This window comes from Equus caballus, chromosome 7, assembly GCF_041296265.1.
Source record: "Equus caballus isolate H_3958 breed thoroughbred chromosome 7, TB-T2T, whole genome shotgun sequence".
Taxonomy (NCBI): domain Eukaryota; kingdom Metazoa; phylum Chordata; class Mammalia; order Perissodactyla; family Equidae; genus Equus; species Equus caballus.
In genome coordinates, this window is record NC_091690.1 from 6,037,371 (window position 1) to 6,095,403 (window position 58,033).

Sequence of the window (58,033 nt, forward strand, 5' to 3'; positions counted from 1 at the left end):
CCCTGCACTGATCACCCAGGGCCAGCCGCCAGGCGACCAGCGCCAGCCCCCACACCCCAGAGCCGCTGGGATCGTTCAGACCAGCCCATCGCAGGCCTGCTTACCCTGCCTCGCCTGTTCCTTCCCACGGAAACCACAGTAAAGGCTCCTGCCCACCCTCCCCCTTCCCTCTGCCCTGACTGCCCCCCCCACCCTGGTGCTTCCCCATGTGGCCCTGACTGGTGCATGTGCCCCCACCTCTTGAGATCTGTGATAAAGTGTCTTTTCAATGGCCGTCATCTCCTGATCTCTTGGCCTTGCCATAGCCGACTAGCAGTAAATCCACAGTTTAAAACAAGAGTGGAGCTGAGACCAACCCCGGGATGCCCAGCTTCCATCTCAGAGAAGAGGAAGCCACGATGGACAGGGGTCCCCCAGCCCAGGACTCCAGGAGGAAATGCCCAAGCTCTGCTCTTCTTCAGAGAGGCCTGCAGGTAACACAGATGGCCCTGCCACTGCCGCCCCTGACCCCCGCTGCTCTGGATCCCAGGAAACCAGAGGCAGAGCGGGCAAGGGGGTGCCCAGGGCTGGGTCCCCAAGTCCTGCCCTCTCCGGGCTGGGTGCTCCACCGCGGAGGAGGGACGGCAGCAGAGACCCCAGGCTGCCCAGGCAGAGAGAGATGGAGGCCCGGATGCAGACAGAGGATGTGAAGTAACTTTAATCACCACCCTCGGATGGGGGCAGCAAGAGTATCTAAGAGCAGGGCCACCCCCAGGAGCAGACTGGGACCAGCCTCTTGGTTCCCACTGTGGTGTATTCGCTATCCAAGGTCCCCCACATCCAGGGGGAGGGTCCGGGCACCCCCAACCTCCAGGGCCACATCTGCAGGTCCATGGGGCTGCGTGGCCAGAAGAATTCGTGCCTGAGGGCTGGGGTGCCAGCAGCCGCGCACATGTCCCCAGAGCTGCCACTCAGGGCCCGGGCGACGTGGTGGCAAGAGCTGGTCCTCAGAGCAGCGAGCTCTTCCTCTCTGACAGCAGCAGGGACTCCTTCACGGCCACCAGCAGCCCCCGAGGGTACAAACGCCCCCGGGCACAGAGCCAGGACAACACCAGCAGGGAAGTGGCAGCCAAACCAGCACTTAGCAACACTGTGGGGGACAGACGGATGGGAGTGGGTGAGGCAGGGGCAGGAGCCCCCACACCCCCCAAGCTCCTGGCACACCAGGATGTGCGGCTTGCAGCCTGTCCCCTCCCGGCACCCCTGCCCCCAGGAACAGTCTCCCCAAGCCCCGGGGAGAGGGAGGGCCCCTTCATCTCACCAGCAGCTACAAGAGCCCCGTAGATGCTCCAGTTTCCGGATTGGACCGAGTCCTCGTCCCCGACAGGAGTAGCTGTGGCATTCTGGAGATACGTGACACTCTCCACAGGGGTCACAGGGGTCCCCAGGGACGTGGTGTTCCTTTCCTGGAAGGTCTCAGTTCCTGTAATAAGTCCAGGAATTCAGCAGTTGGGGACGGGGCACCCAGGGAGTCGGGGGATGGACAGGTGTTCCAGGTACCCAGGGGGGACCTTGGGGCTCATCTTCATCCCAGAGATGAGTGAGGATGGTGACCCCAAGTCACCTCCCACCGCCCCTACAGGGATGCAGCCCACGCCCCCAATCTGGTCGCATACCAAAAGACGTCAGGGGGCCTCGGCTAACGACCAGCCCTCCCCACCCCACAGGTACGCCAAGGTCCCATGGCACACACCACAGCCAAGCTCGTCGCCAGAGTGGGGACAGTCCGGGTGGCCATCACAGAGCCACGTGTCTGGGATGCAGGCGCCACCCAGCGGGCAGCGGAGCTCCCCCGCCGGGCAGGGCTGGCGGGTGCAGTTGTGAAGGTTCTGGTCGATGCCACCGGGGCAGTCATCGATGTTGTCACAAGAGCACGGGCTGCCAGTGGGTGGCGGGCACGGCCCATCCTGGGCACATGGCTTGATCCCTGGGGTACAGGGTCAGTCAGGTCCCAAACGCCCACCCAAGAGGGCCGGGTTCTCCCACCACCCAGCCCCCTGCAAGCCCCGCCTTCCTTCCGAAACCAGTAGACCCCATAAGGTCCGCCCACCCTCAGGCCCCGCCCCAGTACGCGCTGCCTGAAGTCCACACCCCTTCCGCAAGCATCCCACCGCCCGTGGCCAAGCCCCTTCAAGCCCCGCCCCGGGGCGTGGCCACTCACTGCACTCGTCCTCATCGCTGCCGTCCGTGCAGTCCGGGTCCCCGTCGCAGCGCCAGGTGAGGGGCACGCAGAAGCCACTGGTGCGGCACTGGAAGCTGCTGGGCGGGCATGAGCCTGCGCTGGGGCCTACGAGATGCGCACCAGTGAGGCCCGAGTCTAGACCCTCCTCCAGTGGTCCCAGGCTGCGACCCCGAGGAGACAGGCCAGGTCCCAGGGCACTGGAATTAGACTGGTGGCCACCCTTGACTGTGGACCTACTACGTGTGGGGCTTGGAGCCGGGCAGTTCACAGCCCCACCGCCAGCCTCATCGGGCAGATTCTACTGCGGTCCACATTCTACAAAGGACACTTGTCATAACCAGATCCTGCCTCCTCCACGTGGCCTGAAGGCCTGGCCCAGCCCTGAGCCATTCCTGGCCCTCACCTCCTTCCGAGTTCTTCCTCTTACTCGGGCCCCTCTGGCCTGGCTTCCTTGCTGCTTCTCCAAGAGGTCTGGCTCATTTCCACCTCAGGGCCTTTGCACCTGCTGCTCCCTGGCCCACATCACCCTTTTCTGCCCTGGCTCTGCACCTGGTGATTTCCTCAGCAGTCCTCAGATCTCAGCTTATTTCCTGGGAGGGGGTCTCATGCCCTCCTCAGAGACCCCTGAAGCTCTCCCTCCCACTTCTAACAGTCGTCCTTAGACTGGTACCTGCAAAGACTGTGTTCTCAGTGGAGGTGAGGGCTGTGACCTGGTGACCGCCAGCCCAGGGCAACGCCTGACAATATGTGGACACAGGGCACACCAGGGTCCAGGCTGAGTCCAGGTGAAATGTGAACCTTCCTGGACCCCGGGGGCACAGAAGGGCCTGGAACCGGGGCCAGCAGCAGGTGGGCACGTGAGCGACAGAGGAAGGAAGTAGCCTTGAGGGTTTCCTCCTGGGGGAAGCAGGGCAGGTGGCAAACACCTGGCCTCACTCCATTCGACCCTGGGCCTCCCGCCCCTTCCAGCTTTACTCACAGGGGCCTGAGCCTCCAAAACCCCGACTCCCCGCAGCCAGCGCCCCCCCCACCCCCACCCAAGTGTACGTGCGGGCCGCACAGTCCCTGAGCTCAGTGGGGCCCGGAAGAGCTGCAGACAACCTGGAGCCGGCTTCCTTCCCTGCCCACGGGGGTCTGGCGGCCCCTGAGCGCGGCTTCCTCCCCAGGCCTGGCCACTCTCCGCCCTGACAACGTCCCACCTCCCTCCCTGACCTGCCCGAGTGTGTGTCCCTCTGGAAAGCGGGCAGCAGAGCAGAGCGGACCTGGCCTCATAGGGCTGTGGGGTTGGACAGGCGTGGGAGCCACCCGTGACCCCTCTGCCACCCTCGGTTTCCTTGCCTGTAAAAGGGGCACGCTAGGAGTCCCCCCCTCAGTGTCCTGAGGAGAGAAGACTGCTTGTGTGTAAAAAGTATGGTAGTTGGTTAACGTGAGTCCTGCCTCCTTGAAGGTACTGGAACATTCGGCCGGAAAAGGCACGGGCTTTGGGGCAAGGCAGGGACCAGATAAGAAGGGAGCCATGGGGGAGCAGGGTGAGGCTGAACCGACGCACACCACGAGGTCACTCCGAGCCGCCCCGCTGCCTCTGGGAGCGTTAGAGAGGGCCATCACGAGGACTGAGGGCGAACGCGTCCGAGGGCCTGGGGTCACCCGGAGGGCGAGAGCCCTTTGGCTCTTTAAGGCCGGGGGAGGAAAGTGCAGAGATTGGGAGCGCGCGGGATGGAGGCCAGGAACCTTGGCCACCTGGGCTCGGGCGCGAGGGCTGGGAGGCGCCGGGTGACCGGCCGTGCACGCTGCGACACGGGACACCCGGCGCCTGCAGCGAGCCTCCCGCCCATGCCGGGCTGAAGGGCGGCGCGGAGGTGACAACGGCGCACGACCGGCGGAGCGGGCGTGCGGTGCGAGCAGGGCAGTGGAAGGCAGGCAGAGCCACGCGGGAGGAGGGTCCCGGGTTGGGGCTGGCGCGTGGCACGCGGCAGAATCCACGCCACGTGCGGGGGAGTGCCCGCGATGCGGCGCAGCCAGTGGCCGGGCGCTGCCGACGCGCGCGGGGACCCGGCGAGGCTGGGCGCGAGGGGTGCGCGCGCGGGCGCCGCGGGGCTCACTCACCTGGGGCCTGGGCCAAGGAGGCGGTTGGGCCCACCGTCGGGGCGGCGTCCAGGCCCAGCCCGAAGCCGAGCAGCAGGCGCAGCGCCAGGCCCAGGGCTACCGAGCCGCGCGCTCCGCCCCGCGCCATCCGCCGCTCGTCGCACCGCCCCCGCCGCCGCCGCGCGGGCCCCGCTCTTATCCTCGCGCACGCGCACGCGCAGCCCGGGGGGCGGGGCTCGCGGCGCCCCCTGCTACGACTACCGTAAAGATCCGACGACGAGGGGCACCCGGATTTGAGGCTCTTCCCCACTTTTCCCAGGGACAACTTACAGCGAAAGGTATGGGGTCCGTTTGAAGTTAGAAGCTTCTGGGGATAAATAGGAACTTGTCAGCGGCTACTTACAATATTTAACGTTCCCCGCGCATCCTGGAGCAAAAGTCGCTGCCTAATGACCCTGTTTAATACGGCAGCCACGCCCCGCAGGCGTGCCCCCTGCCTTGGGCTCCTCCTGCTCCTCCTGTGCACCCGACAGATTAGACATTTACTTATTTTGGTTTATTGTCTGATTCCCCCCGAGAATATCAGCTCCACTAGGGCAGAAATGCTGCGTGGCTTGTTGTATCCCCAGTGCCGAGAACAGCAGTGCCACATAGTAGACTCTTGAAAGATTCGGTGAATGAAATGAAAGAATCGTCTGGTTCCTGGCTTCCACGCTGGGGCCGCTGTCCCTCCCAGCGGGATGCGCTCACCCTCGCTCGCGGCCTCGTTTAGTCCTCATGGACCCCTCGTAGGGAGGTGGGTATTCTTCCTTACTTCGGCAACAAGATGTGGGCGAGGGGAGTCCGTGGGTTTTCCCTTCTCTCGCTCACCCAATAAGCACGTAAAATACAAACCTTCTGCAGGCTTTCTAGCCAATCTGGCTGCAGTGTTTTCTTCTTGAAAATAAATATCTTATCTACGGCTCTGCCTTCTGAAGAAGCAGCGCGCCCAACTGCCAGCCAGGACCCCAGACAAGTCACTGTCCCTCGGCGTTAAGACACGTGCGCAGGTGTTTACCACCCCCCTCCCCCGTTTTCCGTGAAGCGACACTAAAGCGGCCAGATTTTCACAGAAGGGGTTCCATTTGCAGGTTGATGGCATGCTTACTATTTGAAAGTGTGGGAAGTTTTGGCTGCTTTTGGAGCATATATTCATATATTTTTCAGTAATGATCTCTCCTCTTCCCAGGGGAAATGAGGTAAGCCTCAAAGGTGCACAAGAGCAGAGGCAGATGGACAGGCTGGCAAATATGCCTGCCGGGGCAGGCGGGAGCATGCCGCTGGCGTGGCCCCCAGCTTGGCGAGGGAGGCATCGGGTGGCGGGGTGAGAGCTGAAGCCGCCGTGGACTTGGAGCAATTGAGCGCAGACTCATGAGCCGCTGGGTTCCGGGCCAGCTCTCAGCGTGTCCTCAGCCTCAGGTCTTCTGTGGAGGGGGTGTGACAACAGCGCTGACCTTACAGGACAGCTCCAGTCAGGAGCTGGGACGGTGGGTAGAAAGCATTCAGAAGGTGCCTGGTGTCAGACCTCTCCCCTACTCCACTCCTGCGCCAAACTCCAAGTCTGGCTCATAAAACTTTATTGAGAAACCTGCACACCTCGCCTGTGGCCTCCGAAGCTCTCCGGGCTGGCCCTCTGTGGCCTCTGCACACCCTGCCCAGCCATCCTCTCCCTCCTGCCGGGGACACGAGGGCAGGGCAGTCTCAACAGGCTCCGGGCACACAGCGGATGCTCTTCGCCTACTGAAGGGTGGCAGGCTTCTTCCAAGGGGCAGCCATGCGGCTCCCCATTGCTCCTACAGCCAGACTCGGGCCTCTTGCTGTTCCACTTTTGCTCTCCTCATTCCTCCACAGGGACCAGGGTCCTCACTCCCCTGCCAGGTCCCTGGCTCGGGGAGGCCTTTCCTGACCTGCCCTAGGAGAGCCTTCCCGGCTGAGCTGCAGGGCAGCCAGGATCAGGCGGTGGTCACAGTGGGAGGCTGCTGGCCAATGTCCACCTGAGTCACGGCTCGGGGAGCTCTTGAGATCCAGAGGGTAAGTGAGCAGTTTGTGTTCAGCCCTGCTGTCCTTCACGGTCAGGGCTCACAAACACCCAGAGGTCCTGGAACCCACCCCACTACTCTCAGGCCCTCGGGGAAGGGACAGTGACATCTCTGCACCCAGTGACAGCATGTCACCTGGAGCTCCAGAACCACTACCCCTCCCCCACCCCTAGACTACTGCTGGAGTTAGAAGATTCTGCCCCCACTTCACCCAGATCCAGGTAAGCCGGTGTCGCTTCAAAAGCAAAAATGGGGGGGCCGGCCCGGTTGCATAGTGGTTAAGATAGCGTGCTCTGTTTCAGCGGCCTGGGGTTCGCAGGTTTGGATCCTGGGCACGGACCTACACACCGCTCAACAAGCCATGCTGTGGTGGCATCCGACATACAAAATAGAGGAAGACTGGCACAGGTGTTAGCTCAGGACCAATCTTCCTCACCCAGGAAAAAAAAAAGTACAACCAGAAGTGATACTGCAGCTCGCTATAATTATCATAAATTAGGTGACATTCTCCCCGGAGGGAATCCAAGGAGGGGAAGCACCCAGGTGGAGCCGAGGGCCCAGCCAGGTGCCCCAGGGCACAGTGTCACAGGTAAGGCTGGTCCTGGGACAGCTCCCACCTCTTTATGGGAGGAGCCGGCGTCACCGCCTTCTTCTCAGGGGCTGCCACAGCCGAGCTGGAGGAGAAAAGAGACCTTAGTTAGGGCCAGGTTTCCAAAGAACAGGGTGGAAACATCTGAGGGACCCCACAGCTGCCCCTGGTAGGTACACGCCCGCTGAGACTGTGGATCTGGAAGCCAGGGCAGGGGGGGTTCAGAATGCCCAAACCCCTCCAATGGGGTCCCCCAAAGGGTCAGCTGCTTCTTGCTGGGAGCTGGCCAGCCCCCTTTCTGCCCTGAGCCCCGTGAACCCCCTGTCAGCCCACCCTGGCTCTCGGGCCCAGAGTGGACCAGCACCCGGCTCCTGCTGCCTCAGAACAGGATGCTGGCGAAGGGCCACACCATCAGGCACCGTGTGTCCCCTGCTCCACGGCGGGCACTGCATGCAGGCACAGCGTGGGCAGACCAGGCCCCGCCTTGTCTCTTGGGGCTGAGAGTCAACGTGCAATTGAAAAAGACACCACCTGGCCCAGAGGGGGCCTGAGGGGAGCCCCAGGGAGACACTGTGCCAGCAAATCCAAGGCAAGTGCCCCCCACCTGAGCCCCTGGGGCCTAGAGCTGGAGAGCCCTGCACACAAGCCAGAAAGGAGAGGAGGCAGGCGGGAGCTCCCGTCCTGCAGGAGGCCCCCGGTGCCCCTGACTCTCCCAGGAGCCTGAGGGAGCTGGAAGGGGCAGAAGGCAGCCTCCCCAGAAATGCAGAGGTCTCTGGAGCAGGGGAGGGGCTGTGGGGGCGCTGGCCACAGCCCGGGGCTGGACTCCAGGGAATCTGAAGCCCACGACACCAAGTGCTCAGAGGTCCAGCTGCACAGCACGTGCCTGGCCTCAGCACCCGAGAGATGGCATCACACTGCAAGCCCACCGCCCCCACCTGACAGATAAGGAAACCAAGGCTCAGGAAGGCTCAAAGTCTGGCCCAAGACGGCATGGTGAATCGGCTGCAGATCCCAGACACCACTGGGGTCTGGGCAAAATGGTGTGAAATCCCACTTCTGCTCTCCACTGGCTGTGTGACCCAGGCAAGTCACTTGGTCTCTCTGTGCCTCGATTTCTTCTTTGGCAACAGCAGCCATCACTGCCTAACTTGTGAAGTTATTAGATGACAGACATGCCACGGACTCTAATCTAAGAGCTTCCAAATATTAGTGATGAGGATTAATCCTCATAACAACTCCCCTGTGGGCTGAATGTCTGTGTCCTCTCAAAATCCATCTGCTGAAACCCTGTGCCCCAAGGCGATGGGGTTAGGAGCTGGGGCCTCTGGGAGGCGATGAGGTCATGAGGGGGGAGCCCTTGGGAATGGGATCAGCGCCCTTATAAAGGGGGCCTCCGAGAGCTCCCTGTCCCTTCCACCATGTAAGCACACAGTGAGAAGGTGCCAGACATTGAATCTGCAGGTGCCCTTTTTTTTTTTTTTTTTGAGGAAGATTAGCCCTGAGCTAACTGCTGCCAATCCTCCTCTTTTTGCTGAGGAAGCCTGGCCCTGGACTAACATGCGTGCCCGTCTTCCTCTACTTTATATGTGGGATGCCTGCCACAGCATGGCTTATTGCCAAGTGGTGCTAACGCAGCACCTGGGACCCCAACCGGCGAACCCCGGGCCGCTGGAGCGGAACGTACGCACTTAACCGATGCGCCACTGGGCCGGCCCCTGCAGGTGCCTTGATCTTGGACTTCCCAGCCTCCAAATCTGTGAGAAATAAGTTCCGGTTGTTTATGAGCCACCGGTCTGTGGTTCTGTCACAGCGGAACTCTCTAAAGGAGAAACTACTATTGTTCCCATTTGATTAAAAGAAGGCAGCTGAGGCCAGGGGCCAACCTGCCTCTTGAGGGGCCTGAGGTTATTGCAGTTCTCTAAGAATACAAAATTAGGGCCCAGCCTGGTGGCACAACACTTAAGTTCGCACATTGTGCCTCGGCGGCCCGGGGTTCGCCAGTGTGGATCCCGGGTGCGGACAGGGCACCGCTTGGCAAGCCATGCTGTGGCAGGCGTCCCACATATAAAGTAGAGGAAGATGGGCATGGATGTGAGCTCAGGGCCAGTCTTCCTCAGCAAAAAGAGGAGGATTGGCAGCAGATGTTAGCTCAGGGCTAATCTTCCTCAAAAAAAAAACCAAAAAGACCAAAAATCATAAAAACAACCAGGCCTGGGCTTGTCCTAGGGCCCTGGAAGGGACCCTGGAGCTTTGTCTGCTTTGCAGCAAACCCACCACTGGCTGACGCCCTAACCCCAGCCCCGGGCTGGCTGGAGATTGAATGAGCCCGTGCACCAACGGCCCCCGCAGCACTGTTGCTGATGCAGCTGATGCCCAATAAACGGGACCTGGAAAAGCACCAGCAGGAGACGGGCTGGTCGCAGGGCTGTGGTGGGGTCCTCACCTCTCTGCTGGCTTGCCTGACGCCAGCACCTTCTGTGAGGACATGACGATGGAGGGTGGCACGGCTTCCCGGCGGCCATCTCGAGTGCAGTAGTAATTGTGGGAGAGCTTGTGGCTGGGGCCCACAGGCAGCTTGGGAGCAGGCTGAGTTCTAAGGAAAAAGAAAAGTGGCCTTGAAGCAAACCAACAGCCGGCTGGGCTGGCACGGGCCCAGCACCTCAGTCACAAGACTCGGGGTCGGCAGCCCTGGGCCCAGGCTGCAGGCCAGGGGTTGCCCTTGGGACACGGTCATGGATGTATAACTGGGGAGGGTGTGGGGCCCAGAAGCAGGTGGCAGCTCCTGCTCTGGATGTGAAGGTGCGGGAAGGCAAGGCCTGGGTCTGCCCCACCGCAAGTCCCCCAGCTGCCCCCAATGTGGTGGGTGTGGAGGACCTTCTGGCTGGGCACCCAGGCCTGTTCCCACCCCCCACAGCCCAGAGCTTGGCTGCTGGCCTCCCTTCCACCTGCAGGTGCTCAGGAAATGAAGAGGCTGGGGGCTGAGGCTCTGCCCACCCCCTAGACACTGGTGGGTGGGAGTCCCAGACTTAGCTCATTCTGAGGGGCTTTGTCCCCAAAAGCCAGGCTGCAGGACCCCAGCATGCCCTGTTATCTCAGGAACTCTCTGGAGTAGCCTGCTGGGATCAAAGCTTCTTACTCAAAGAGGCTCTTGTCCTCTGAGCCTCCCAGGCCTCTGCATTTCCTGCCAGCTCCTGGTCGCAGCAGCCAGGGTGGGGGTGCACAGAGCCGTGTCCGGCTTGGGCTAAACCCGGGGGTGCATCTACAAAGAGGCCTGAGAAGGAAATGTTAACCTCAAAACAAAAGAGGAGCTTCCCTGGAAAACACAGCAAAGAGGGAGGGCAGAAAAGACAGGAAAAAGTCATTAACAGATCAGGTTTTCAATCAACTTTTTTTTTTCTTTATTCTTTTGTTTTTGGTGAGGAAGATTGGCCCTGAGCTAACATCTGTTGCCAATCTTCCTCTTTTTGCTTGAGGAAGATTGTCACTGAGCCAACATCTGAGCCAATTTTCCTCTATTTTGTATGTGGGATGCTGCCACAGCATGGCTTGAGGAATGTGTGGCGGTCCACGCCTGGGATCCGAACCAGCGAACCCCAGGCCACTGAAGTGGAGTGCACCAACTTAACCACTATGCCATCAGGCCGGCCCCTCAACCATGTTTTTAAATAACTTTTTAGTCTGGTAACCGTCTTGCCAGGATTTCAGTTTTTCTTTAAACAAAGTGATCGTCATTGTATAAAAAGATGAGAAATAAGATAAAAATAAAGTTTCAAAATTTAACATTAAAAGTAACATCCCGTGTGAAAGTCAGAATCTGCTTAAGCCCTGGAGTGCAGAGACGACCCTCTGAAGACCAGGCCAAAACTTGTTACAACCTAGCACAGGTCAAAAGAACCAGCGCCCGACAGAAACGCCCAGATGAACCACTAGGGGGCGCTAGGGGAGAGCTTTTATACTGCGTCCTAGCCCCGCCAACTAGCCGGCATGGAAAAGGCATTTGAAACTTTTGATATTTGGAATCAGTGCAACATGTAGGCATTCACGCGAATGTGCCTATTTTAACGCGATTTTTCCTCCTTTCAGGCTGACCCTCCGTAGCTGCCTCACCTCTGCCTGGCCCTCCCACCTGTGTGGACATCCACCCCGTCACCTCCCTGTGTTCCAGCCACCCTGCTCTCCTTCCCATTTCTGGCTTTTTGGGGACGCAAACCTGGGCGCTTTCTGCCCAGAATGTCTTTTCAATAATTATCCTTTGCCTCCTTCTCCTCATTCAGGAGACTCAAATGTCAATCTCTGAAAAAGAAGACCTTTCCTGACCATGTGACCTGAGGGAGCCACCCTCAGCTACTCTCATTCATTCTGTTTTGTCTTCGCAGCATTCCAGAACCACCTGTTTTTTTTTTACCTGCTGTATTTAATTCCCGACTATGTTTCTCTCTCCCTAGGACCTGAGCTCCATGCAAGGAGTGAGGATAACAACTTTTCTTGTTCCCGCTGGTGTCCCCAAGGCTGAGGACATGGCAGGGGCTTGTAAATATCAACTCATTTTTGGACGTCAGTGAGTTTGAAATCACGACACTTCTAGGTTCAAACCCCAGCTGTCCCTTTCTAGCTTCTGAGCGACTTTAAGCCAATGACTGAGTCCCTCCGAGCCTCCACGTTTTTCCAGTGTGGCTTGGGGCCACCCTGAGGGCCGCACATCTGCACACGATTCCCACCCAGAATTCACGCCCAGCCTGGCTGTTGCACGAGCAGCCGTCTCCGAGAGAGTCCAGCAAGGTTGAAGGCAAACCTCCGCCTCCAGACCTGCCACGGGGCTGGAGGCAGGATCCCGGCCCAGCGCTCCAGGGGTCTAAAGGAACGCGGATTTTGTTTTTGCTGGAGGGAGGACAGGACAGGGCCGGAGTCCGGGCAGCGAGCGGGACGGGCTCACCGCTTGGAGATCTCCTGGTAGCGCAGCTGCAGCTTCGCCTGCAAGTTTTGCTGTGGGAGGAGGAGAGGAAGGCGGTCAGCCAGCAGGGCAGCCCAGGAGAGGAGGGGGCGAGAGAACAGGGGCAGCCCGGGGTGGACAAGGGAAGGGAAGGCCAGCGATGGGCAACCGGGGCAGGAACACGGGCCAGTGTGGACAGGGAGATGGGGCTGTAAAGGAAAGCCGGGGACCCGGGCCACAAGTCTAAGAAGGCCCGGCAGTAGGGACACCTCAGGCCTGAGTGGGTCCCCGGCCAAGGGAAGGTCAAGGGCTGGGGTGGAGGTGGGTGTGTCCCAGGCCGAAGGGGTCACCATTGGGGGTCCCGGGCTGAGCGAGGGGTCCGGCCTCGGGGGATCTCGGCACTAGGGCCCTCGGGCCCAGGGGAGCAGGAGGGAGGTGAGGAGCGGGCGGGAGCGGGTCCGGGGCGCATGGAGCCCGCAGCCCCCCAGGGCGGCCCCTCCCGCCCCGCGCACCCCGGATGCCCAGTTCCGCAGCCGCTGGATGAAGCGGGTAGCGGACGCCATCTTCTGTCCGCGCTGAAGGGCGCCAGTGACGTCTCCGCCGCGGGGGTTGCTGGGAAGGGCGCGGCTGGTCTCGCGAGAGGTTTAGTGGGCGGGGCTAGGACGCAGTATAAAAGCTCTCCCCGAAGCACGTGACTCCTCTCCTCCCGACCGCCGCCGCGCCGCCATCATGGACACGAGTCGTGTGCAGCCCATCAAACTGGCCAGGGTGAGGCGAGGGCTCGGACTTGGGGGCCGGGGTGAGGAAAGAGAGGTTCGGGGGACCGGGCAGGCCTGGTCTGACCCCAGCTTGTCTCCGCCAGGTCACCAAGGTGCTGGGCAGGACCGGCTCTCAGGGACAGTGCACGCAGGTGAGCGTCTGGGGGCGCTCCGGGGTCTGAGCCCCTAAGGATGATTCCCTTCGTGCTCCAGGCGCTGCCGGCTGGAATCTCGGAACGGACGTCCCTCTTATCCCCGGGCTCCCGGAGGGTCCGAGGTCCTGCCGACCGGGTCTGAGCCCCGGCGTCCCTCCTCGTGCCTTAGCCCGCCCCCACGACCACTGTGTGGCTCCACCTCCTTCCGATTGCGCTCCGGTCTCCAACGGGCCCAGGGCTGCAGTTGTCCCCTCACCCCCGGTGGCTGCTTCTGGCGCTGGAGAGCTTTGCTCTCTATGTCTCAGCTTTCTTCAGCTTCTCTCCCGGCCGCAGTTCTCTTTAGGTATCTCTCGGCCGGCCCCGACACGTCCCCTGGGAATCCAAGTGCGCTACCAGTTCGTGGCCGGCCCTGACTCCTTCTCACCCCGTAGGTGCGCGTGGAATTTATGGACGACACGAGCCGCTCCATCATCCGCAACGTGAAAGGCCCCGTGCGCGAGGGCGACGTGCTCACCCTGTTGGAGTCAGAGCGAGAGGCCCGGAGGCTGCGCTGAACAAGCGGTTGGTGCGTGCAGGACTGGAGTGGCAAAGAGCAGGCCCCTGTGAGACGCTTGCTTGGTGCAAGGGAGGCTTAGCCAAGCCCACGGGGCTGGGGGCGAGTAGAAAGGGTCTGCTGAGTTTGGCAAGACAACGGAGCTTGCCGTTTCCGGGGAGATGGGCAAGGGGAGATGTCACCATCTCATGCTTGGGTCTATTTACAGGGTCCTAGATGGAACCGGAGTTCTACCGCTTGGCCCACGGGGATGACCTACGACCGTTAATAAAGTGCCGATATTGTATGTATACTCGGGTTTTTGTCTGGGTTGTCACTAGGCTTGTAAAATCTTCCATTGGGGTCTTTCAGGGGTTACTGGCCCTTGATGCTCTGGAAACCTGGGGTGGGTCTTACCCAACAGGGCACCTTTTTTTGAGGTAGGGGAATCTCGTGTTGATGGGTGACCCCCAAACAAGACACAAGCTGAGCGGGGAATGCTTTATTAGGGAAGGAGGTTGGGGGAGTGGGTGGCCTAGGGGCTCTGTCATTCCTCAGCCCCTGCCCCACCCTGCTGGTCCACGCTGGCCCCTGCTGTGCCTCAGAAGCCCAGGTGGGGGAGCGAAAGGTCTCTCCCCGCTTTCTGGTCCAGTGTGCCAGGTAGCTCACTGAGGCTGGGGGTCCTCTCCATTGTCACTGCCGCCTCCTTCACTAGGCTCGGCCGCAGGGGAGTCAGGTGCCGGCTGGTGAGAGAGAGGTGGGGGGTAGTCATGTCACAGATCACAGTCTCCGTGGGTTTCAGCCCCTTCAGACCTGGGGGTGTTTCTCATAGTGGGGGTCTTGCTTCCCTGCACCGTGGCTGTGCCTGAGGAGGAGCCCACTCCCTACTGCAGAGCTAGGCTGCCTGGGCGTGACTCCCACCTCTGCCCCGTCCCACCTGGCAGAGGCGCTTGAGCTCCACGCCGCCCGCCCTGTCTCTGCAGGAGAGCGCAGGACAGACACGCTGAGCGGATGGGTGAGCATGGTTAGGACTGTGCTGAGAGCAGCCTGGCGCTCGGCTCTTGAATGGAAGCCTCCTCACCTGGTGGGCAGCCTGAGCCCACTGCTCCCAGCCGGCCCTCCCTCTGCAGCTGGCAGGCTCGGCCAGTCTGCCCTCCTGAAGCTCTGGCTTGCGGGGAGCCCGTGTCCTCCTCCCCGCTCCCTGCCCAACTCCAAAGGGGCCCTGTTCCTTTGCTTGGAGACCCCTGGGGACAGGAACAGGAGTCCCCTCACTGGAGGGTCTGAGCGAGGTCTCACACCTCTACTCTGATCCTACCCACTTCTCTGGAGGCCTCAGGCCCATGGCCTCTAAGGCGGGCATGTGTCTACCTCAGGGATGACCTGCAGGTTGAACGTCAAATTCTAGCCCCACAGGAGACTTCAGACCCAGGTTCCCCACCACCAGTGCTCCTCCCGGGGGCACACGTGGTGTCCTCCCCAGCCCCAGGTGTGCAGCCCTGCACTCACCAGGGGACCAGCCTGGCCCGAGCTCAGGTGGGTGTGCAGCAGAGCGGCAACCTCGTCCTGCTCGGCCTCCAGGGCCATGGCCAGGGCACTGGTGCCCTCCTGAGAAACAAGGAGGACAGTCGGGTCCCTGAACCAAGCACAGGTGCCCCGCCAACCCCCTCCCCCAGCAGCCCCACAGTGGCTCACATTGTCCAGGAGGGCAGGGTCGCAGCCTGGCTGGGCCAGCAGCAACTGGACCATGTCCAGGCGCCCATATTCGCTGGCGCACATCAGCGCTGTGGCCCCGTCTGCATCCTGTGCGTTCACGTCTGCCCCACACGCCAGCAGGGCCGCCACCATGTCCTGGCGGCCATGGCTGATGGCGAGCATGAGGGCCGTCTGCCCCGTCTGAGGAGTTGGGGAGGAGGGGACAGGGCTGAGGTGGGCTCAGGGAAGGGAGGTCAGAGATGGGTGGGCTCCCGAAGTGGAAGTGACCCCTGGACTCAAAGCCAGGGAGGGGGTGTGCACACACACCTGGCTAGCCTTGGCATTGACGTTGCCCATGTGGAAGAGTCTCTGGACCACAGCCATGTCCTCCTCTTCCCTCCCCACGGAGGTGAGCGCAGCCAGCATGAGAGCCGAGTAGCCGGCTCGGTTCTGGCGGTCAACGTCACAGACCCCTGGGAGAGAAGGGGGTCAGTCCACCCAGAAGCCAACACCCCCAACCTGGTCTGCTCACTTCTCCCCAAGCCTCGGGTTGAGTAGCCATGTAAGAGGAGTGGTCACCCTGGGTCATGATTTACTGTCTCCTCTGCCTGCAAGGCACTCTTCCCAGTGGACCTGACCTTCAGGTTCTGCTCAGATCTCCCTTGGTGAAGCCTTCCCTCACCTCCCTGCTTCACACTGGTTTGGGGACTTGGTCTTGTTCGCTGCTGTACCCCCAGTACCTAGAACAATACCTAGCACGTAAGTCCTCAGTAAATGTTTGTTGATTGAATAAATGACGTTTCTGTCTTCATACCTCCTACCCACCAAGCCACCAACTTTGCTCCCCTAGATAACTGTGCCAGCTGGGCCACCCTGGTGTCACAATCCACTCCAGGTTCCATGCAGCAGATCAAAAGAAATCTGGCCAGTCATCTATTTAAAACCATGTGTCTCCTCATCGCTCCCAGAGTACAGGCCGTTATCCACATGGTCTCTGAGGCTCTCTGTTGTCTAACTCCTGTTCCTTCTGGAATCGTTTCACCCCAAGCCTGTGTTAGATTGAATTGTGTCCCCAAAAAAGATACGTTGGAGTCCCAACCCTTAGCGAATGTGACCTTAATTGGAAATAGGGTCTTTGGAAATGTAAGGAGGGTAGGATGAGGTCATCACGGCAGGCCCTAATCCCATAGGACGGGTGTCCTTAGAAGACGAGGCACAGAGACGACCAGAACACCACGTGATGACGAAGGCAGAGAAGAGCTGAGTGCCCGTCAACCACCAGGGACCGCGCGGGGAGCTGGGAGAAAGGCATGCGCAGACCCTCCGTCTGAGGCCCAGGAAGGAGCCAGCCCCGCCAACACCGTGATTTCGGCCTTGCGGCCTCCAGAAGGGTCAGAAGAGGAACTTCTGTTCTCAGCTGCCCACACTGCCAGGCTGCCTTACAGCTGCCAGGAAACGGACGCAGGCTGGGGACTGCTGGCCGTCCTTCAGGACGGGGCACAGCCTCAGCTCGCTTTCCTCTGGGATCAGTTCTCTCGCATCCTGGCCCTCCCTCACGGCCCCTGCCTGTGTGCAGACCGCATTCACTCGACTGTTGAATGCCAGGTCCCCCACCATTGTGAAGTCATTTTGTGTTTTTACTTGATAATTGTCCATCTCCACTCCCCCTCTCCCCCCGCGCATGCACGCACGGCCATCCGTGAAAGCCCACACATTCGCTCAACAAACACTTGAGTGTCTACTGTGTGCCATGCTGGGGTCTGCCAGGCAAGTCTGGTGAGCTGAGGGAGGGACACATGAAAGTAGGTCATGACAGGCCAGGGGGCGAGCAAGGAGGCAAGGGGGGGGCAGCGAGATGGAGTGGGAGCAGTGGATGACGGTCCCGTAAGGTCCAAGGGCAACGGGAGACAGGGAGTTGAGACGTTGGGAGGTGAGAGTTGAGAAGGCAGGTGCTAGGAAGTGAGAGTATGGAGGGGACATGGTTATGGCGCCATCATGGTATTGGGGTGACCTAAGTGTAAGGCTGATGGAGGGCAGAGGTCGAGGTGAAGGGGGCGACGCAGGTCGAGGAACTGAGAAGCTCTCCAACTGGAGGGGTCGTGATGAGGATGCTGGAGCTGGTGAGCATTAGGCTGGAGAGGAGAGCCGGCCAAGAGCTCAAATGCAAGAAACGAGGGAAGCATGCCTCGAGGCCAGAGCGAGAAGCCAGAAGAAGGGGCGGAGAGGGCAGCAGTCTGATCAGTAAGAGGCTCCAAGGTGGGGTTGAGGGAGGAGAGGAAAAGGTCTGGAAGTAGAGATACAGAGCAAGGAGGGGACACAGCCACATCCAGGCCCTGCGTTCCAGGAAGATAAAAGAAGAAACAGCCCGGGGCGGGGGCGGCCAGGTCGACATGGCAGCGCACAGGTAGGGGCAGAGAGGATGTCGAGGTGAGAACCAGAAGGCCCAGGGCAAGGTCTGGGAAGTTGAAGCCAACTGGGGGTTTGAACACGGAATAACCGGACCTGTCACAGCCCCGGTCTGCAGCCCCTTTAAGGCAGGAGACGCCCAGGAACCCTTTCAAACTGGTGCATTGTCCCCTCTCCCAAACCCCAGCTCCCTGTCCAGCCCAGAGCTGCTGTCCGCATCCCCAAGTCACCAAGACCTGCAGGGATGGGTGGAACCGTGTGTTTGGGGGGAGGGGGAGCGGGGACGGACGGGACACACAACAGTGGGACCTGAAGAGGGCTCTTGGCGGGCAGTCGGTTTGTCCACTGGCCCCTCTGCTCTGAGTCCCATGGGGAAAGCAGCCGTATGTGGGCGGCCCACCCCTGGCACTGCAGTGGTACCTAGTGGGCCCTCAGTGCATGTCTGTGCGCTCAGCAACACCTGGGTGTGTGCATCTCTGCTCCAGAACGGGGAAAGTGGAGACGGGACGCGCAAGCAGGAGGCAAGTGACAGAAATGCGTGAAATGGAGCTGATGCAGAACTGGGGGTGAAGGACAGGATGCAGCCCCCCAGCGGGGGAGGGTAGTCAGAGTCCTGATCAATGAGCACCTCCCCCAAGGCTGGAGAGGTGAGCAGCTGGACACTGCGGCCAGGAAGGAGGTGAGCGCCAGGGCTGAAGATCCACGGACAGGAGGCATGGTGAGCATCGACTGACCTCCTACCACGTGCCTGCCACTGTTCTACACGTGTCAGCTGCCCCAGGAGGGAGGCATTGCACCCCACTTCCCATATGAGGAAGCTAAGGCTGGTGGGAGGCCCCTCGATGCAGTCTACCTAATCCCCAAGCCAGGTATTCCCACCCCCTGCAAAATGAGAGGCGGCTCAGGACAGAGCTCAAAAGGCCCTTGGCGACCCATCCAGGAGGGACCCTGTAACCCCGGAGGAAGGCGCTGACCGGTATCCAGCAGCAAGCTCGAGATGGCCAGGTTCCCATGGGACACGCTGTAGTGCAGGGCGGTGTTCCCGTTGCCATCCGCCAGGTTCACCACGTGCGCCAGCAGCTCAGGTCCCAGGCGCGCCACCGCGCCCAGCACCCCGGCCACGGGCTCCGCCTGAGAGCGCCGCTGGCTCGACACTCGAAACCACTCCTGGGCCACCAGGCGCGCCGCGCCCTGCGGGGACAGGGGGAAAGGTGTCAGGGACGGGGGTGGGGCTGGGAATCCAGGCACGGGAGGACGGTCCTTGCTTGTCTGAGGGGGCCCCTGGGTACCCATGGGATGGCACCCCTCCCGAGGAGGGAGTAGTCAGTGCGGGTCCGGGGCTCGAGGGACAGGGTCCTCCCTTTCTAGGGAAGAGCCTGAGGGAGAACCTGAAGTGGAGGAAGGCGGAGTGCGGGCGTGGGGCTGGGGCGTGGGTCGTGCTGGGGCGGGCCCCTTTCGTGGCACCAGGGAAAGATCAGCGGGGTCCTGGGGCGGAGATCCCTTTGGAGAGCCTGGGATCGGTGTCGGTCTCTGGCGCGAGGGTACGGCACATGGGGCCCCCCAACTCTGGGAAACTCGACTGCTTCCTTAAGAGGGCGTCAGGGGAGGTCCCGGGTGGGGCCCACGACTCCATCAGTGAAGGCCTCTCCCGGCACTCACGCTGTCGCGGGCCACTCCGCGGGGCCGGCTCAGCTGCCGGAGCAGCGCTGCGCACGCCTCCCGCAATCGGGGGCTCAGCTCGCACCTACCGAGGAGCAGGAGATGCTCAGGAGGGGTCTGGAGCCTGGGCCGCGGGGACGGGAAAGAGAGCAGCCGTCCCCACGCCGGGTCGCCGGCGCCGCTCACCTGCCCTGTGCACCCAGCTGAGGCTCAGGCTCAGGCTCAGGCTCCGTCGCCGCCGCCGCCGCCGCCTCCGCCTCCGCCTCGGGGTCCTGGACATCCCCGCCGCTGGGAGGCCCGGGGGTGCCCGAGTCGGATCCCCCGCTGCTGTCTTCCCCGGAGCCCGAGGAGCTGTTCCTTGGGGGCTCGGCAGCGCCGTCCTCGCTGTCGCTGTCACTGTCGTCCTCGCTGGAGGAGCTCTCGTACCTGGGGGCAGGGTGGGAGGCGTCTACTGAGCCTCCCCTGGGGGCTCCTTCTGGAGTCCTGCGAGGTGGGAGTGGCCGTCCCCATTTTACAGATGAGGTTTGCCGACACGTGCGAGCGCGGGGCAGAGTTCGGATTCAAACCCCAGTCCGTGTTCCCGCAGATGCTGCCACGGGGAGGGGAAAGTGCTCACTCTCCGTTGAGGACCCCAACAAACTGCAGGCTCTTGGGACCTGGGCTGGATTGGGCGCCAGGTGTACCGTCTCTCCTCTTCATGATGGATTTGAGGACGCCTGGTGGGAGCAGATGAGGACACTGAGTTCGAGTCCGGAGGCCAGCAAGCCAGGGCTCAGCGAGGGGTCGGGACTCACCAGCGGGGGCCACGGCTCTGTCCCCATCCGTGGGGCTGGGCGGGCTCTCCTGCGTCAGGGAAGGGGCCTCTTCGGGGGGCTCGGTCTGCGTGGCCTTCTCGACACAAGCCCACGGGGTCTGGGTGGCAGCCTCGCGCGGCTGGGGCTGAGCCGCTGCCGCTGCCGCCGCCTCCTCCTCGGCAGCCTCGCGGGCCTCCTCCAGCTCGCGCAGCCGGCCCCGCAGGAGCTCGCTCACCCCGCGCTGGTGCTCCAGGCTGGTGCGCATGAGCTCCAGCTCGCGCTCGGCGGCCGCGGGCAGCCCCAGCAGCGCCTCGGTCACCCACGCGTCCGCCTCGACAGTCTCGGGAGCTGCCTCCACGCCGGCCTCCCGGGTGTCTGGCACGGCCTGGGCGCCCGCCTCTTGAATCTCCGGCACGGCCTGGGCGCTCGCCTGCCGCGTCTGCGGCGCTCCGTCGGGGATCCCGTCCGCCCCGTCGAGGACCTGGGGCGCGCCCTCGCTGCGCCTCGAAGCCGACCCGTCGGGGCCGTCAGCCCGGGCGCCGGGCCTGGTGCGGACGCCGCGCTCGGAGGTGGCCAGGCGCTCGGTGAGCCGCCGCAGCTGAGCGAGCTTGTCCGGGCGCGCCTCGGCCTCCCCGTCGGACTCGGCCGGCCCGCGCCCCGCCAGCAGCCGCGCCTTCTCCGCACGCAGCGCGCGCACCTGCTCCTGCAACTCGGGCAGCGCGCGAGCCTGGTCCTCGAGCTCGCGCAGGCGCCGCAGCGCCGCGGCCATCTGCTCGCGCACCAGCTGCAGCTGCGCGGGGCCCGGCGAGGCGGGGGCGGGATTGGGGGCGGGGCCGGGGACCGGGCTGCTGCGGCCGGACCCACGCTCGTGCGCCTGCGCCAGCTCCAGCCGCCGGCTGGTCTCCAGGAGCGTGTGCTCGACGCGCGGGTTGCGCACGGGTGCGCGCGGCGACAGCGGCTGCCGCGGGAGCCCCGAGGGCGCGCCGGGGGAGAGCGCGCCCGACGCTGCCCCGTCGTCACTGGCCAGGGACTCGCTGGACGTCCAGGCGCCCGGGCTGCGCGCGCCCGCGAGGCCGGCCCGGGGCGCGCGGGGGCGGCGCGCGGGCTGGGGGCCCGGGGCGCGGCGGGCGGCGGGGCCGCGCTCCAGCTCCTCCACGTACTTGAGGAAGTCCAGGTCCAGGTGGAAGCCGTAGGGCGTCTCCACCGAGTAGGGCGAGTTCGGGCTGCGGGCGCCCCCGGGCGGGCCGGGGCACAGGCGAGGGCCGCCCAGGTCTGCGGGTACGACAGCGGCGTGGGGGGCGTCAGGCCGGAGAGACCCGGAAACACTGGACTCACGGAGCGCGTCCCCCACCGTCCCAGGGACGCCTTCACGGCTCCACCTGCACCAAACCCTGCCCACGCACGCGCGAGGCTCAAACGCCCTTGTCACCCAAATCCTTGTCACGCCATCACGCGTTTATTGAGCGCCTGCTATGTACCAAGCACTTTTCTGGGCGCTGGGGACACAGCAGTGAACAAACATCCCTGCCCTCTTGTAGGCGACAAAGAAACATGATCATCCAACCGGTGTTCAGGGCAATAAGAAGAAGAAGATGAAATAGAGGCTAAGTGGCGGAGGCGTGACTCTAGCTCTGGTTGTCAGGGCAGGGTTCCTGCGGAGGGGACTTAGAAGGTGAGCCCCGAATGAGGAGGAGGAAGCAGCCGGGGACAGAAGGTTCCTAAAAGACCCCATGCAAAGGCCCTGGGATGGAGTACGCAGGGTGGAGGCCAGGGTGTCCAGCAGAGTGAAAGAAGGGAGGGGGGAGAGGAGTAGGAGAGGTGGGGGGGGGGCAGACTGAGGAGGAGGAGGGCTCCTGGGCAACCTCGAGGAGTGGGGATTTTAGTCCACAGGCAATCGGGGCCATAGGCCAGCTTTAAGCATGGCTGTGACAACATCCCGTGGACGTTTCGAAAACGCCCTCTGACCACTGTGTGGAGGAGGGAACTGCAGGGCTGTGCCCACACACCGGCACCAAGCGTGGATCTGTGCACACACACGTATCCCATTTTGCACACTCACCGGGCAGGTTCTGATTCAGGGCGAACTTGGCCATGTCTCCTGGAGTAGCCGCCGCCAGACACACCTTGAAAAAGGCCCCCAGAGGGGTGAGGGTGAGGTTGAGCCATGTCCTTCTGGCTGTGCCTCTGGGGTCAACCTAGACTCCGGGGTAGGAAAGGGACCCAAGAGCTCCTCTCTGCCTGCCCGCCCCTGCACACATGCCCTCTCCTCCTTGCTCCCTCAAGCGACCTTGAACTTTTGGAGTGAATGAACGTGGGCACCTCCAGGTGCCAAGCCACAGCCCAGGGGGTGGGAGGAGGCCGGAAGCGCATCAGAAGGAGAAGAGTGGAAACTGGTCCAGGGAACAGTAGCTTGGGGGTGGGGCCGGGGGACGTCATACCAGACCTGCTGAGATTTCTATCAGTCCCTGGGAAAATTAGGAATTGATGCTCAAAGGGGTGGGATATTTATCAGAACAGGAAGGGAGAGTTGGGAGTCTTTCTCAGGCTCATTCAAAACCCCTCTGGTCAGGATATGAACAGACATTTCTCCCAAGAAGATAAACAGGTGGCCAACAGGCACGTGACAAGATGCTCAACATCACTAATCATCAGGGAAATGCAAATCAAAACTACACTTAGATATGATCTTCTGCTCATTAGAATGGCTATAATCACCAAGACAAAAAACAGCAAATGTTGGAGAGGTCGTGGAGAAAAGGGAACCCTCATCCACTGCTGGTGGGAATGCAAACTCGTGCAGCCATGATGGAAAACAGTATGGAGATTTCTCAAAAAATTAAAAATAGAAATACCATATGATCCAGCTAATCCCACTACTGGGTATTTATCCAAAGAACTTGAAATCAATAATTCAAAGAAAATTATGCACCCCTATGTCCATTGAAGTGTGTTCACCACAGCCAAGACCTGGAAGCAACCCACGTGCCCATTAACTGATGGTTGGATAAAGAAGATGTGGTATATATACACAATGGAATACTACTCAGCTGGAAAAAAATACGAAATCGTCCCATTTGCAACCACATGGATGGACCTTGAGGGCATCATGTGAAGTGAACTAAGCAAGACAGAGAAAGACAAACACCATATGATTTCACTCATATGTGGAAGATAAACAAGCTTACGGACAAAGAGAACAAATTAGTGGTTACCAGGGGAAGGGGGGTGGAGGGTGGGCACAAGGGGTGAAGGGGCACACTTCTATGGTGACTGACAAATAATAACGTACAACTGAAATTTCACAATGTTATAAGCTATTATGACCACAGTAAAAAAAGAAAAGAAAAAAGAAATTCTCCTGGTCAGATTATGCCTATTAAAAGAAGAAGAAGAAGAAAAAACCCAGGATCTCTTAGATTCTTTTTTCCCTTATAAAATGTAAACAAGATCTAACTGTGCACCAGAATTTTTACCAAGGTGACTTGTGACCTTGTGAGAACTTACGCGCGAAGGAATGGTGGAGAGTTGTGGACCAGATGTACCAAGGATGCAAATGAGTACCTCTCTCCCCGCGATGTCTCTAGTGGAGTGCCACAGGGCTCTGCCCTTGGCTTGTAAGAGCTTGGAGTGGCACCACAAGCACCCGGGTTGTCAGAACTGTGGCTATGCATGTGGCTGGGGGGAGAGTGACTCTTCAGGTGACACGATGGAGGCTCGAAGAAACTGAGGGACATTGGGCCACGTCTAATAATGTAAGATTTAACCAGGACAAATGTTGAGTCCAGAACTTTGATTCCGAAAGCACAGAGTGGGAAAGATGGGGCTTCGAAGAGCCCAGATGAAAAACCTTCAGGGAAGGAAAAGCAGCTTGTATGGAGCGCCTACTGTATGCCCTGCCTGATTAAATGTAACCTCAGTCCAATGCTGAAGGTGGATATTATTATCCCCATTTTCCAGGTGGGGAAACTAGGCACAAGCAGTCAATTGCCTGTGGGAAATGCTCTCAGACTGGGCTCTGCTCATCTTCTAGGGATCCTTGCCTGCCCAGCCCTGCACTAGCAGGTGCCTGCTGGAGCCCATCTGTTGTCTTCCTAACCCACTGCTCCTCTCTGGGGACCACCTGGCCACCTTCCCGGCCACCCCATCCAGCCTCTCGCACGCCTGATGATCACCTGGGTGTCTGACACCCACCAGCCGTTGAGCACCCATCGGCCCACCTGACTCCTCCCACTCGCCACCTCTGTCCAGCCTGGGTCCCTGACACCTCCCCCACCCCCCAAGCAGGGGGGGCCCCTTCCAGCCCCAAAGCAGCTGCTTCCCGTCCCGGGCCAGCAGGCAGCCGGTCATCATGGTCATCACGGAGGACAGCCAGTGCCTCTCACGACTTGTTTTCAGGAAACTGCCAGGGAAGAGCCGGGTTGTGGAAAAAACCTGGCCTGGGGCTTAGGGGTCCAGGCCTGCCTTGTGCACAGCTGGCCGGGTGACTCAGTCGGGTCAGCCCCCTCCTCCTGGTCACACCCAAATCCGAGTCCCTGGGAATTCAAAAAACAGCTGTGGGTCATCGCTAAGACCCAAACCAGCTGCAGCAGCCAGACCCAGAGGCCTGGAGAAGAAATGGGTGGATGCCCCAAGAATGGTAAATAGTGATAATAACAACACTTTTGCCATTTACTATGGGCCAGCCTCTGTTCTAAGCAATTTATGGGTATTAAGTTAAAAAAAAAAAAATCCTAGGTAAACCCTCTGAGGTAGGTTTTCTTACTATCTTTATCCTTTCCTCCATTGCACAGATGGAGAAACTGAGACACAGAGATGAAGTGACTGGCCAAGGTCACAGATGGGCAGCCGCAGCATTTGGACCCAGGCAACTTTGCCAGTGTTTCGGCATTGCCCACTCCCCTTGGTGGCTTTCTAGAAACAGGCCTCCCCTCTCCAGGAGAGGCAGACACCCCCAAGGGGTTCGGCCCTTCCAGTCTGCACCCACGCCTGTCCCCGCGTGTGTCCCTGATGGGGGAAGCAGGCCCACACCCTGGCGGCTCCAGGGGCGCGCAGCTGCCCTCCCCTCTCCTCCGCTCCCTGCCGGAGCTGTCACGGCTGGATCCGGATCCTCTGCCTGAGACCCCCTCATTAGGCCGTCAGAGCCGACGCCACACGCCCCTACTCCCGCCCCACGGAGTTATTTCGGGACTCAGAGCTGTGATCAAGAAATGTGAGGGATGGGGGACGTGGCGGCCGGGGCAGATCCCGGTCCTGGGGAGGGGGCGTCGTCCTGGCTTGAGGCCCTGGGTGGGGGCACCCCCTAATGCTGGGGCGGGACTCTCAGGCCCCTGAGCTGAGGGGTGCAGGCTGATGACAGCGGGAGGGGGAGGTGCTCAGGCCGGCACCCACTACCCCCTCCCGCGCCCCCAGGACGGCCTCGCGGAGACGAGCAGCTTCCTGCAGGAAACTCCGCCGGGCGGTTCCATCCGCTGCCCATTGTCTGCGGACCCGGGGGCGTCCGTCCCTCCCCCCAACACTGTTTCCGTATCACCCCCCCACACACCCAGGTTCGGCGCGAGGGGCTGGAGCCGGGTCCGCAAGCTGTCCAGGAGCGATATTGGCAAAGAGTCCCGGAGGGTTGGGGCGCTACGGCGCGAACAAGCCCCCCACTCGTCTCCTGAAGGGCAAGAGGAGGGCGATCCCATGAATCCAGACCCCCGACTCTGCTCGCTACCCACCTGGAGCTCCCAGTGTGGGAGGGGTCCCAGCCAGAGGACTGGGCGCCCGCCCTGTCGCAGCACGCTGAGCCCGCAGAGGGGCCGGAGGCGCCGCGCCCCTTCCCGGGGCGCCCCCTGATCCCCCCAGGACCCCCATCGATGCCCCGCCAGCTGGCGCTTTACCTGAAGCCGCAGCCCCCTCCGCGCCCGCGCCCGCGCCGGAGCCCGCCCCCTCGATGCCCGGGGACTGGTTATCAAGCCCTTGACCCTAACGGACGGCCACGCCAGCCAACCACCGCCCGACGCTCCCCTAGCTGTCCAATGGCGAGGCGGGGCGGGCGCCCGGGGTGCGGGGCGTGGCTGGGGGCGTGGCCTGGGGTGTGGGTCCCTGCGGGCGGGCGGGTGGGGCGGAGCGGGGAGCGCAGCCGCCAAGTGCTAGCCGCGCTCGGCTAAGGAGCTTGGATTTGATTCCCAGGGCACCAGAGAGCCATGGGAAGACTGAAGAGGACAGTGACCCGGTGGGATTTGTGTATCTGGAAGATCCCTCGAGTTTCCCGGAAGCTGGAAGGACTGATGCTCATGTCCCAGTGTCTGGGGAAGGTACCGGGACCCTGGATCTTTCCCACTGCCGGGTCTTTGCACATGCTGTTCCACCTTGCCGAACCTCTTTTTCCTGCACGTGGATGCGCGGCCACCTTCTCCTACCTTTAGGGGCTCAAACTGTGTGTTCCCGCCCTGCTAAAGGCCTAACATGGCCCCTCTCCCGTCACTGTTTTTCCCGTCCCTCTGTTTTGTGAACCTAACAGCTACTTTCACTACCTGGGAGAAAAAGAATGTATCATTTATTCCTTGACTTCTCTGCCGTCTGTCTCCCTGGAAGGACAGGAAACTGATGGGTTTTGGTCATTGCTTTTTCCAGTGCCCTTGGCATACAGTAGGTGCTTAATCAATGTTCTTTGAAAGAACGATTTGAAATTCCACTTAACTCCTTAACCCATTTGGCATATATTCTGATCTAAAGTGACGCTACAGATGGTTTTTTTCTTTCCGGATTAATGGAGCATTTATTGAGCACCTGCTGTATGCCAGGCACCGTGCAGGTCCCCAAGGGGACACAGTTCCTACCATCCTGGTCTGCAAAGCTGAGAGGAGGAGACAGACTTTCAAGCTAAGGTTCACAGTAAGGGGGTGACAGGGGTGGGAGCTGGTGTCTACAGGAGGAGGAAGGAAGGGGACATCTCTGAGCAGGAGGGGCTGGGAAGAGTGCCTGCAGGGTGACATTTAGGGAAAGGTGCTCCAGACAGGAGAAACCGCACGTGCAAAGGAGGAGAAGTGGGAAGCTCCATCTTGGGGAGCTGGGGTGAGGTCAGTGTGGTGGTGGGAGGGGGCTGGAAGGAAAGGCAGAAGGACAACAGAAGCAGCTCAGATCTTCTCTGCTAAAACGGGACCCACCCAGAGGCGGGCTATTGTATTCTGGAGACTCACCTGTCTGTGTTCATCTCAGTACCTGTTTTCATGACTGTAGCTTTAGAATCGACTTTAATATCTGAGACTCCGCTTTTTACAAAATTCCTGGGCTATTCCCGTTGTCTTGTTTTCTTCCAGATAAACTGCAGAATTCTGGAGAGTTTCCCCCATGAACACTCCCTTGGCGTTTTAAAAATATTTTTATGGCAAAATAAAATGCACACACACACAGACACACAGAGAGCCAGATCCAAGAACCCACATAAAACAAAAGGGAAGCTTAAGGAGTTACTGAAGGGCTGCTCTCAATCGGGGTGAATTTGCCCCTGGGGGGACTTCTGGCAGCATCTGGAGACATGTGGGGTTGTCATCATGGAGTGGGGGAGGGCGGTTCTTGGCATCCAGTGGGTGGAGGTCAGAGACGCTGAAAAACATCCCAGAGCGCACAGGGCAGCCCCCACGACCAAGGGTTATCTGATGTGAACGTCAGCAGTGCTGAGTCTGAGAAACCCAGCTCGGAGGCGAGCATCATTATCACCCCCACCCGGACAGCGCGCCGCCAGCTACCCCAGAAGCCCCTCCCCAGCCGTATTCCAGTCACCCCTGCAAAGCTACCACCACTGTGGCTTCTGGAGTAATCAGTGTCCTGCGTTTCCGTCCAGTGTGTCGCCCAACTAGGAATCTCCAGGCACTGTAGTTGTCTTCGATTCCAGAAGAAAATGTCTTTTCAGTGCCTTTTAATCCACAGGTTCCCCCTCCATCCCTTTCCTTCCGTAACAATAAATCGATTGCACAACTCAGGCTGTTTGTCCTGAAGCGTTTCCTGTGGCCTGGGTGTCGGCTGACCCCACGCCCCCGCCTCGGTGCGGCGTGTTCCCCTGTCTTCCTGCTCCCTGCAAATTGGCAGTCGCTTCTAGAACCGACCCAGGTTTGATACCTTTGGCACGACCATGCCCAGGGGCTCATCTCTGACGGTCTCTCCTCGCACAAGGCCAGCAGCCACTGGGGACTAACTCATCCCGGGGGTGGCAAAATAGTGATGTCCTCCCTCAAGCGTTCCTTCCCCATTTATTATCTAGAATTCTTCCTTCGCCAGAGGCTTCCCCTTATGTCCCATTTGTTCCCCGGGGTCACGTTCACATAGGAAGGACAAGACAGATGCTTGATTCTTTCCCTTCATAAATCAGTTCTCAAAGTGAGGAACAAATGATTCTCCATCATTCTCTGAAGGTGATGAATTAGGCTGGTTTAGTTTTTTTTTTTAATTCTTTTCTTCTTATGCGTCTTTTTCTTCTTCTTCTTCTTTTTTTTTTTTTGGTGAGGAAGATTGGCCCTGAGCTAACATCTGTTGCCAATCTTCCTCTTTTTTTCTTCTCCCCAAAGCCTCAGTACATAGTTGTATATCTTTGTTTCAAGTCTTTCTAGTTCCTCCATGTGGGAGGCCGCCTGAGCATGGCCTGATGAGCAGTGCCATGTCCGCGCCCAGGATCCAAACCCGCGAACCCCGGGCTGCCAAAGTGGACCGCACGAACTTAACCACTCAGCCACGGGGCCGGCCCCTGGGGTGGTTTAGTTTTAAGTCATTCTAAGCTATGGATTTAAACACATCGGGCTTCCATCTTCTGAGTCATCCTCACTGATGGCCCCCAGGCCAGGGGGCGCCTCTGCAGGCGGGACGTTTTGAAGCGACTCTATACTCTTTGAGAGTTTTCCCGCTCCGGTGTGACCGGATGTTCCAGGCTCATCTTGGACATTTCCCGTCCCAGACCTGGCATCAGCCAGCAGCTCCAGGAGACTCCGGTTCCTTTTAGTGGGAAACATGTTAGTTGAGAATATATTAGCACTATGGGAATGCTCATCTGCTCTCGTGTCGGTCATTGTGTCTAGACTTTTTCTTCTTTTTGAGGAAGATCAGCCCTGAGCTAACTACTGCCAGTCCTCGTCTTTTTGCTGAGGAAGACTGGCCCTGAGCTAACATCCATGCCCATCTTCCTCCACTTTATATATGGGACGCCTACCACAGCATGGCCTGCCAAGCGGTGCCATGTCTGCACCCGGGATCCGAACCCAAGAATCCTGGGCCGCCGAAGCGGAACCTGTGCACTTAACTGCTGCGCCATCAGGCGGCCCCAGTGTCTAGACTTTTTCAGTGAACAGAGCTAAGTGGGGGGGAATATACATACTACATCATAGTATTATATAACATAATTATATTGTTAACTATTGTTATTAATAATATAATTATCACATTATAATTATATAATATATCATATCATTATATCATATATATCATATATATCATAGTATTATGATATAATATTATATTATTAACAATTATTGGTAATATGAGTATCATTTACATTATGATTATATAATTATATAATCATTATATCAATATTATGATATAATTATATTAGTAATAATTATTAATGATGTAATTAGCATATTTTATTATAATTTTAATGACTGTATCAGAATATCATATAATAATTAATATAAATCTAATATGTAGTCTATAAGTATAATAGTATCTATTATATTATGATATGTATTATAATATCCATGTATATATACATATAATACACTATATGTACATACTCTATTATATAAAATACTTTATGAGTTCATTCTGATATTTCCAATTCAGGTTCAGGACTACACGATTTTTGCTGACCCTCTTTGTGGTGGGGGGAGTAACATCCCCTCAAAGGCGTCCGCATGTTAATCTCTGGGACCTGTGCATATGTCACCTTACAAGGCAAAAGGGACTTTGAAGATCTGAGGAAGTTAAGGATCTTTTTTTATTTTAAAGACCAGCACCTGAGCTAACAACACTTGCCAATCTTCTTTTTTTTCTTTTTCTTCTTCTTCCCAAAGCCTCCCAGTAGGTGTATATTCGAGTTGTGGGTCCTTCTAGTTGTGGCATGTGGGACGCCACCTCAGCGTGGCCTGATGAGCCATGACCGCGCCCAGGATCCAAACTGGTGAAGCCCCAGCCACCCAAGCAGAGCGTGTGAACTTAACCACTCGGCCACGGGCCTGCCCCATTAAGGATCTTGAGATGGGAGATGATCCTGGATTATCCAGGTGGCCCAATGTCATTGTAAAGGTCCTTATAAGAGGGAACAGGAGGGTCAGAGTCAGAGAAGGAGATGTGACGAGGGAAACAGAGGTCAGAGGGTTGCAACTGCTGGAAGGGGCCACCACCCAAGGAATGCAGGCGGCCTCCAGAGACTGGAAAATGCGAGGCAATGAATTCTCCCCTGGAACCTCCAGAAGGAGCACAGTCCCGACAACACCTTGATTTTGTCCCAATGAGACCCATGTTGGCCTTCTGACCTCCAGACGGTAAAATCATAAATTTGTGCTGTTTTAAGCCACTGAATTTGTGGTCATTTGTTATAACAGCCATAGGAAACTAACACTAATACTTCTATTCATTTCTTTTTTCTTCCATAAAAATCCTGGTTCTCAAGGACACAGAAGAAGACAGTATTAGAACATCTCATAATGACTCATTTGCTTTAATCAACATTGCTCACACAATGGTCTCAAAATAACAATGCCAGTACTACCCCTGATAGGTTACTAAAATTGGTTTAAAAGTATCTTTTGCATATGTGCTCTCCATTCACTATCTTTTTTGGGGGGGGGGCGGGGCAAGATTAGCCCTGAGCTACCTACTGCCAATCCTCCTCTTTTTGCTGAGGAAGACTGGCCCTGAGCTAACATCCGTGCCCATCTTCCTCTACTTTATACGTGGGACGCCTACCACAGCATGGTGTGCCAAGCGGTGCCATGTCCACACCTGGGATCTGAACCGGTGAACCCCTGGCCGCCGAAGTGGAACATGTGCACTTAACCACTGCGCCACCAGGCCGGTCCCTCATTGTGGTTTTGATTTGATTTCCCTAACAACTAGCTATGTTGCAAATCTTTTCATGTGCTTATTGGCCGTTAGTATATATCTTCTTTGGCGAAACGTCTGTTCAAGTCTTTTGCTCATTTTTGACTTGGGTTTTTTTTGGGTTTTTTTGTTGCTGAGTTGCAGGAGTTCTTTATATATTCTGGATACTAATCCCTTATCAGATATATGAGTTGTGAATATTTTCTCCTATTTCGTGGACTGTCTTTTCACGCTGTTGATAATGTCCTATGATCCATGAAAGTTTTAAATTTCGATGAAGTCTGACATCTATTTTTTCGGTTGTTGCCTATGCTTTGTGTGCCACATCCAAGAAATTGTTGCTAAATCCAACGTCGTAAAGATTTTCCCTTGTGTTTTCTTCTAAGAGTTTTATGGTCTTGGCTCCTACGTTTAGTTCTTTGTTCCATTTTGAGTTTATTGAACTTTTAAAAACAGGAATTGCAGGGGCTGACCCAGTGGCATAGTGGTTAAGCTCATGCACTCTGCTTCAGTGGCCTGGGGTTGACCAGTTTGGATCCTGGGCTCAGACCTACACACGGCTCATCAAGCCAGGTTGTGGCAGCATCCCACATAGAAGAACTAGAAGGACTTACAACTAAAATATACAACTATGTGCTGGGGCTTTGGGGAGGAAAAAAAAAAAAGAGGAAGATTGGCAAGAGGTATTAGCTCAGGGCCGATCTTCCTCAACAAAAAACAAAAAACAAAACCAAACAGGAATTGCAATAAACCTCTACATTAATTTGGAAAGAATTGGCATTAAAAAAGTCAGATTCAGTTATTTCATCCATAAACATGACATATCCATTAATTAATCTAAGTCTTAATAAAATGTTGTAGTTTTCTCCAAACAGCTAGACCCTGCTCCCCTAAGGTCATTCTCTCCTCAGGGAGAGGTGGCCACCCTTGTAGACAGAAGCTCCGTTCCCTGTCTTTTCCTAACTGGCTGCTTTTGCTATATGGGAATGCTATTGGTCTTGTGTATTTGTGTTCCTTTGCTGTTTCCAGAAACACTGAATGGGCGGAAAATGAGGGGGTGAGAGAGAGTTGGAGGTGGAGGTAGGATGGGAGCCAGATGGAGGTGAGAAAGGCAGGGCTTCAGCCTGGGTGGAACTATACCAGGCTGAGGGATGAATGGGGAATGTGTTTTGGGGCAGAGTTCTTGTCCTTCCTCTTTTCACATCCTTTCATGGCTCACAAAGCCCTGTACTACCAGCTCCTGTCACCTCTTTACCTTCTCTATCCTCCTCGCTCATTCTGTTCCACCCAGCAGGGTTGTGCCCCAGGGCCTTTGCACCTGCTGCTCCATCTGCCTGGAATGCTCTTCTCACAGATGTCCCCCTGGCTTCCTCCTCATCTCTTTTGAATCTTTGCTAAAATGTCACCAAGAGGCTGCCCTGGCCCCCTTCCCTGCTTTCTCCACTCGAGACCCACCCCCCCCCACCCCCCGCCTTAGCCTGCAATATTTTTTTCCTCAAGCGCTCACAACCTTCTTACACACTGCCTGTTCCTCACTGGAATGTCAACCCCTCCATGGGCAGGAACTTCTGTCTGTCCTCTTCACTGCCTGGTCCCCAGAGCCTAGAACACAGCTCAGGACGCGGGAGGCGCTCAACAAACACTCGTTCACTGAAGCGAAAGGAGGGAAAGGTGAATTTGAGCTCCATGCAGACAAGAGATTCCAAGGGGCCTTGGAGGAGAGTCCCAGCCCAGCCACAGGCACGGGGATGTGCACCAGGGAGGAGGGGCTCGGATGGGCAGGTGAGAGAAAGAGAGGAAATTACCTTCGTCCTCTTAAATAACCTCCACCCCCGGATTCCTAATACTGTTCGTGGTAGAAAATGTGGTCCTTCTCTGTCCCACCCTGTCCCAGTTTGAGGCTCGAGCCAGAGGACAAGAGGAGGAGGCTCCTGGCCACTCCAGGACGCACAAGACGCCCTCAGGAGCCCCTCTCGGCCCCTTGGCCAGTTCAAGGGCCTCCTGGGAATTCTGGAGCAGCCCTCGCCCTGGCCTGGAATGCCCAGCGGCCCCGGAGAGGCTGTGCCTGCCCCGCGTGCTCGCACTCCCAGCCCTGAGGGCTCACTGCCCGGTCAGGGGCTTCAAAGGACAGCACCTCCCTACATCCAGTCCCCAACCTCACCCTGCACCCTCTTCCCCAGGATCCAGATCCAGCTGGTCCACATCCTGTTAGTTTCACCAACTATTCTGGAATTCATTCCCTTCTCCACGTCCAGTTAATCCAAGACCCCACCATCCGGGGCCTCCCTGTCGCCCTCCTTCCCCCAACCCCCAGCTTGAACCTTTTATTTATTTATTTATTTTGGTGAGGAAGACTGGCCCTGAGCTAACATCTGTGCCCATCTTCCTCTATTTTTTGTGTGTAGGACACCTCCACAGCGTGGCTTGATGAGCGGCGCATAGGTCTGTGCCGGGGATCCGAACCAGCAAACCCCAGGATGCCGAAGCAGAGTGTGTGAACTTAATCACTACACCACTGGGCTGGCCCCGAACGTTTATATCTATCTCCCGGCAGGAGCTGTGCTGGGGTTTCACATGTCCTAGCGTCTCTCTTTCTTAGCCTGGTCGGAAGTTACATGAATGTGCGTTTCATTGTTACTCCTGACACCTTAACAAAAGGTTTAAAGCAGACTTTTGTCCTTATTCTGTATTCATTTAAAGCCATTATTAAAAGCAATCCATCAGGACAATTGATTCAGACAAGAATCCTCAAAAGAAGCTGCAATTAGTTGGTGAAAGTTTCATGAAAAACAGGATATTTATGTAGCTTCAATGTATCTGCCCATAAGATACATGTTAATTACAAAGAAGAGAATTGTAACTAACTTTACAGAAGAGAAACAGATAGGGACTTAACCAGTGAACATAGATTTTTTTTTCTTTTTGGGGGGTTTTTTGCTGAGGAAGACTGGCCCTGAGCTAACATCCATGCCCATCTTCCTCTGCTTTATACCTGGGACACCTGCCACAGCACGGCATGCCAAGTGGTGCCATGTCCGCACCCGGGATCTGAACTGGCGAACCCCGGGCCACCAAAGCGGAATGTGGGAACTTATCCACTGTGCCACCGGGCCAGCCCCAGGTCTCTGGTTTAGATAGCAATATTATTTCAATATTAAGTTTTCTGATTGTGACCATTATACTATGGTTGTATAAGCAACAGTTCTCCACTGGGGGCAGTTCTGTCATCCAGGGGACACTGGGCAGTGTCTGAAGACATTTTTGGGTGTCACGCCCAGGAGTGTGCGCATGTGTGTTAGTGACATCTAGTGGGTGGAGGCCAGGGATGCTGAAATCCTGTCATGCACAGGACAGCACCCTGCGGCAAAGAATTATCCAGCCCAAATATCTACAGTGACATGGTAGAGAAGCCATCTGCAGGAGAATGTCCCTTTTCTCAGGAAATATAAACTGAGGAATAAGAAGGAGTCATGTCTGGGATTGGTTCTCAAAAGACTCAAAAAAAAATAACGTGTATCTGTATCTACCTCTCTCTATATAGATGTGTGTATATGTATATACACATAGACAGACGTATTTGGTATATGTGTGTAAGTGTGTGTGTATATATATATTCATTACCCAAATTCCCCAAATGCTAACATGTTGCCACACTTCCTTATTATTCTCTGTCTCTCCCTCCCTCTCCTTCCCTCCTTGGGCCTTCTTTTTTTTTTCCTTTGGTGAGGAAGATTGTTGCTGAGCTAACGTCTGTGCCCATCTTCCTCTATTTTGTATGTGGGGTGTCACCACAGCATGGCTTGATGAGTGGCGTGTAGGTCCGCGTCCAGGATCTGAACCTGCAAACCCTGGGCTGCTGAAGTGGAGCATGCGAATTTAACCACTATGCCACTGGGCTGGCCCCTCCATGGGCCTTTCTTAATATTCCTTAAACACATCAGGCATGTTTCTGTCTCAGGGCCTTTGCACTGGCTATTCCCTCTGCCTAGAATGTTTTCCCCCTAGATTTCTGCGTGGTTTACCCCTTCACCTCCTTCACTTCACTGCTCATACACCCCCTTCTCCATGAGACCATTCCTGACCACTCTATTGAAAATTACAAGCATCGCCCTTATTCTTTATCTCTCTCCTGGGACTTATTTTTCCCCTTAGTGCTTATCCCCATGTAAAGTGCTATATATTTTCTTTGCTTGTTTATTGTGTCTCTCACACAGTCATTGCGTCAGCTCCATTAGAGCAATGACTTTTGTCCCCAGCGCTTGGAACAGGGCCTGGCACACAGTAGATGTTCCATCAATGTTTGATGAATGAATTGCTGTTACATAAATAAACTGGCCTAAAAGGAGAAGGAAATGGGAGGAGGAGAAGGAAGAAAGTTGCTACTCATCATCGTTGCATCTCCCCTTTGCTCCTCGCCTGCTCCGCCCTCAGGCTCAGCAGCCACCTGCCCTGCCTCCCGGGGGGAACAGCGGGAACCGAAGGAGCGAGAGCCGCCGCCAGGGGGCGCTCCTCCTCTGCGCTTGTCCGCGGCACACCTGTGGAGGAATTTTCCTCCTGGGGGAATAAAAAAAAAAGAAAAGCCATGTCTAGCTTTTTCTTATTGCTGCACAAATAATCTCTAAAAACTAGCATATTCATTATAAACAATTAAGAAACTAAAGTGAGAAATAAAAATGGCTGCACGTGCCCTCCTGGGAACTCACTGTTACATCTGCCAACATATTGTGCTTTGAAGTCCATTTGCTTATTCAAAATATTTCTGTTCACCTTTTGTTTGGAAGGATTTTAAACAAACAAACAAAAAAGGTAGAGAAGTGTATTTAGTGCCACTAAACTGTCCACTTGAAAAGGGTTAAGATGGTAAATTTTATATTATGTATATTTTCCCACAATGAAAAAAAAGATTGTACAATGTGAACACCAATTGTCAACTCAGTCTTGTCTCCGGTGTCCCCACTTCCTCCTTAACTGGGTTATTTTGAAGCAAATACCAGACGTCCCATCGCCTATACATCCCTGGTTTTACCTTCTAGGAGAGAAGGACAACGTCTTTCAAAAGTACCCATAATAGCATTATTATGCTTTAAAAACTTCGTATCATCAAACGTCCAGTGAGAGTTGAAGTTTTTAATTGTTTCATAAACGTTATAATCTGTTCTGCTGCATTTTAGTTTATGTTTTCAGGGATGATTTGAATCATGATTTCGAAATATCCATCCATTGCATTTGGTTGAAATGTTTTTCAAGTCTCTTTTGATTTAAAAATTCTCACTTTTTTTTTTCCCAATTTATTTGTTAAAGAACACACATTTGTCCTGGAGCGTCTCCCATGGTTTGGATCCAGCGGACTGCGCCCCGAGGTGTCATTTGTGGTGTCCCGATGTTCTCTGTGTTTTGTAAAACTTGGCAGATAGATCCAGACCAGAGCTGTCGAAATAAAAACATAACGTGAGCCACAGACCCAAGTCACGTGCCTCACTTTAAATTTTCTAGTAGCCACTTTAATTTTAAAGGGTAAAAAGGAATGTATTTTCATCATTTAATTTGAGCCCAAGGCATCCACAGTTTGATTATTTCAACATGTAACCAATAATAAATTAGTTATTTTACATTCCTTTTGTTCCCTCTTGCCGAGTCTTCAAAATCTAGTGTGTAGTGTACATTTGCAGTGCGTCTCCATTCGGACTGGCCACTTTTCTAGTATTTATCAGTCACAGATGACTCATAGCTACTATTTTGGAAAACTTTTGGACGTGGAACACTCTAGGCATCTCTTCAGCATCAGATTTGATTTTTCAGCAAGGCAACTTCGTCAGTGGAGATGTGTCCTTCCACTAAAAGGTGAGTAACTGCCTCTCTTTCATCATATTAGGTTCAAGATATCTTTTTTTTTTTTTTTTTTTGAGGAAGATTAGCCCTGAGCTAACACCTGCTGCCGATCCTCCTCTTTTTGCTGAGGAAGACTGGTCCTGAGCTCACATCTGTGCCCATCTTCCTCTACTTTATATGTGGGACGCCTAACACAGCATGGCTTGCAAAGCAGTGCCATGTCTGCACACGGGATCCGAACCGGCGAACGCGGGGCGGCGGAGGGGCGGAGCATGCGCACTTAACCACTACACCACGGGCCGGCCCAACAGATATCTAATGAAGGAAGGAATCTGCCCACAGAAACCCTGCCTGAGCTCAGCCAGCCATCGACGTGTCTCTCACCAGCTTCTTTGCTCAGAAACACGTTTCAGAAGAAAAATTGGAATACCCCGGATACAGAGTTTGGATTTCTGGATTTCTTACTGAACACACCCTGTCTGCTCTCCCAGACCACTTCCTTAAAATGGTTTGCAACTTGCAAGTGTGTTGCACTCCGTGGCCCTGCCCTTGTGTTGGGACATCGAGGTTGTTTCCGAAGTATTAGTCATTGTCACAACAAGTCATTGGCTGGGGACGTGGTATCGCTGGTTCCTGAAGACATTGCGATTTAAAATGAATAATTAACCCTGAAAATAAAACTGTAAATGTTCTGTGAGAAAAAATGTGAGAACCCCTTTGTAACCTTCAGGGAGAAAGGACTTTCTGTGACTTAAAACCCAGGAGGCCTAAGAATTTAAGGTTTGCTCTCTCTGCGCGTGCGCGTGCGCACGCGCGCGCGCGCGCGCGCGCACACACACACACACACACACACAACTTCTGGATGGCAAAAAAAAAGGCAGAGGAGAGTCAGAGACAAATGACAAACGGAAGAAAAAGTTTGCAATTCACACCACAAAGACCTCAGCTGCCTAATAAAGAGCTCCTGGGAATCAATAAGAAAAAGAACAACGTAGCAATTTCAAACAAAAGACAAAGGAAACAAGAGGCTGTCAAACTTTTGAAAGGAGGATCTTCTACTGAGACCGATGAAAATCAAAACTGTGTGAGATGCCACTTATCAGATTGGCAAAAATCCAATAAAACAATTTATTGGCAATGCCGTGGGAAAATAATGTTTTATGCATCGTTGGTGCCAGTATATGTTGCTCAAGTCTGTGGAGGGCAATCTGGTAACATCCATCAAAATTGCTAATATATGTCTTCATTGACCCACTAATTCTGCTTTGGGAAACTTACCCTCCAGGTATATTTGCACAGGTACAAAATGACAGTCTGCAAGATTATTCAGCGCTGTATGGTTTATTGTAGCCAAAGATTAGGGACAATACAGATTCCTAATAGGGACCAGGTTAGATAAATTAGAGTACAAACATACAGTGGAATACTATACAGCTATGAAAAATGAGGATGCTTCCACGGGCTGAGAAGACCTCTGAGATTTAGGTCAAATGAAAAAAGATGCAAACACTGCTTAGAATACACTAATCTTCAGTGTAAAAAGATGGGGGTATATTACTTACATCTGTATAAGTAAATGCAAGAAGGATAAAAAAGGAAATATTGATGGTGGGTGTGTGTGGGGGAACTGGGCAGACAAGAAAAGAGCGCTAGAGAGATTGAAATTCAATTCTAAAATTTTTAAAAATTCATCCCCTTCCGGGCTGGCCCAGTGACTCAGCGGTTAAGTGCACACATTCAGGTTCAGCAGCCTGGGGTTCACCGGTTTGGATCCTGGGTGTGGACATGGCACTGCTTGGCAGGCCATGCTGTGGTAGGCGTCCCACATAGAAAGGAGAGGAAGATTGGCACGGATGTTAGCTCAGGGCCAGTCTTCCTCAGCAAAAGTGGAGGATTGGCAGCAGATGTTAGCTCAGGGCTAATCTTCCTCAAAAAAAAAGAAAGAAAGAAAGAAAGAAATGAGGAAAGTTGAGAGCTTTCCAGTAAAAACGGTTAAAATAAAAACTTAAAAAAAAAATTCCCCCAAGAGAAATGAAAGCATTATTTATTCAAAAATTTGTCCACGAATGTCCATAGCAGCTTTATTTCTTTGTCATACCCAAAGACTGGAAACAACCAGAATGTCCTTCAACAGATCAATGGATAAAGAAATGGTGGTTTATCCCTATCAGCAACAAAAATAAATATACAATGGATACACACTCCCACAGAGAGGAATCTCAGAGCAATCATGCTGGGTGAAAGGAACTAGACACAAAAGGGTCCATTCGATGTGATTCCATTGGTAGAAAATTCTAGAAAATGCAGGCTACCCTGTAGTGATAGAAAGTAGGTCAAGGCAGGGAGAGGCAGTGGGAGGGGTTCTGAAGAGGCACAAGGAAGCTTTGGGGCATAGGAAGTATGTCCTTTACTTTGATTATGGTGATGGTTTCACAGGTGGGTACGTAAGTCAAGTTGACTCAATTGTGCCCTTGAAATAAGGACAGTGGTGTCTGTCAATCAGACTTCAACACACTGCTAACATTTTCCCCACCATTTTGGTACCGGTCAGCCCTGCTGCTGTCACAAGATACCCCAGGCTGGGTGGTTCAAAAAACAAAACATTTATTTCTCACCGTTCTGGAGGCCGGGAAGGCCAAGATCAAAACACTGGCAGGGTCGCTTCCAGGGGAGAATTCTCTTCGCGGCTCACAGATGCCAGCTTCTCGCTGCATCCCCACGGGATGGAGACAGAAGGCAAGCTCTCTCCTGTCTCTTTTTATGAAGGCACCAGTCCCATCATGGGGGCCACACCCTCATGACCTAATTACCTCTCAGAGGCCCGGTCTCCAAAAACCGTCACATTGGGGGGGGGGGGTGGCATTAGGGCTCCAACATGTGAATTTTAGGGGGGCACAAACATTCAGTCTATTACAATTTTTTTTTTTTTGAGGAAGATTGGCCCTGCCAATCCTCCTCTTTTTGCTGAGGAAGACTGGCCCTGAGCTAACATCTGTGCCCATCTTCCTCTGCTTTATACGTGGGACACCTGCTTTGGCATGGCTTCCTGAGCAGTGTGTAGGTCTGCACCCGGGATCCGAACCAGCAAAACCCGGGCCACTGAAGCGGAACATGCGAATTTAACCACTGTGCTACCAGGCTGGCCCCTAATCATCATAATTTTTATTTTACTTTTTTTCCTTTTCCTCCCCAAAGCCCCAGTACATAGTTGTAAATCACAGTTGCAAGTCCTTCTAGTTCTTCTATATGAGACGTCGCCACAGCGTGGCTTGATGAGCAGTGTGTAGGTCCACACCCAGGATCCGAACCAGTGAACCCTGGGCTGCCAAAGGGGAGTGCATGAGCTTAACCACTATGCCACCGGGCCAGCCCCTCATAACAATTTTTAAAATGACAATGTTTAGGGGGCCAGCCCCATGGCAGGGCGATTGGGTTCACGTGCTCCACTTCGGCAGCCTGGGGTTTGAGGGTTCAGATCTCGGGCGCCGACCTACATACGGCTTGTCAAGCCATGCTGCGGTGGCATCCCACGTACAAAGTAGGGGAGGATGGGCAACAGATGTTAGCTCAGGGCCAATCTTCTTCACTAAAAATAAAAAAAATAAAATGACAATGTTTAAACACACAAAACCCCTCAGAGATGACGATGAATAGACCTGGACGAACATGCTTGAACTAAGTTTGGTGCGGACGCACGACTAGGGAAGGGACCCTTCTGCAGCTATGCCTTTTTGACATTTTGGGTTTGGCGCCACGTAAATGCGTTACCCATTCAAAACTGTAAATTACAGAAAAAGACAAGATTGAAAAAAAAAAAAAGATTCAGTGGTTTGGAACTGGGAAGAACTGGGTCCAAATCTTGGCTCTTCCAAGCTGTGAAACTCAGCCCAGTGTCTGAACACGTGGGAACCTCAGTTTCCCCATCACTCCAAAAGGGAGAAGAGGACTGGCTTGAGGATGACGCGGATGGACTCTGCACGTGCCTGATGGCATGAAGGTGAGTGCTACATCCACGTGCACGGTTATAGCTATTATTGTTTCCTGAGTGAGTTCCAGACTTGCACCCTGGGGCACAAAGGCCGCCAGGCTCGCGCCCGCACAAGCTCCCAGGCTGGGCGGACTGAGAGGCGGAGTGGAGAGGGGGAGGGTGCCTTGGATGGAGGCTGCTCGGTTCCTTTCTGGGGTCCCAGCCCAGAATCTGAGTCATTCTCTCTGCCCCGAGCCTCTGAGGCCCCTGCAGGAAAGCTGATCTTTCTTGGTGACCTGTCTGTGACCAGAGGCTTGCAGGACAGGGCATGGTCAGTGCCGGGGATGTTGGGGGCCATCCCCTGGACAGAGGCTCAGCAGCTTCCGTTGGGATGTCTGCATACATGGCCTCAATGCTCCTCTGGGCTCGTCTGGGGAGAATAGGGCACAAGTCCCCGCCTTTAGTGCATTTTCCAGGCTCTTCCCTCAACCCGCGTTACCCTTTCTTTACCCCCTCTGTCTGAATAATCTTAGCATCCTTCAGCCTCAGGACCCAGACCCCAAGAAGACTTGCCTGACGGGATGATGCCATTGGTTCCTGCTCCGGGCTCTTCTGGGTCCCCGTGCTTCCCCCACTACAGCACCGAACATCCCGTATTAAAGTCAAATGGCTAAAATAATCAGAATTAACAGTGCTAAGGACAGACTGGCATCATGTGCCTCCTGATATCTTGCATGCAAAAGGACACAGTAGCACGGCCCCCAGGTGCACAACCGGGAAGAAGCAGCAGGCAGAGGCAAAGGGGGGACGTTCCGCAACTTTGAAGTGCACACGTCAAAAATGTGGATGTTGGGGCCAGCCCGGTGGTGCAGCGATTAAGTGCACACGTTCCGCTTCGGCGGCCTGAGGTTCGACTGTTTGGATCCCAGGTGTGGACATGGCACCGCTTGCAAGCCATGCTGTGGTAGGCGTCCCACATATAAAGTAGAGGAAGGTGGGCACAGATGTTAGCTCAGGGCCAGTCTTCCTCAGCAAAAAAAAGAAGAGGATTGGCGGCAGATGTTAGCTCAGGGCTAATCTTCCTCAAGAAAAAAAAAAATTGTGGGTGCCGTGAAAGACAAAGAGGAACCGGTCCAAGTTTAGGGGGACCGAAGAGACAACGTGAAAACACAACCTGTGGTCCTGGATGGGATCCCGACAGGGAAAAACACAGCTATAAAGGACATGATGGGCACAACTGACGAAAGTGGAATATGAACTGTAGATTAGATAACTGTGTTATGTCAGGGCCGAAGTTCCCGGAGCGGCTAACTGAACTGCGGTTACGTAAGAGGGTGTCCTCGTTCTTAGTCAAATGCAGAGGCTGTCAACACACCTGCGACACACCCTTGAATGGTTCGGGAAAAATAACACGTGCGTGTCTGTGTGTGTTATTATCACTCTTTCTCTAAGTGTGTGCGTGTTGTAGAATCTGTGTGCATGTATCTGTGTGTATTACATATGTGCATGTGTGTGTATACGTGTGCGTATGTATTATATGTATCTATAGGTATACGTGTGTCTCTCCACACAGAAATGTGGCTCTCTCCATATGTATATGGAATTTGTGTATATTGTATGTGTATGTCTCTCTCCATGTGTGTTAACATGCCTCTACATACATGTGTGTACAGTGTATTTATTTCTGTATATGGTGTGTTAAATATGTCTCTGCGTGGGTTATATATATTTCTGTATATATGTGTTATATATACGTCTCTATGTGTATGATGTATGTTTCTGTGTGCATGTGTATTATATATATGCCTCTGTGTCGTGTGCATTTCTGTGTGCATGTGTATTATATATATGCCTCTGTGTCGTGTGCGTTTCTGTGTGCATGTGTATTATATACACGCCTCTGTGTCATGCGTGTTTCTGTGTGCATGTGTATTACATATACGCCTCTGTGTCATGCGTGTTTCTGTGTGCATGTGTGTTATATATACGCCTCTGTGTCATGCGTGTTTCTGTGTGCATGTGTATTATATATACGCCTCTGTGTCATGCGTGTTTCTGTGTGCATGTGTGTTATATATACGCCTCTGTGTCATGCGTGTTTCTGTGTGCATGTGTATTATATATGTCTCTGTGTTATGTCTATTTCTGTATATATGTGTTTTATGTATGTCTTATGTGTGTTACGTATATTGCTGCATATATGTGTATTATATATGCCTTTGTATGTGTACTATACATATGTGTCTCTCTACATGTAAATATGTGTATTATACATATGCTTCTCTTTGTAATGTTTGATGTATATCTCAATATATTTGTGTGTATGTTATATACACATATATATGGCTATATTTTTTATATATATTATGTATGTCTCTTTCTATAGATGCATGTGATACAGCTATGCACATCATATATATGTATATACATAGAGAGAGAATGATAAAGCTGAGAAACAAGGTAACAATTGATGGGTCTCTATGAAGAGTATACAAGATGTCTGTATTCTTCTTGCAATATTTCTGTAAATTGAAATAATTTCAAAATTAAAAATAAAAAAAAGAAAGGAAGAAATCGCAGGCTTAATGGTCTGTCTCCCCCGGGCAAGGTTTTCCACAAAGGATCGACAGTGTGAGCCATTTTCAAGCACCTACAAAAATGTTTGAGGGGCCGGCCTGGTGGCGCAGTGGTTGAGTGAGCACGTTCCACTTCTCGGCGGCCCGGGGTTCACCGGTTTGGATCTGGGGTGTGGACATGGCACTGCTTGGGAAAAGCCATGCTGTGGTAGGCGTCCCACATATAAAGCAGAGGAAGATGGGCATGGATGTTAGCTCAGGGCCAGTCTTCCTCAGCAAAAAAAGGAGGACTGGCAGTAGTTAGCTCAGGGCTAATCTTCCTCAAAAAAAAAAGTTTAAGACTTGAAAACAAACCATATCTTTTCGCAAATTTGGAAATGAAAAAACCCTGCAATAGCAAAGTTAATAAATGTTTAATTAAATGTCTACAAAATGTCCCCTGACATGATCTTAACTGCAGCTCAACTCCATGTAGATAATTCATCCCAGTGCCGTGGTCTCCCCAGTGGCCTGCGAGCTCTTGAGCACAGGACCACGTCTGCCTGCTCGGGGCTGTGTCCCCAGTGTGCGGCATACAGCCTGGTGCACAGTAGGTGCTTTAGCAATGTTTGCAGAATGCATGAAGTGAGTCTGTGCTGGGTCTGACCTCCATGATGGGATCCTGATTTGCACTGAGTCCCTGAGGCAGAGAGGCCCATCCCCATATTTGCAGGGCTATACGTCCAAATATTTAAAGTTCTACGTCAAGCTGACTGTGAGAGGCTGTGCCTCAGTGGCCCCCAATGCTTCATGCTGAATGACGTCCCTGCTCTTGCGTAGCTTTGGCTATTGGGATGTCAGCCCATGTGACACAAGCAGAAGCTGATACATCTTGGGTCTTGGGTCTCGTCGTCTTGAAACACTGCCATCGCCATGTGAGAAACTCAGGCCATCCTGCTGGAGAGGACACATGGAAGAGAACTGAGGGGTCCCAGCTTACAGCCCTAGCAAGCCACGAGACATCTAAAGGTCCACCTGGGACCACGCCTCCCCAGCTGAGCTCCAGGAGGCTGCAGTTGCACGAGTGACCCCTGGGGAAAAAAGTCACCCAGCCGAGTCCACTGCATGTGGCTTTGAACCCCGACATTTTGAGAATGTTTGTTACACAGCAATAGAAAACCAATGCGCTAACTAACCGTGGTAAAATAATAAAGTACGCCCTATCCTTCCACTTTAGTAAATAGACCTTCAAAACGATATGGAAAGCTAGGTTCAAATTTATTAGTTCTTTTTTGTTTTACCGAGATTTTTTTCTGTCAGATTTTTTAATTGTGGTAAAATACATATAAGAAGTGGAGCAGGGCCGGCTCAGTGGCGTAGTGGTTAAGTTCACACACTTCTCTTCAGCAGCCCAGAGTTCACAGGTTCAGATCCTGGGTGTGGACCTAGCACTGTTCGTTAAGCCAGCGTCCCACATAAAATAGGGGAGGATTGGCACAGATGTCAGCTCAGCAACAATCTTCTTCCAGCAAAAAGAGGAAGATTGGCAACATATGTTAGCTCAGGGCCAATCTTCCTTACAACGAAAAAAAAAGTGGGCCATATTAGCCATTTTAAAGTAGACAATTCAGTGGTGTGAAGTACATTCATGATACTGGACACCACCACCACTACCTAGTTCCAGAACTTTTTCATCACCCCAAATGGAAATTCTGTACCCACGATCTAGCAGAGAATGTGTGGGCTCCAGCACCCGCAACTCCTCACCTGGCGAGGGGTTCACTGCAGAAGGGGCAGCGTCAGAATAGAGGTCCCTCTTGACCTGGTCAGAGGCTGGTGCCGGCAGCAGGAAAACACCAGCCTGAAGGCAGCAAGCAGAGGCTTAAGGAATCTTCAACAGGCAGAGCAGGGCAGTGTGGTGAAGGAGGGCTTGCTTCAGACAAGGTGGGCAGCTCCCCTCAGCTCTGGCCCACTACAAGCAAGCAGGACTGCAGACCACTCCTGTTGGACCTCCCAATTTTGCAGGAGAAGCCGAAAATCTAGATTTCCATTAGAAATCTCCTGATGTTCAAAATTCTGGGCAGGCCCAACCAAGCATATCTTCAGGTGGGGTTTGGCCAGTGGGGCCCAGCGTAGGATCGTGCAGGGTCTGTGCCTAAAACATGGGTGGGGGTGGGGTGGGTGCCAGAGGAAAGCTGGGGGAGGGGGCTTGGCTTCTGTGCAAATTGGAGCAGGCAACAGGATTGTGACTCGTGGGGGCAGCTTTAGCTGCACTCGATGCCAGCCCCTGGCAGAACTCAAAATAGAACTCGGTTGGGGCAGGGTTTTTTTTTTTAAATAGCTTTTTTATTTTTTATTTTTATTTTTTGAGGAAGATTAGCCCTGAGCTAACATCTGCTGCCAATCCTCCTCTTTTTGCTGAGGAAGACTGGCCCTGAGCTCACATCCATGCTCATCTTCCTCTACGTTATATGTGGGATGCCTACCACAGCATGGCTTTTGCCAGGCGGTGCCATGTCCACACCTGGGATCCAAACCGGCGAACCCCAGGCTGTCAAAGCAGAACGTGCACACTTAACCGCTGCACGACTTGGCCGGCCCTTGGAGTAGGTTTAAGCCCAAAATTAGTCCCAGTCTTCCTGGAAAACTTTATCCCCCTCACATCTCCTCTCTCAGACCTCTCTGTGTTTCAATTTCCTCTTTGTTATGCCCTTTCTCAGCTTACCAATAACCGATGTTGTGGTTGGTCCGGCCCTTGTGGTTCTTACTATGATCGCAATATGCTCTTCAGCAATGACCATCAGGAAACTTTGAAAAAACAAAGGTTTGTTATTTACAGGACCTGGAAATTACACAGCACGCCTGGGGCCACACAGCAAGGTCACAGGGAGAAAGAGAGAGAGAGTGTGCGGGCTTGGGGTTCTGCTTTTATTGGGGTCAAGGGTGGGGACCTGGGGTTTTGTGGGCTCACTCTTTATTGGTAAATTTAAAACACGAGAGAGGGAATTTAAAGCACAGGGAGAGAAAAAACAAGTGACCCAAATGGTGAGTTACAGAAATCAGCCAATATCTCTGAAACAAAGGAGGCTCGGTATGGGGAGACGTCCTGGCCCTTTATCTAGTTGTGCGGCCGGCCGCGTGTTTATCTGAGAGTGATGCCTCGGCAATCAAAGCTTAGGTCAGGTACTTGCATCACAAAAAAGAAGAAGAAAACTGTCAGGGTTTATGCTACACTCTTCTTCAAAAAGGAGATTAAAGCCATCCTGTGTCAACCTCATAGGGTATGCTAAGGGAATGAATGGACGTAAAATACTTAAAATAGTGCCGGCACAGAGCGGGCACTGTGGAAGCGTTGGCTAATGTATTAGCTATTTATTGTATTAGCTACATAACAAGTGGCTCAGAACAACAAGACACATTTATTATCTCATAGTTTCTATGGGTCAGGAGTGTGGGAGCGGCTCAGCTGGGTGGTTCTGGCTTGAGGGTCTCAGAAAGCTGCTGACAGATGTCATCAGAGGCTGCCTCATCTGAAAGCTTGACAGGGGCTGGAGGAGGGGCTTCCAGGATAGCTCCCTCCAGCGGCTGACAAGCTGATGTTGGGTTGTTGGGTGGGGGCCTCAGTTCCTCACCATGTGGATCTCTCTCAAAGGCTGCTTGAGCATCCTCACAGCATGGCAGTCAGCTTCTCCCAGAACAAGGGATCTGATCAAGAAGAAGGCAGGGGCTAGCCCGTGGCGTAGTGGTTAAGTTCGGTGCACTCTACTTCGGTGGCCCAGGTTCACAGTTCGGATCCCAGATGCAGACCTACACTGCTCCTCAGCCCTGCTGAGGCAGCGACCCACGTATAAAACAGAGGAAGATCGGCACAGATGTTAGCTCAGGGTGAATCTTCCTCAAGCAAAATAAAAAGGAAGATTGGTGACAGATGTTAGCTCAGGGCGAGTCTTCCTCACACACACACACACACAAAAGACAGAGAGAGAGACAACAAGGCAGAAGCCACATGTTTTTATGACCTAACCTCAGAAGTTACACACCATCATTTCAACGATCTGCATTTGGTAATATGGTAGGGAGAAATGACACAAGGGTGTGACTCCCAGAGGCAAGGCTCATTGAGCTGTTTTGAATAAAGGAAGCATCTCATGGATGCTAAGGACACAGCTGTGAGTCAGCTAGCCTGATTTCAAATCCTAGCTCTTTCCCCATAACTGGCAGACCTTGGACAACTACTACTTGATCTCTCTTTCCTTGTGTCCTCATCTTTAAAATAGAATAACAGCAAGACCTACCTCATTTGGAGTTGCCATTAGGATTAAATGAATATATAATCACTTTAGAACAATGCCTGGCATATATGGAGCGCACAGTAGGTATTCACTGCTATTTTTACTATAAGCAGCCCCTCCGCTCGTGGATCAGCTCCTCCCGTCCCACCCACCAGAAGCACCAATGATTGGAGGGTAGTAAAGAGCAACTGAGGAGCCCCAGTAACCCAGATCCTAGAGATACAGATGGAAAGATGCTGTGGATGAGGCTCTGTCTTGCCCCACATGGAAATATCCCAGGGGCAGGGACTTCATTCTGCTGCCACAGACAGGGAAAAAAAGCCAATTTCATGGCTTCCCTTTTTTTTTTTTTTTCAGCCCTTAGCTAACATTTGCTGCCAATTCTCCTCTTTTTTTTTTTTTTTTTTTTTTTGCTGAGGAAGACTGGCCCTGAGCTAACAAGCGTGCCCATCTTCCTCTACTTTATGTGTGGCATGCTGCCACAGCATGGCTTGACGAGCAGTGTGTAGGTCCACACCTGGGATCCCTACTGGCGACCCCTGGGTCGCCGAAATGGAACGCACAAACTTAACTGCTATGCCACTTGGCCGGCCCCCTCATGGCTCCCTTTTCTGAGGAGAGATTCTAGCCCACATGTCACCCTTCTAATGTTACACACTTTGACCAGAGTAGCTGACCATGAGAGGGGGTATGTCTTGCCCACCCTTATGGCCCCAGCACAGTAACTGGCACACAGTAGGTGCCCAAGAAACAACTGATCAGGGTGGCTGTGCCCTTGCCGGGTCAGAGGACACGCTCCACAGAGCAGTTTTTAGGACGAAATCCAGAGCCAGCTGGACACAGCCTTTTCACACATTCTTTTATAGCTTGTTCACAGCAGGTGCCTCTAAGAGCTTCTGGCTTGTTTTGCGCCCTCTGAAACACAGCACAGAGGAAGACGCCCCTGAGAAGTGGACCATGGGAAAGCCATCAGCTTGGGAAAGGAATTGATCATTTCTCTCTGTGCAAGAAGCCAGGGAGGCCAGGGGCTGGGGGTGGTGAGGTCAGCTGCCAGGACAGATGGTAGCTGTCTGGATGTACTCCTCACCAAGGTTTTCCTCCCTGCCCTCCCCATCTGCCTGTCCCTGCTGTTGGGATCTGCCATCCTGGCGTCTGGCCCGGCCGAGTGTGCGAGTGGTGACCTGCACGTCAGTCCTGGGGCGTGAAGTTTCAGATTCCAGAGGCTGAGCTGGCTCCGAGCCCTGCTGAGTCAACTCTGTTTTTCTCGCTGGAGCTCTGAGCCAACCTGCCACGGGTTCTTCCTGGCAGGAGGGTTTTCTATGCCAGCCTCAATTTCCTAACAGGGTACAGGAGCGTTGGTGGGGATGGAGGGGGTGGACTTTGGCAAAAGTTTGTTGAATGAATGCTTAACCTTGTGGCATGGACGTGGTCCAGCCCCACAGCCTCACTCAGTGCTTGGTTTGTCTCAACCCTGCCCCTACGCTGGGCTCAGACTGTTGGGATCTCTCCACCAGTCTGGGATTCCATAGAGGAGAAGAGAGGACTTTGTTGAATGAATTAATGAAGGGGGGGCTTCCTTCTATGTATCCCCTCTTCCTGTTCCGAGGTTCCTGCTTTAATACGGGCAAAGATCGACACCGAAGACCCCGAGGACAGAGAGTGGGCGGTGGGGAGCGAGGCCCCGAGCTGGAGACAGAACACGACACACCAGGGTCCTGCCACCAGGGCACCCAGTTGTAGGGGCGGGATGAGGGATGTTCAAGAAATCCACAAACACATCTGCAATGACGAAGCCCGGAGCCGGAAGGAGCGTGGGAGCCGGAGAAGTCCCGGGGGGCTCGGCCTGGTCTTCGGACGCTCCCGGGAGCCTCCTGGAGACGGGGATGTTTGAGGCACGTCGCCGGCTCCCTGCCCGACCCTGCTGGACTGAGCGCACGGGGGCCCTTTCTCATTCCTCCGCCCGCCCTCTCTGCCAGCTTCTGCCTTGGGGAGGGGGTCAGGAACGTCACCCGCCTGCCCGGGCCCCGCCGAGGCCAGCGCCCTTCCCCCCAACCCTCCCCCACCACCCCCCCGAGCGCGGCGGAGGGTGGGGGGCTCAGAATTCCGGCGCTGGGAAGGGGACCGTGGGGAGAAGAAGAGTCACGTCTCCCATGGTCGCCAGAGAAGCCACATCAAGGCCTGGCGGGAGGAGCCAGAGTTTTGCACCCCCGGGGAGCCCCCCACCCCCTATCACAAACTGGCCTCCAGGGCCAGAACCCCACCCCCCGGCAGCACGCCCCGCCCCCGGCACTCCCCGCGCCCCGCCTCCCAGGCGCCCCCTCCCACTTCCGCACCCGCTTTATAAACGGGGGCGTCAAGCGGACGCACCAAACTTAGAGGGCCGGCAGCCGCGATCCGAGGCTTCCCTGTGGCTTCTCCACCCGAGCGCAGCTGCGCCAGGACCACTGTGTCTCCAGCCCTCGCATCTGGAGCCCCCGCGTCCCCGCGCCCAGGCCACCACGGAAGGATGCACCGTGCGCCGACGGCCGGAGCTGCCCTGGTGCTGTGCGCCGCCACCGCAGGGCTGCTGAGCGCGCAGGGCCGCGCGGCGCCCACAGAGTCGCCGCGCTTCGCGTCCTGGGACGAGATGAATGTGCTGGCGCACGGGCTCCTGCAGCTCGGCCACGGGCTCCGCGAGCACGTGGAGCGCACCCGTGAGCAGCTGGACGCGCTGGAGCGACGTCTGGGCGCCTGCGGGGCCGCTTGCAAGGAGCCCGGGGTGTCCAGCGCGCCCCCGCACGCCCCGGCAAATCTGGTCCCCCGCGGCGAGGCCGCCCCCGAGACCCTCGGCAGCCTGCAGGTACGTGCGCTCCTAGGGGAGGGGGCCGCATCCGGGGTTCCTTGAGTCCTCCTGCTCCGGCCTCAAAGGATCGACGGGTGGGTGAGTGGAGAGATTGGTGGCAGAAGGCTGGGTCCTCACCACGGTTTTTACGCCCTCCCCAGACTCAGCTCAAGGCTCAGAACAGCAGGATCGAGCAACTCTTCCAGAAAGTGAACCAGCAGCAGCGGCATCTGGAGAAGCAGCGCCTGAGAATCCAGAATCTGCAGAGCCAGGTGCCGGCTGCTTGCCCCAGGACGGGAGGGAGGTCGAAGCTGCACCTGTGGGGCTCTGGACGTGGAGCCGGGCAGGTTGGGCAGCCTGAGCCAGCCAGACCTGACCACCTCCTCCCTTCCTGTCCCAGGTGGACCTCCTGGCCCCCATGCACGTGGGCCATGGCGGGGCTAAGTCTGCCGGGAGGAGGAGGCTACCCAAGATGGCCCAGCTTGTTGGCCCGGCGCACAATATCAGCCGCCTGCACAGTGAGTGTCCAAACATTCGTTGTCCTCTGGCAGGTTCCCTGCGCCACAGACACACATACACCTGCCATTCCTGTCCCCCTTGTCAGGTCCGCCTTACTGAAAAGGAGAAAGGCCCTGGCCTTGGGTCCCTGTGGGCTCTGGGGAAGGGCTGGTGTGGGTACCTCCCTTCTCAGCCCTCACCCTGCCCAGCTGCCCCCTCCCCCCCTTTTCCCGGAGAGCCAGCAGACTTTCCCCCAAAGCCTTAAGGGCCAGTACCTGGAGCAGGGTTTGGGAGAGAGCGTCCAAGAGGAACTTGAGCTGCAGGGGTGGGGGGAAGCGGGTGGTGCAGCTTAGGGCCACCTTCCTGCAGGCTGGAACCTTCTAGGAGGGCGCGAGGGGGACAAACGGGTGCCAGCTAGGGAGCCTGGAGTCCTCACTAGATGAAGAGAGAATTTTCTGAGGTTTAGGCCCCCCATGGTCTCTTGGAGTGTGGTTGGGGGCGGGGCGGCTAGGGCAGGGAACCCCAATCTCCCTGGCCAGACAAACCATTCGCTCTTGCATCTCTGACCCGCACACCTAGTCCCTCACCCCTCTGTTGGCCCCCGAGTCCCTGATCACCCTCCTTCCCGTTCGCCACCCCCGAAAAGAGTGAGCCTTTGCCATCACCGTGAGTTCTGGGTCCTTTGTCGTGTATGCCACAAATCGCCCCAGATCTCCAACGGCAGCGTGTCTGTGTGTGTGTCTGGCACACGCGCTCAGCTCCCTGCCCCAGACCTGGCTGGCTTCCCTGTGCTCCCCCCTACGCCGTCACTCGGCCGGGCATCTGTGGCCGCAGTCAACTGGATGAAAGCTCGATCCCCGCCTCATACCCTCCGGCGGGTTACTCGCTTCCAGCCTTCGAGTCTTGAGGGCTCCCCCCTCGGACCCAGTAAGGGTCCGTCGCGCCCGAGCGCACCACCCTCCCCGGCTGAGAGGCTGTGGGGCGGGGCCAGCAGGCAGAGGTCCGCCCAGGAATGTGGCGGCGGGGGGGCGTCGCTGTGGGGACTCCCAGGCTGCGGGCTGAGCCCTGCCAAGTAGGGGAAAGTTCAGAGCTGGAGACAAACAGCTGCTGCTAATAGAAGCCACATTGGTGCTTTGGCCGCGCGCCTGTCTTGATTGGAAGAGAGGAGAGTGGGGGAAAGAGGAGCTGCCCGGGGGGCCGGAAAGTGTCTGTAGTCACTCAGTTCCCGCCCCCACCCCCGCAGTGCCGCCACACTGCCCCCCCTTACCCGTCTTGGGCCCTCCCCTCCCCCTGGCCACCTTTCCCCTACTTTCCCGGCTGGCCTGGGGGCGGGGACTTTCCCAGCCTCCCTCCTCTCTCCTCCCGCCCTCCCTCCTTTCTTTCTCAAGCCGTCCCTCCTCCGCTGATACCTGGAACCCCGGGCAGGGCCTCTGTGCCCTCAGCCCCACCTAGGCCCCATGCACGTCCCCCATGGGACAAAGCGGAGCCCTCCTGCGTGGCTCAGCTCGTGTCTTGCCCCTTCTGGTTCAGCTTCTTCAATCATTTATTCCTGGCGTCTTTTTTAAACACCTGCCCGCAGATCAGCCTGGGCACTGTTGCCGGAGCCAGGGCAAAGAGCCGCTCTTTGTCCCTGGCCTCTGGAGCCCTCTTCAGTGGGGAGTGTGGGAGAGAGACCACAGATGACCCCAGTGCTGGGGAGTGGGGATTCTTCAAACCCCTTTTGGGAGGTCTGGCCTGGTCTAGGGGTCGGGGAAAGCATTCTTTCCAAAAGCTGGGATTTTTTTCTTTTTTTTTTTTTTTTGGAGCAAGATTAGCCCTGAGCTAACTGCTGCCAATCCTCCTCTTTTTGCTGAGGAAGACTGGCCCTGAGCTGACATCCGTGCCCATCTTTCTCTACTTTATACGTGGGATGCCTACCACAGCATGGCTTTTGCCAAGCAGTGCCATGGCCGCACCAGGGATCTGAACCGGTGAACCCCAGGCTGCCGAGAAGCAGAGCGTGTGAACTTAACCGCTGCACCACCGGGCCAGCCCCCAAAAGCTGGGATTTTTAGAATGAGGCTGAGAAAGTCATGAGAGAAGAGGGTCCCAGGCAGACGGACTAGCGTGTGCAAAGTCCCGGTGGCAGGAGGTGTGGTACAAGGAAGGCTGTGTGGCTAGAGGGTGGCCATGCAGTGTGGGAGAAGGGAGGATGGGTGTAGCGGCCAGCCCTGGGGGGCCGTGTAGACCATGCTGGGGAACACCATGGGGAGCCATGGAAAACTTTAGGCAAGTGGAGTGGGGGAGCATCATGAGCTCAGGATTGTCCCCTCATGCCCCTGTCACCCACTGCCCAGCCCCCAGACATGCCCATTTCCTGAGACCCTGGGACTGCTCTCTGCTTCAGTGCCTACCCCCACCCCTTTTATCTGCCCTGCAGGGCTGCCCAGGGACTGCCAGGAGCTGTTCGAAGGGGGAGAGCGGCAAAGTGGACTGTTCCAGATCCAGCCTCAGGGGTCTCCCCCATTCCTGGTTAACTGCAAGATGACCTCAGGTAGGATGTGCTGGCCCACCAGGGAGCCCCAGCTTTCATGAGCCCTGCTTTCTGTCACACGCAGCCCACTGCCCCCCCACCCCCCAGGTTTCCCCTCCTTCCTTCCCTGGTGAGTCCTCGGGACGGGGGTCTAGGCTGACCCTCCTGCCTGCTGGCCAGCCCCCAGTGGTTCTTCCCTGGACCACTTTCCTTCAGTCCTGCCGGGATGAGTGAGAGGAGCATTGCCCTTCCTTGGCTTGGAGGCGGTTTGGGGTTTGGGAGGCAGATGGAGAAGCAGGGGTCCCCTGTGAGTAGAGTCCTCCTGGTGACATTGTACCTCTCCGGGCAGATGGAGGCTGGACCGTAATCCAGAGACGCCGGGATGGCTCTGTGGACTTTAACCAGCCCTGGGAAGCCTACAAGGCTGGCTTCGGAGACCCCCAAGGTGAGTGTTTCCAGAGGGCCGGAGGCGCAGGGGGAGGGGGGGCGGGGGCGGTGGCCGCATCTCACCCATCCACCTCTGGGCTGTAGGCGAGTTCTGGCTGGGCCTGGAGAAGTTGCATCTCATCATGGGGGACCGCGGCAGCCGCCTGGCTGTGCAGCTGCAGGACTGGGAGGGCAACGCAGAGTCCCTGCAATTCCCTGTCCACCTGGGTGGCGAGGACACAGCCTACAGCCTGCAACTCACAGCGCCCGTGGCCAGCGAACTGGGTGCCACCACTGTCGCCCCCAACGGCCTCTCCCTGCCCTTCTCCACTTGGGACCAGGACCACGACCTCCGCAGGGACAAGAACTGTGCCAAGAGCCTCTCGGGTGAGCAAGCCCTGCCCCTCCCTGTCCTGTCCTGCCCTGCGGCAGGTGGTGGGGTGGGGGGGCCTCTCTTCTCTGCTCCACTGCTCTGCCTTCAAGCCCAGATTCCATACTTTCCCTGCTCCCTAGTCTCATCTCCATATTTGCTGTGTGCCCTGGGGTGGCTGGCTTCATCTCTCCCACCTTCAGTTTCCCCGTCTTTAAAATGAGTACAATAACCACAGCACCCACTCTATAGGATTATTATGAAAATTCAATGAGATGACGTTTGTGGGATGGTGGCAGGCACGTGGCAAAGCCACCAAGACAAACCCCACCTTGTGCTAATGAAATCGGGGGCTGAGCCCGGGCCCTGAGGTGAAACCTATGAAAGGTGGGTCAGAAAATGATGGAATATTGATAATTTCATATGGGTCTGTCTAACAGAAGTCGATGAAACGGATGATAATCATAGTCTTTAATAAACGCTTGCCACGTGGCAAGCGCCGAGAAGCAGTCACAGATGTGAAAGCTCTGGTTACCAGGAAGTGGGGGCCCAGAGCCCCAAGGCTCCTTCCTTTGTCACAACCAGGGGTTCCTCGGAACCCACTTTGACCACCACTGCCAAAGTCCTCCCATCTCAAGTGTGTAAAGTGCGACACCCGGCCTTATCCCCATCCAAGCCCCAGTGGAGGCCCAGGGACCCCTGGCCTGACCGTGTTCCCTTTTCTCAACCCCCGGCAGGTGGCTGGTGGTTCGGCACCTGTGGCCACTCCAACCTTAATGGCCAGTACTTCCGCTCCATCCCTCTTCAACGGCAGCAGCGCAAGAAGGGCATCTTCTGGAAGACCTGGCGGGGCCGCTACTACCCGCTGCAGGCCACCACCATGCTGATCCAGCCCACAGCAGCCGACGCAGCCTCTTAGCCCCCTCTCTGGGGCCTGGACCCAGGCTCCTGGAGGACAGGACTCTGAATCTGGCTCAGCTTGTGGCCACCCCCTGCCCAGGCAGGGGCTCTGGGCCGGGGCCATGTGGAGACTCATGGACAGTGAAGCCCATGACTGGAGAGGCCCCCTTTCTGAGTGGGGGCTGCAGGCCATGCCCTCTGAGAAGGACGGAGCTACAGTGGTGCAGAGTACAGACCCGGGAAGCTCGAGACTGAGGAGCACTGAGGCCCGCTCCTCGTCCGCCCGAGGAGTAAGGACGCAGAGGGACCACTCGGGGGCAGCCAGGCTGGCCCTCGATGGCGGATTCAGTCACATTGACTGGCCGGGGGACCGGGGCTCCCATGGCCCCTGGGCACCTGCGTGGTACTGTGGTGTGTGGGTGCTGTGGGTGGAGCGGACACCAGCGGTGTCTGGGCGGAGCTTGTGGAATTCTTGGAATAAAACTAACCTTGGAACATTTTGTTCTTTGTCCTTTGGTTTGTTTTAAAAAGTGGACAAGTCCACACAAACATGTCCCTGGAGTGGAGGGTAAATGCTCCCAGGTCCCTTAAGGACAACGCTGGTTATTCCTAGCACCTCTGACAACTGATTTGAGTGTCCTTCATTTATCATTGCATGGTGCACATCTCTCTTGTTTTTATTTTCAAAATTACAAAACCCTCATTCGATCCTTCTGGAAGCAGGTAAGAGAGAAAATGAGAACCCTTTCCTGCTCATACTTATGTACATGAATCTCAGTTAACTTTATGTCCTGCCATCTGACAGAAATGTAAAGAGTTGCACACCTAATTTTATTTTGCCTAGTGGTCACATTAAAAAAAAAAGTAGAAAGAAGAAAAAGAAAAATAAATACGAGCCAGCCCCGGTAGCCTAGTGGTTAAGTTCAGAGCGCTCTTCTTCAGTGGCCTGGGTTTGGCTCCCTGGGCACAGACTTACACAGCTCTGTCAGCAGCCATGCTGTGCTGGTGACCCACATACTAAAAACTAGATGAAGACTGGCACAGATGTTAGCTCAGGGCAAATCTTCCTCAGCAAAAAAAACAAAACAAAAACCCACAAAATACAAATGAGTAAAAAAAAAGCAATTGAAAAGTAAAAAGAAACAAGATGAATTTTATTGAACCCAATGTATCCAAAATATTACTGTTTCAGCATGATCTATATAAAAGTTATTAATGAGGGGCTGGCCCAGTGGCGCAGCGGTTAAGCGCGCATGTTCTGCTTCTCAGCGGCCTGGGATTCACCAGTTCGGATCCCGGCTGTGGACATGGCACCACTTGGCAAAAGCCATGCTGTGGTAGGCATCTCATGTATAGAGTAGAGGAAGATGGGCACGGATGTTAGCTCAGGGCCAGTCTTCCTCCGCAAAAAGGGGAGGATTGGCAGTAGTTAGCTCAGGGCTAATCTTCCTCAAAAAAAAAAAAGTTATTAATGAGGTATTTGACACTGTTTTTTGTCAAGTCTTTGCAGTCCAGTGTGTGTTTTATGCTCACGGCACATCTCAATTTGGACCAGCCATTTTTCAAAGGCTCAATGGCCACAGAGGCCAGTGGCCACTACACTGGACAGTGCAGCTGTAGTGTGTCTGTACATGCATGCAGTGTTTTGGGTAAATTCTTCACAACTTTTACCACATCTGCATAGGTTTTCCTTTAACTTGTCACTTGAAAAGATATGTGTACACTGGGGCTGGCCCGGGGCGCAGTGGTTAAGTTCCCGTGGTCCACTTAGGCAGCCTGGGGCTCACCGGTTCGGGTTCCGGGTGTGGACCTACGCACCGCTTGTCAAGCCATGCTGTGCCAGGCGTCCCATGTGTAAAGTAGAGGAAGATGGGCACAGATGTTAGCTCAGGGCCAGTCTTCCCCCCCAAAAAAAGTTATATAAATTCAACTTTTATGGAGTACTAACTACAGGCTAAGCTCTGTACCAAGTATTTGGGATAATTTAGTGGACGAAAACATCCCTGTTCACACCCAGCTTACCTTCCAAACCCTGGCCTTACAGACAGGGCGACCTATAATTGATGGTTCAAACTGACACACTTGGGAGAGTAAAAGTGGGTATACTGTTAATAATTAAGCTGGTGACACATAAAGCAGCTCATGCCCAGGAATATGGGGCCTTACTGACCCAGTTTTTTAAAAATGTAAACACAGGGGCCTGCCCCGTGGCGGAGTGGTTAAGTTCGCGCGCTCCGCTTCGGCGGCCCAGGATTTTGCTGGTTCGGATCCTGGGCGCGGATCTGACACCGCTCATCAGGCCACGCTGAGGCGGCGTCCCACATGGCACAACCAGAGGCACTCACAACTAGAGTCTACAAGCAGGTGCTGGGGAGCTTTGGGGAGAAAAAGAAGAAGAAGAAGGATTGGTAATGGATGTTAGCTCAGATGCCAATCTTTAAAAAAAGAAATGTAAACACATCTTTCTACTTCATATGGGGAACCAGTATCACCTGCCACAAACAGGTTAGGAAAACAGCCAATGAAAATATAACGATGCCGATGCTTTAAAATTCCGGCTAGAAAACTATGGTTCTATGGTGAAAACAAAACAAGAAAACCTGAAGAGTGGCAGCCTCTGGAAGGGTGGGGTGGGAATTGACTGGGAAGGGACATGAGGCAAAATTCTCTTGACAGAGGTGGGTTACTCCGTGTGTGTCTTTGTCTTGGCTGATGTACATGTACGCTTCCGATACGTGCATATCATCGTATGTAAATTTCGCCTTAAAAAGAAAAAGTTACGAGAACAGCCGTAAACAAATCTTAAACTCCGGTTAATCATCTGCATGCTGAAGCGTTCAGAGTTTTTTTGAAATTACTTAGCTAAACCTGGAAGCTTTTTTCTTTTTTAAAGA

At 55.2% G+C, this 58,033-nt stretch overlaps 5 protein-coding genes and 2 long non-coding RNA genes across 11 annotated transcripts; 3 read left to right on the forward strand and 4 right to left on the reverse strand.

Annotated features, from left to right (window-relative positions):
- Positions 1 to 679: 679 nt before the first annotated feature.
- Positions 680 to 4,525, reverse strand: CD320 (CD320 molecule). Its single transcript, XM_023644666.2, has 5 exons — positions 4,328 to 4,525; positions 2,201 to 2,326; positions 1,733 to 1,966; positions 1,301 to 1,462; positions 680 to 1,129 (listed from the first exon to the last, which is right to left on the reverse strand). Exons 1-5 carry the CDS (start codon positions 4,452 to 4,454, stop codon positions 987 to 989), a joined length of 792 nt encoding a protein of 263 aa, XP_023500434.2. The 5' UTR covers positions 4,455 to 4,525; the 3' UTR covers positions 680 to 986.
- Positions 4,526 to 6,848: 2,323 nt separating this feature from the next.
- Positions 6,849 to 12,500, reverse strand: NDUFA7 (NADH:ubiquinone oxidoreductase subunit A7). 2 transcript variants are annotated; one of them, XM_001497139.7, is made up of 4 exons: positions 12,416 to 12,500; positions 11,907 to 11,956; positions 9,417 to 9,566; positions 6,849 to 7,058 (listed from the first exon to the last, which is right to left on the reverse strand). In XM_001497139.7, the coding sequence occupies exons 1-4, from the start codon at positions 12,464 to 12,466 to the stop codon at positions 6,968 to 6,970; spliced, it is 342 nt and encodes a 113-aa protein (XP_001497189.2). In that variant the 5' UTR covers positions 12,467 to 12,500; the 3' UTR covers positions 6,849 to 6,967. The 2 variants fall into 2 exon arrangements, with proteins under 2 accessions (XP_001497189.2, XP_070128734.1); XM_070272633.1 differs by lacking the exon at positions 6,849 to 7,058 and adding an exon at positions 8,511 to 8,727.
- Positions 12,501 to 12,545: 45 nt separating this feature from the next.
- Positions 12,546 to 13,659, forward strand: RPS28 (ribosomal protein S28). Of its 2 annotated transcripts, none has more exons than XM_001498213.6 (4): positions 12,546 to 12,671; positions 12,766 to 12,813; positions 13,248 to 13,381; positions 13,578 to 13,659. In XM_001498213.6, the coding sequence occupies exons 1-3, from the start codon at positions 12,633 to 12,635 to the stop codon at positions 13,368 to 13,370; spliced, it is 210 nt and encodes a 69-aa protein (XP_001498263.1). In that variant the 5' UTR covers positions 12,546 to 12,632; the 3' UTR covers positions 13,371 to 13,381; positions 13,578 to 13,659. The 2 variants fall into 2 exon arrangements, with proteins under 2 accessions (XP_001498263.1, XP_005611569.1); XM_005611512.4 differs by having other exon boundaries at positions 12,561 to 12,671; positions 13,248 to 13,418.
- A 176-nt stretch (positions 13,660 to 13,835) lies between these two features.
- Positions 13,836 to 25,854, reverse strand: KANK3 (KN motif and ankyrin repeat domains 3). 3 transcript variants are annotated; one of them, XM_023644663.2, is made up of 11 exons: positions 25,779 to 25,854; positions 21,959 to 22,022; positions 19,900 to 21,171; positions 19,722 to 19,821; positions 19,292 to 19,531; positions 19,106 to 19,190; positions 18,421 to 18,637; positions 15,368 to 15,513; positions 15,041 to 15,241; positions 14,855 to 14,953; positions 13,836 to 14,091 (listed from the first exon to the last, which is right to left on the reverse strand). In XM_023644663.2, the coding sequence occupies exons 2-11, from the start codon at positions 21,990 to 21,992 to the stop codon at positions 14,014 to 14,016; spliced, it is 2,472 nt and encodes an 823-aa protein (XP_023500431.2). In that variant the 5' UTR covers positions 21,993 to 22,022; positions 25,779 to 25,854; the 3' UTR covers positions 13,836 to 14,013. The 3 variants fall into 3 exon arrangements, with proteins under 3 accessions (XP_023500431.2, XP_023500432.2, XP_023500433.2); XM_023644664.2 differs by lacking the exon at positions 25,779 to 25,854 and adding an exon at positions 25,617 to 25,748; XM_023644665.2 differs by lacking the exon at positions 25,779 to 25,854 and adding an exon at positions 25,442 to 25,535.
- Positions 25,855 to 25,991: 137 nt separating this feature from the next.
- Positions 25,992 to 36,583, forward strand: LOC138924954 (uncharacterized). The gene is made up of 3 exons (XR_011440408.1): positions 25,992 to 26,195; positions 32,532 to 32,751; positions 33,375 to 36,583. It is a non-coding gene; the product is annotated as an uncharacterized lncRNA (long non-coding RNA).
- Positions 36,584 to 43,738: 7,155 nt separating this feature from the next.
- LOC102148262 (uncharacterized) lies at positions 43,739 to 50,118 on the reverse strand. The gene is made up of 4 exons (XR_290526.4): positions 49,980 to 50,118; positions 46,953 to 47,145; positions 46,046 to 46,128; positions 43,739 to 44,277 (listed from the first exon to the last, which is right to left on the reverse strand). It is a non-coding gene; the product is annotated as an uncharacterized lncRNA (long non-coding RNA).
- Positions 48,909 to 55,639, forward strand: ANGPTL4 (angiopoietin like 4). The gene is made up of 7 exons (XM_023644667.2): positions 48,909 to 50,451; positions 50,595 to 50,705; positions 50,834 to 50,951; positions 53,351 to 53,464; positions 53,793 to 53,888; positions 53,975 to 54,256; positions 54,977 to 55,639. Exons 1-7 carry the CDS (start codon positions 50,119 to 50,121, stop codon positions 55,156 to 55,158), a joined length of 1,236 nt encoding a protein of 411 aa, XP_023500435.2. The 5' UTR covers positions 48,909 to 50,118; the 3' UTR covers positions 55,159 to 55,639.
- Positions 55,640 to 58,033: the final 2,394 nt, after the last annotated feature.

Coding starts and splice junctions, on each gene's coding strand:
- CD320 (XM_023644666.2), bottom strand. CDS start 4,454: ATGGCGCGGGGCGGAGCGCGCGGCTCGGTAGCCCTGGGCCTGGCGCTG. Junction 1,463..1,732: donor TGGCGACGAGCTTGGCTGTG/GTGTGTGCCATG, acceptor GACTTATTACAG/GAACTGAGACCTTCCAGGAA. Junction 1,130..1,300: donor CGGGGCTCTTGTAGCTGCTG/GTGAGATGAAGG, acceptor TGTCCCCCACAG/TGTTGCTAAGTGCTGGTTTG.
- NDUFA7 (XM_070272633.1), bottom strand. CDS start 12,466: ATGGCGTCCGCTACCCGCTTCATCCAGCGGCTGCGGAACTGGGCATCC. Junction 11,957..12,415: donor TGCGGAACTGGGCATCCGGG/GTGCGCGGGGCG, acceptor CTCCTCCCACAG/CAAAACTTGCAGGCGAAGCT. Junction 9,567..11,906: donor TACCAGGAGATCTCCAAGCG/GTGAGCCCGTCC, acceptor CTTTTTCCTTAG/AACTCAGCCTGCTCCCAAGC.
- RPS28 (XM_001498213.6), top strand. CDS start 12,633: ATGGACACGAGTCGTGTGCAGCCCATCAAACTGGCCAGG. Junction 12,672..12,765: donor AGCCCATCAAACTGGCCAGG/GTGAGGCGAGGG, acceptor TGTCTCCGCCAG/GTCACCAAGGTGCTGGGCAG. Junction 12,814..13,247: donor CTCAGGGACAGTGCACGCAG/GTGAGCGTCTGG, acceptor CTCACCCCGTAG/GTGCGCGTGGAATTTATGGA.
- KANK3 (XM_023644663.2), bottom strand. CDS start 21,992: ATGGCCAAGTTCGCCCTGAATCAGAACCTGCCCG. Junction 19,822..19,899: donor CAGAGCCGTGGCCCCCGCTG/GTGAGTCCCGAC, acceptor TGCTCCCACCAG/GCGTCCTCAAATCCATCATG. Junction 19,532..19,721: donor GTTGGGGTCCTCAACGGAGA/GTGAGCACTTTC, acceptor CCCTGCCCCCAG/GTACGAGAGCTCCTCCAGCG.
- ANGPTL4 (XM_023644667.2), top strand. CDS start 50,119: ATGCACCGTGCGCCGACGGCCGGAGCTGCCCTGGTGCTGTGCGCCGCC. Junction 50,706..50,833: donor TCCAGAATCTGCAGAGCCAG/GTGCCGGCTGCT, acceptor TTCCTGTCCCAG/GTGGACCTCCTGGCCCCCAT. Junction 53,889..53,974: donor TGGCTTCGGAGACCCCCAAG/GTGAGTGTTTCC, acceptor TCTGGGCTGTAG/GCGAGTTCTGGCTGGGCCTG.